At 32.8% G+C, this 55,760-nt stretch overlaps 1 protein-coding gene across 2 annotated transcripts; it reads left to right on the plus strand.

The window, feature by feature from the left end:
• Positions 1-30,630: 30,630 nt before the first annotated feature.
• Positions 30,631-40,973, plus strand: LOC107954594 (agamous-like MADS-box protein MADS3). Of its 2 annotated transcripts, XM_041097672.1 has the most exons (10): positions 30,631-30,899; positions 32,146-32,221; positions 32,418-32,479; positions 32,556-32,655; positions 32,762-32,803; positions 33,191-33,232; positions 35,100-35,211; positions 40,104-40,131; positions 40,598-40,650; positions 40,809-40,973. In XM_041097672.1, the coding sequence occupies exons 1-10, from the start codon at positions 30,718-30,720 to the stop codon at positions 40,826-40,828; spliced, it is 717 nt and encodes a 238-aa protein (XP_040953606.1). In that variant the 5' UTR covers positions 30,631-30,717; the 3' UTR covers positions 40,829-40,973. The 2 variants fall into 2 exon arrangements, with proteins under 2 accessions (XP_040953606.1, XP_016745681.1); XM_016890192.2 differs by having other exon boundaries at positions 40,598-40,973.
• The last annotated feature ends 14,787 nt before the right edge of the window (positions 40,974-55,760 follow it).

Consider the following 55,760-nt stretch of genomic DNA (forward strand, 5'->3'; position numbering starts at 1 on the left):
ATGCGTATCTTGCTTGAGGACAAGCAATAACTTAGGTTTGAGGGTGTGATAACTCTTGAAAAGAATTATATTTTATACCTTAAGACTTGGTTAATTGCCCCTACTTAGGTAAGTTTAGTTGCATTTTAGGATTTTTCATTAGTGTTTTTAGGAAATTGCATTAAAAGACTTGGATTGTGCTTAAATGTTATTACATGTTACTTCTAATTTTTTGCGGGAAGGATTTGTTTGTTAAGTGGCATGTGTAGAATGAGGAAAAGAAAGTGAAGGTTTGACGTGGAACAAGGTTGGACAGTTTGGCAACACGAATTTCGTGGCAATGCCAGAAAGCAACTAGTCAACACTTAACCGTTATCAGCCCAGCTGTACGTGTACCAAAAAAATAAGCCTAAAAAAGAGGAAAAAAGATCATGGGATTATGGGTCTACCCCTAAAGGAGGAGATATAAAACCCAAAAATAAAAACTGAAGAGGGGGTAGACAGTTAGAAAGTCTTTTTTGGAAGAAGAAATCCCTTAAACAAAAATAGAGGGTAGCGGTTGCGACAAGGACGGGGAAACAAATGGAAAGACGAAGGCAACCCTTCTTGCTTACTGGAAGACATTTCATAGTCAGAGTTGTGAGCTGGATAGGTGAAAGCTATCTTCTTGAGTTCTACATTTAATTCTTTATTTTCTGTTCGGTAATCTGATTTAAGGAAACGATGTTGATTACTATTTTGAATCTGGATTTTATTCACCAACCTATGAGTTAAACCTCATAGGGTTGAGATTACTTGATGAAACTTTTATTTCCATTATTGGCCACGGCTTAGATTAGTTTTAATTTACTGTTTCATTCAATGGTATTTATGAATAGCGTGCGTGTAATCTTTAGACATAGGTGAGTATGTAACATGTTAATAAAATTAATATAAACTAACAAGGTTAGGTTGGTTAGATCGAAATTGAATGATATGAGCGAGTACTTGAAAGAATACTAGTAGCAGAATCTAGAAATAGAGCATCGTTCTGTACGGAAAGGAGAATAATAGTAGTAGGAACCAAACTCAAAGCCTATAGACAAATAGTACCCTAGGTGAGGTAACTCAAGGTCTAGCTCTCGAAAGAAGTAGACCACAGTAGAACTATTCCGAGCAATAGAATAAGATCGAACTTACCGATGCATTATTGGTTAACGAGGGTAGGTTCTTAGTAATCCCAGCCTTAATGTTCAACATCTTAGATCCTTTAACCTTTGCTGTAGCATCCCTATTTTCACATCCTTAGTTGTTACTTGTTTACATATTATTCACGTAACCATTCTCGTAATTGCCATTGCATACTGACTCTTGTCTTGGCATAGCATTTTCATTTATTTGTTAGAATTCACATATTACACACATCAGTATTTCTTAATTATCTCTGCATTTTTATTATTGTCTTGCTATAGCATTAAACACACTCATTTATAATAACTTGACCAATTTATACCTAACCGATCCCTGTGGAAACAATCTCACTTATCACTTTATTACTTGATCCGATGTGTATACTTGCACAATTCGCATATCATATTCATATGCGAAAGTGGTGTGATTGGCCGGTTGGTGTGCTTTGTGATAGTTTAAATAGAGAGTCATTTCGGTGGCTAATGTGATGTTTGAAATTTAGGACGGACAGTCCCGGCCGAGTTTGGGGCACCACATGTCACACTTTCAGTATAGCCATTATTTTTATATTGTATTTTAATTCCCGAGTGTTGATTTCTATCTCTCTCCCATCAATCAAGAGAGAGGCGGTCAACTTTCTATATGAAAAGTTTCTTTGAGTAATGGAGTGTTGGTTGCAACACCCCAGCCTAATGTATATGTCCCTAAGCCAAAAGAGTTTAATAGGAAGAGGTCTACAAAGGGTGTGGACAACTTCTTGTGGGGAATAGAGTAATATTTCTGTGCCAAAAGCATCTTGGATGATGCTACTAAGGTAAATATTGTTGCTATGTATTTCACTGATGTTGCTATTTTATGGTAGCATCATAGGTTCACATATAAGAAACGTGGTGGAGCCGCAATTAGGACTTGGGAGGAGTTCCAAAGTGAATTCAATATACAATTTTACCCTAGAGTATTCCCTAGATGAGACTCGAGCTAAGTTGCGTCAACTTACACAACAAGAAACTGTTAGGGAGTATCTGAATGAGTTTAATGAACTAATGCTCCAAATTTTTTATTTGGGTGAGAATAAGACATTTTTTCCCTTCATGGATGGGTTGAAGCCTTGGGTGAAGTAAGAGTTGCAAAGTCAAGGGGTCAAAGAACTTATTAAAGCCATGGTCGAAATAGAGTCGTTAATTGAACTTGTTTCGAGAAAAGACAAGTTTGAGTATTCCAATCCCAAGGAGAAGGGCAATGGTGGGGGAGATGAAAAAGGATAGGTTAAAAATGAGAATGGTGGAAATAATGGTAATGGTGGTAATGAGAAACCATATAATGGGAAATGGAAGTTTAACAACAAATAAAATGAGCCAATGAATGCTTCTTATGTTGTGGTTCTCATGTGGTGTAGAATTGCCCACAACGATCCAAGTTCACCATAATCAATAAAGAAGATGAAGCGAAGCCTGATGAAGAAAGGGTATTAAAGCTTGGGTAAATGATACTCAATTCTATAAAAGCGAAGATGGCTCACAAGCAAAAAGGGTTCATGTTTGTTGACATTAACATCATAGGTCAAAGAATGAGTGTTCTTGTTAAGACTGGGCATCAAACTTGTTCATATTGGACAAATCCATGGGTAAACTTGGTCTCTTAGTTAGCAAATTGACTAAGAATATCAAGACTGCAAATTCCAAAGAGGTTCCAGCTATAGGAGTAGTACAATAAGTTAAGCTACAGTTCAACTAGTAAAAGGGCAATGAAGACTTTAAGGTAATTCATTTAGATGATTACGACTCTGTTCTTATCTTGAATTTCCTTGACAAGATTAATGCTCTATTGGTTCAATTTGGCAATTTTATATGTATCTTGGATACTCGTCAATGATAATGTGTTGTGTCAGTGAGTTGTGATGAGAAAAGTAGAACCAAGGTATTGTCGACAAATTCAACTAGCTGAAGATGTTTATTGCGGTAAGAACATTGACTTGGTATATCAGAGTACTACAATGACCCTTTTAGAAATACTAGAGGTGCTACAAATTGATGTGAAACTTGTTGAGTTATTAATGGGGCTACTACCTATGAGAGAGGTGGGTTGTGGATGAAACTTTGTGGGAAAAGTGGTGATACAAACTGGGCAGTCAAAAAGAGTAAATGCTACGAGCAAGGTAAATTTCAAACGCTTTCCTAGTATTTTACATCATGACTTACCATTGGCTTGGCAAAGATATGTGGGACTTTTTAGAGTTTTGAAGTGGGTAAGCCGATGGGCTTACAAATCGGAGTAGACGGCAATACTCAAGGCTAACCCAGTGTTCAATGTGGGGATGCCTAAGCCTATTTATGCGGATCAAGGGGATCCCAATCGAGGCAAGTCACAATAGGGGCATATAAGAGCGATAGGCTCTTGCAAATGAGATGTACATAAGAGAGAAATGGTTCGAGTTAGGTGACACTGGAGACATAAATCAAGGAAAATTTTTCGAAGGGCGGACCTACCCGATAGAGAGACTAGTTGGGAACCTGTCGAGGCATTAAGACAATTCCAAGATGAGTCAAACCAATGTCATTCCGAGGATACAATGAGGACGTCATGAATGCACACAAAGCCCGTGGAGAATACACACAGAGCTTCTTGTGGAGGTTAATTGATTAAATGAGGCTAATTTGACCCAATTGAACTGGCTGGATTGATGGAACATGTAGAGAAGCACACCTACTTGAAGCCTTAGTAGTCCAATAAAACACTCAAGTAAAACTAGGGTTACCAAGGTAAATATGTAAAATAATCTTAGAAGATTTTGTAATCTTATGGGATCTTGGAAAATCCTTAAGAATCTCAATTTGTAGATTGGCTTTGATCTCGACCATTGATGTAATTTAAGTTGTACTGTTGGATTTGGGGGAGCTCAACTATAAATAGAGACCTTCCCCCTCATTTGTAATAATCTCATTCATAGTTATTGAATATACTTGAGAGCATTTATTCAAACACCTTGTGTGCATTGCTTTCTTATGGCTTTTCTGATCAATTCAGGCTCCTTTATCTTTTGAGGTTGCTTCCGCTTTATTTCAGTGTCTTGAAGAATTTCCTTTGTGAATTCTCATTTTCGAGAGCTAGGTTGACTTAGCTGGATTTGAGGCAAAAGAGTCATCTAAGGTTGCGCGGTTTGCTAGACTAAAGTTCTAACCCCGTGACACTAGTACAAAGACATCTATGATACTTGTATCAATCCCTTATTTTGACCGATCTTTAATATAATTTTGCTAGAGTTTGTTACCTTTTACTACAATTTTAATAAAATTCGATACAACATTATCCTAAATAGAAAATCATCTTATATAAATTTACTAAAAAAGATCAAAGGTAAATAATTGTAAATTACATATAATAAAATAAAAAATATCCACATGTTATATCATTTACATAGTACGCAAGTGTAGTATAAAACTAGTGAACTTTCGTCCAAAATATATATATATAATTTTAGTATATCTATGTAAATCTAATACGTACACTAAAAATATAAAATATCTAAAAGGATAAGATCATAATTTAAAATATGAAATTAGTAGTTTTAAATTTATAATCCGAAATTAATTAATTTTTTATATATAAAAAATATTTGGTACGAATTTTGAAATTTCATAAAAAATTATGAATTAACAAATATTTTTAAATTATATAGATGTAATTGTGGAATGAAAACAAAAACAAAGGAGGCAAAGCAATAACAACATAAATGCTATAAAAATATAATAAAATATATAGGAATGAAAACTAAAACGAAGGGGGCAAAGCCATAATAACATAAATGAATAGAGATTGTAAGTTCTCCACTATTAGACCCAACAGCTGCATCAAATACTAATTGTAGTAGGATTGTGTAAATATATGATGAATTTTTTAACTCTGCTTTTCCCACTATGACTTGGAGTTTAGATTTGTCTTATTTATGCTGCTACATAGGGGTGAGTAAAACTCGATTCGACTCGAAAAAAATTTGAATTTCGAGTTAAACGAATCGAGTTATTCGAATCAACTCGAATTTTTTTTCGAATTTCGAGTTCGAATCGAGTTGAGTTTTCGAATTCGAATTACTCGAATAATTCGAATAATTCGAATATCAAACTATAATATTTTACATTTTTACCCTAAACTCCCAAACCTTTTTACTTTTCCCTCAAAACTTTTACCCCTTCCCACTTCCCCCCAAAACCTTTACTCCCCTCCCCTCCCAACCCCCCAATTTATCCAAAATCCATTTCCCACCAAAATTTTACTCTCCCATTTATTTTTTCTCAAAATTTTACTCCCAAAAACCCTCAAAACCTTTTATTTTCGCCCAAAATTTTTACTCCCTCCCACTTTTTTCCTAAAACTTTTATTCACTTCCCATCCCACCTCCCATCTATCCCAAACCCTCCCCCCTCCAATTTTTTTTTTAATATTTTCCCTCCAAAATTTTACTCCCCCTATTTACTTTCCCTCAAACTTTTATTTCCCAAAACTTTTTATTTTTCCCGTAAACTTTTACTTATCACCTTTTACTCTCAAATAAAAAATTAAAATTATCCAAAAAAAATCACTAAACATAAATAGTAATAATTTTATTTATATCTACTATTTATATTATTAAATTAAATTTCACATTTTATATTATTTATATTATTGAATTGTTTAGTCATATTGAATATTTATATTAAAATTGAATTATTAATTATGCCATAAAATATTCGTGTTAAAATTTTATATTGGTATTAATTTCACATTTTATTTTTAAAATAACTTTTATTAAAAAATTATATTTTTACATTTAATATATTTTTTTAATTCTAAAATACATAGTGACAAGAATCTGAAGATAATTGAAACAACTAAGCAGGCAAAGAAGCTAACCAGTATATAAAAAATTAATAAATAAATTATGAAGTGATGAAAGTTAATAAAAAATTTGATTAAGGTGGACAAATTTTATTACGATGGGTGACAATGGTTACAATGACCCAAAATTATTTTTTAAAATTTAACTCGAAAAATATATTCGATTCGATTCGATTCGAATTCCATCTCACTCGACTCGATTCGAGAAAACTTCAAATAAAGTTAGGATGATAAAATGAGATTCGAAAACTCGATTAACTCGAAAATTTTCGATTCGATTCGATTCGATTCGATCGAATGCTCACCCCTACCGCTACATAATAAAGGTGTCAACAATTAAGGGGAAAAAAGCAAAGTTGGACCACAAATTTCTAATGCAAAATAGTTTAAACCACTTGAAAGTTACTTTTATATATTATAGCTACTCTTTTCCATTATCAAATGGATTATACTATTAAAAAGAAATAAAATTTATACAAAATATTTTGAAATTTAAAATTTCTAATTGCAGTTTAATTCCAAATAAATGATTTCATTTACAGAACCACAACAACTTTTAAAATATGAATTTTTTTAAACAGTAAATGGTATTTTTAAAGAGTAAATGTTAACTCTATTCCAATTTGATCTTATTTGATTCTTTTTAATAATATAGAGACTAAATTGATCCATTAAATAGTTGAGAGACTAATTTAATTAGGTCACTATAAATATAGTAAAGTGGCCACTCAGATACATTTGCCATGAAAAATATCTATGGTAATTTCTTTAAAAATTAGTTTTGAAATTGTTTTTGAGATATTATATACTTAAATATAGTGACTGGTGTGAAACATATGTTGGATGTGTCGGCTAAAGTACCATGGAGGCCCATGTACTAGGAGTTGGATTACATTTTGCTCCTTCTACTCAAAAAATGGATAAACTAGTCTTTGTTCATTAGATTAAAGAGCAAATTGGTCTGTTCTGTTAAAAGTTTCATCCACTTGTACTGTTAAAAATTGGCGTAGTTGACGGAATAACTAGAGAATGACATGTGATATGTCACGTGTACCTCTTACTGACGTATAAGAACCAATTTTTAAAAGTAGAAATGAATAATTTTTTTTTAAAAATGACTAGTTTGCTCTTTGATTTAATGTACAAGCGCTAATTTGCCCTTTTTTTTAGTATAGGGACCTCCACGATACTTTTACTAATTTGTGTTTGTATTTTAATTAATTTAAGGGTAAACTACATCAATTGTCCCTAACCTTTGATTAAAATTACATTTCAATCACCTAACTTTCAAAAGTTACATAATTGTCACTAAAGTTATTGAAATGTTACATTTTTGTCACTCCTTCGTTAACTTCTATTAAGAGAGTGACATGTCAGATTAATTTAAAGGGTTAATAACCGATTTGGAGCCTGAACAATAACTAAAATATCAATTTGATACTTTTAAAATTTTTCTTAATAATAATTCTAAAAAATTTAAAAGGTAAACTACTCAAATAGTCATCTAAGTTTTAATTCATTCCTATTTCGGTCACTAATTTTTTTTTGTTAATTTAGTTACTTCTGCTAGATTAATTGTCATTTTTATTCACTCCATCTTTAAAATGCATTGGTCATTGAACGAAATATTGATGTGGCAGCCTTTGGATTGGTATAATAAAAAATTTAGCGCCTAACACTTTACACATTTAGTCTAAATTCAAAAAATTGAAAAGTTTATGATTTTAAGAACTTGAAAAGACATATAATTTATTATAAAAGGACAAAAAAATAAAAAATATTTAAATCTATATAAGATTACATAAAAGGCTTAATTGTTGTTTAGTCTAATTCAAAAAATTCAACAAATTTAACCTTTAATGTTGGTACATTTTGTCAATTTAGTCCGAATTTTAGAAATTTATAAATAAAATATTCAAAACAATAAAAATTCAAAAAATAATGAATCAAAACCCAAAACCAAAATAAGTAAACTTTTCTTAGTTATGATTCAAAATCATGAAAAGCCTACAAAATGCTCCTACTTTTGATATATGCAACCACACAACATTGCGATTAAAAAAAAATACAAGAAAAAAATTTTAATTTTTTCTTTCTTGTTACCAGATTTTCTAGTCAACCAAACAAAAAATAGAAACTTTGTAAAACAATATTCATCTCTTCATCTCTCTGCTCGTTCATCATTAATCTTCCCATTGTTCTATACTTTTGCCCAAACCTCACAATCTCAAATACCACACCAAATCCACACCCAACTTTCATCACTTCTTCATCGAGCACTCACCATTAAACCCACACCCAAAGAGAATTTTTTTTCTTTTTACAGACACACCCAAACTCAATTTCGTGTTTTCTTTTAATGAGGAAAAACTGATGAATGAAGCACTGCTTAACCTTAAGCATTTGAATCCCTCAAAGCCCAACACTTTGTCGCCAAAATGGAGCCAAAGATGTTTCTATAAGTAAAGGCTTTTTGATTTGAATCCTTCAACCAACTATTTGATCATGGTGCTAGTTTGATTTAGTAGTGATTGATTCAAAAAATAAATTCAAAGGACTCATCTGGCTCTTTAACACCCCTCACCGTCCCTGTTGTCAGATTAGGGTTACAGGATGCTACTATATGATATAGAACAAAATCATGCTATATTGGATTAAAACATTTCCATATATTGGTTAAATTATTAAACACACAATCAAAATCATTTTAATCATAACCTTACGGTATTAAATTGAGCATACCGAAGCTATAAAATAATTTGAAAACAATTTAGGGTCTCATTTGAAACATTTGAAAAAAGTGGGGTAAAAATGCTAAACAGGGGTTGCACAATCGTGTGAAAGCTTGATGCTGTGTGAAACTATAGGACATGGCTGTGTTGACTAACCCTGTGCAGGTGTCACGGGCCGCAATTCAAAGCCCGTGACCATCGCACCAAATGCATCCAATAGAGGTCTAGTGTTTAGATGAGGATCATTTAGCCCACGAGAACTGGCCCGATTCAAAGAACTGTTGGAGAAGCCTGTCAAATTGAAGCTTGGTTGGCCCGATAACGAAGATATGGTAACTTAGGCAAATTGGTAACTAATCTTAAAAGATTGAGGGAATCATATCTTGTAAATATTAGATTAGATTTGATATGACATATCTTGTAAATCCCTAAAATAAAGGGATATGGTTAATCTCATCTGTCGATGTAAATGTATCTTGACCGTCAGTTTTGGAGGAGCTCAACCACAAATAGAGAGCCTCCCCCTCATTTGTACTCACTTCGTTTATTGTTTCATTATTCTTTGTGAATAAGAGAATTGACAGCATTTACTCAAACACTTTGCGTGCGCTCTTTCTGTTATTCTTTGTTGTTCTTCTTTTGGCATAAATCTCTTTCGCTCTTCAATTTGGTGCCTTGGAGGAGTTCTTAAGGAATCCTCACTTGAGTAAAGGCTGACTTAGGTGAGTTTGGACGAACGGATCACCTAAGGCTACACGGATCACGAGAGAAAAGGTCTAGCCCCGTGACAAGTGGTATTAGAGCCGTGTAGGATGAGGCACATGGCCGTGTCTCCAAATCGTGTAACTAACTGATGTCATGTGTGCTAATTGAAACTTAAATTACAGAAACCACACGGCTGTGTTGTATACCTGTGTATGGCACACAACTGTGTGTCAGGTCATGCATCAGCTCATGTGTGCCTAATTATCCCTTTTCCAACAAGTTATTTAAACCAACTTCACTTAGGTCACAAGCAACATTATACCAACATTCAAACCAGTTCAAAACTCATCAAAACATACCAAAATCAACATATATTCATACATCCTAAGTGCCTAACCAATATGCAACAATTGGCACCTTAAATCAAGCATAAACAATTTCACATTCATCAATCACTATTCCATAAAGCATATGCCTATTATTTAAACCATTGCATCTTATCACATACCAAAGCTAAGCTTACAAAACAAGACCAAACCATTCATATATATACATACTTATTTACCAAAAGTAACAACTAAGCATGATACCACAACAATATTTACATAGCCAAAACATATTACAACTTGAATATGTTCATGTGAAATTAAAACACCTACTACATACCACTTATAACCCATACCAAAATGGTCGAAATTCTACCGAGTCGTTGAACGGATAATGTGAGCTCCGACTTGTGTTCCAGCCGACCAAAACTTTCAATAATCTACAAAGAATCAAACACAATGGACATAAGCAAATCATTGTTTAGGAAGTTTGTACAAAAATTAATTTAACTTACTGATTATAATGTAACTTAAACATTACACAATAATTACACAATCAAGAACATGAGTTCATTAATTGCCTATACACATCACAAATCACACAAAGTTAGTGATCCATATATACAACATATAACTTTATCATGTTCATAAAACAAATACAAATAAACTCACTGGGTATATACATCAATATTCACATATCAATTTAACGTTTCATATTTACATTTCATGTGTCCATTTCATATATCCATTTTCACCCTATGAACCACAGTGAAATAACATTAGATACGCGGGAACAATGGTCACACAATTTGTGACTGTAAATGTTCATACAAGCTGTGTAATAGGCCTGCTCACATGAGCTGTGAGTCGGGATGTTAGGTTACACAACACTGCTCACACAAGCTGTGAAGAATCTGCAACAAATGCAGGATCTTAGCCATCGACAGGACATCCAAGACCAACACCCGAAATGGTAATAACCTTAACGACATGTCATTTGTATCTTAGGTATTCACAAAGTTCATACGAGCTTTGATTCATATCCATATCTTTTAATTACTTATGCATTACTTCATCACATGAGTTCATCTATATAATTTTCCATTTTCAATCATAACTCTCAATTATAACATCATTGCAATTTTATCCATTCCACAACTTAAGATTTACTATGCAAATAAGTCTAATCACAAACATACATAGCTATTTATTTATTCACAAAAACATCAACTAAATCAATTTATCCATTCTACGAACTTACCAAACCAAAAACGAAATGCAACACCGACGACTACTCCGCTAACTTTCCTTTTCCTCGATTATTATCCAGTTGATTTGTTTCTTGATTTAAATAAAAATTAATTTCAAGATATCAATATATAAAACCTTATAATATTTATTAGAAGCATAAAATCCCTTTAATTTTATTTTTACAAAGTTACCCTAAAATTTTACCCTTTATGCAAATTAGTCCTTAAAATCGAAACTTATATATTTTTCACAATTAGACCAAACACTTAATGCTGAATTTACTATAGTCCTTGAACAGCCCCTTAACAACCAAATTTTCCAAGAATTCCTTGCTAAATTTTAATATTTTATTAATTCAATCCCTAAGTTCAAAACTAACCAAAATTGATTTACAAATTAATCTTATTTAACAACCAAACACATGAATCTATCAACAAACCCCAAAAACACTTAAAATTAATTAATGTAAAGTCCTAAAACTTTAAAAATTTCATAAAATAATCTCTGGATTAGTTAGATTAAGCTACAACAATATCAAGAACATAAAATTTACTAAAAACTGAAGCCAAAATCACATACATGCACCCCTAGAAGCTTGGCAGAACCTTAAGCATGCATAAAAATGGTGTAAACAGTGGTGAAAAAAACTGAAGAAGAAGATGACCATCTTTTTCTATTATTATTTTTATGTTCTTTAATTATTTACTATTTTAACCTTTCATTAAACTTAAAATTTCAGTAAACTCATGGCCTTAACCATCCATTAACCTTCCCTATGGTCTAATTACCATTTAAATCCATCTAATAATGCTTCTTTAATAAATCAACACATTTAAACAAATAGTAATTAAATTTTTTTACCTAATTAACTAACCAAACATCAAAATTTCTAGAGCAAACTTTAGTACGGCACTACAATAGACTTGTAAATATTGAATAAATAATATTTACCAACTCACTTGGAATTTTGGTCCCAAAACCATCGTTCTTGAAACCACTAAAAAATAGGCTATTACAAACTTGATGGGGTTTAAAGAAATAAAAAGAAATAGTGATTCAAAAAATTCAAGAGAAATTGAGGGTTAAACTTTGTTGAATGCCTAATTTTTTTTAGAATCCAAGAAATATTGATTTGAATCCCTCAACCAAATGCATATTTTAGCATTTATGTAATTTCATATAATTTTTAATAATTTATATTTTATGTCGTTTTATATTTTTATAAATATTTCCAATTTTTTAAAATTATAAGTTTTTTGAATGTTTTGAATTTGGACTAAAGTGAAAAACTGTGTAAATATTGAGGGTTAAATTTGTTGAATTTTTTAGAATTAAGAACAAGCTAACAGAATGTGTAAAGTATTAATGGCTATTTGTTATTATACTAATCAAAAGATTGCCATGTCAACATTTCTTTTAGTGACCAAGGCCTTTTAATAGTGGAGTGACCAAAAATAACAATTAATCTAATATGGTGACTAAATTAACAAAAAAAAATCAATGACCAAAAAAGGAACTCATTAAAACTTGGGTGATTATATATGTAGTTGACCCTTTAAATTTTTTAAAATTATTATTAAGAAAAATTCTAAAAGTATTAAATTGATATTATAGTTATAGATTAAGAGCTGAATTAGTTATTAACCCTTTAAATTAAGGTGACATATGATCTTCTGATGAATGATAAAAAAAAAAAACATTTCGATAACTTTAGCATGTGTGATGATTGAAAGGTGTAATTTTGAATTGTGAAAAGAATTAATGGAGAGGAAAAGGAATAGCAGTAGATAGAAATAAATATGACAGCTACCTTACAAAACAAAAGGGAAACAGTTGTCTCAGTCTGTCATTTTCCATGCTTCCAAAAATATCTCCTTTGAAACTCTTTGAGATGAGAGGCTGCAAACACCTAACTTTAGGGTGGAATGATGACGTGGTCAACCATGCATCCCATGCTCTTTTATTTATACCCTAATCCTTCATTTTCACACCTTTTCCCTATAAGATTTTAGTGCATCTCTCATTTTGTTTAATCTTTTAAATATTTTCTTTCTTTTTCTCTAAAATATTGGTGTTGGAGGTTTAAGATACGGAATGAATTCCAAATTGGTAAAATTCCTTCCAATCCTCTTAGAAAATTATAAAATTATATTTGAACTCCCAAAAATTTATAAATTTTTCTACTTTTGCCCCTACCTCTATATCAAATCAAATGCATTGATTGCAATATATTTTCAGACCATTCAACTATCCTATTAAGTTTCCTTTCCTCTCTTTCTTTACATACCCTCTTTTTATTTCTTTATTTTTCACCTAGAACCTATAATTTTCTTATTATTGATCATAAACCCTGCCAACTTAAACCCTAAATTCTCTTTAGAAACCCCCAATTTCAAAATGGCTTCTTTGATTTTAAAAGAACAACACACATGTTGAATTGCCACAACCATGATAAATAAGTTTGTTATTTATAAATGTAATGCACCTCGTCCGTCCCGGTATGAATGGGAGATGCTAATGCGACGTTTTTAAAGCAAAGAAAAATCAATACTTTATTTAAGAAAATATATGATTAAACATTTTTATAAAATAATAAAAAAAATATATTTAAATTCTATTCAAGATAAGTTTTATGCTTTCAAAACAAAGTTAAAAAAAATCTTATAGTGCCAATTAAAATAAAAAAAAACTATGTGATTTGTAAAATATAGGAAAGTTACTTAATTTGCTAAAGATTACCTAAATCCTTAAGGAATTTATAAGAAATGAAGTAAAACCAAAAAGAGTAACAGTACATTAAGTTGTCATCCAGGCGGCAATAACTCTTGTCTAGGCGATATGTAGTTTTTTCTCACTAAGAAGCCACTCAGGCAGTAATGTAGTTAATATTAATTTCGTTAAATTGTCACCTATGCGGCACAAGCTTCCGTTCAGTTGGTATTGAAACTATTTACAATTTTGCACATTCTTGAATTTTAACTAATTGCTTAAGCCTTCAACCACTACATCGTAACCCAAGTTTCAAGTACTATTTGACATATGAAATAAGCGTATTTATACATATTGATGCCCTAAGTACATGCCATTCACATAATAATCTTTATATTCATTATGAGGCTTAATATAAATGCCACTAGCATAATACAAATTACACTTTAACATTTGAAAAACAACCTAATAGGATTGTCAGATGATACGATGCTCCCTAACTATCATAGCAACTTCTTGGCAAGTCCATACCTATGTGTTTTAAACAACTAACACGTAATTTATAAAGTTTAATAACTAACAAGGATAATCAAACTTTATCCTAAGTATTTATTAACCTTGAGTCCTTTAGACGAATCATTATTTTAAGTTCATTTAAGTCACATTGTTACTATTTTAACCTTTTCATTTGAGCTTGTAAGTTAAGTATCAACTTATAGTATGATGATTTATTAACAATTCTCATGTGATTCTTTTATAAATATTACCTTTCAATTTCAATTTTTGTCTCAAGGACTTACATAATTATTAACTCACTTTAAAAATGCATTAAGGCTTTCAAATAACCACATTTTGTTCTATCACACCACTTTCTTAGAGGCTTGCTTCTCCATTCAGATTCTTTATAGTTAATACCTTTTTAAATGGTAATTAGAAATTTGTACAATGGTTTATAAAGCATTTAAAAGTAGTGATAATAACATCTACTAATTTCAAGAATTCATTTATATAATAAAAAAACCGATTTAAGTTTATCCCTTAGTAAGCATAGAAAAATAAAAAAGGGATACTAGGGATGATTTATTCAGAACTACAATAATAGGAGCATTGAAGCATAGGTGTTCAAAGACCATATTAAGATCGCATAGAAGTGTTAGGAACATGAGCACTGAAGTGCAAGTAACAGGAGTACCAAAGTACAAAACATGAGTCCCCTATTGGCATACAAATCGCATCTTAACTATTTAACTAAGCTACTAGGGCCTTGTTTCAAGATTTTCAAAATATCAATAAACTCATGTATTTAATCATATTATAGCTCAGTATCACTATTCATGGCTTAAACCAATATAATTTACATCGATAATATATATCATGGCATCATGCCACTACATAAGATTTCAAAGCTTTTATTTCATCTCCATAAAGAGACATTTTACAAGATTGTTTCTTAAAGTCGTTTTCACGCTAATAATCAGGATTCTTACATCGTGCGACATAGTCGAACTTTATTTGTCCAAAAACACATATTTCAAACATACAAATATAAATTTATAAATATTATACAATATAATTTCAATAAATTCAACTAAACATAGAATAAGTATTTACAAAAAGATTTCCATAACCTTTCGGCCGTTTCAGTATTTTAGGCTTGTATCGACGTTTGTTGACTTAAAGCAGGAATTTGCACTTTGACATATCTTTGGCCATAGTGGTATTATCTAATCTTTTTTATAATAGTGACATGGTTCAGATATGTCTTATACTTCCATGGCACCCCAAAATTCTTATGTTATAATTTCAATTCACAAGCACTTCATGGCTATATAATTACAATTTCACATTTTAATGTGTTATTTCATATCTTAATGCCATGTAATTTCACACTAATATTAGAACCATTAAACACTTAATTATAACATTAGTTACATAAACCCTAGGCTTACTAACTTAGGAGAAGGATGAGTATCCATGATACTTGCCTTGATGGATGCTTTCTAACACTTAATCAAGCGTTCATGAACACTAATTCACCACCAATTAAGCTTGTAACTCCATGAATCAACATTTTCCCAATTCCATACAACTAAAAATACATTCAAAAATTAATATAAATTCATTCAAAGCTTTCGCATAAAAACTCTTTTGCAAATATATATCAAACTAATGGAGGTTGAAGTTTTCTCATTTTAACTTCATATTCTCTCACAAAAACTTCATAAACCCTAACCTAAAATTGGTGAAATTGATGATATGGTAATGAATTTACAAAGTTATTTCCATAGAGATTTTATCAAAATCTAGAAATTTTGAAAGAGATTGTGAAATAAACAAGAAAATGGAAGAAGGAAGTGGAAGCTTCAATGTTTTTCTACTGCCTTGTGGAATGAACTTGCTTGGACTCTATTTGATTAGACATTTACTTCAATTAACCTTATATTTGATTGGATGATATTTTGTATTTCATTTAAATAAATTTTATATAATTTATTAGTTTAATTTATTTGAATTTATTGGAATTATTCTGTAAATATGTATGGTAGTTTTTGTGTACATCTCTTTCCTTTTAATTAGGAGATTAGATGCTAAAGTTTAGGAGATAATTTTGGTTTCTATCTTTGTATTTTACCGTGTATATATGTTCTTGATTTTGGGTGGAATGACACAGAGAAAATTCCCACAATTCTTGTGATTTTTTCATGGTATCATGAGCAGGTTTTGAACGTGTAAAATTTTGCTACTGGCTGGTGGGAAAGGTGATTCCAGTCACAAATCCAGCGAAGGGACGGTTGTGCGAAAATGATTTCTCCGTACGATATAACCTCGCTTGATAATCCTAGACTTACAATCACTCAAGTACAATTGAAGGGGGAAATCTATGAAGAATGGGCTCGCTTTTTTCGAACGGCGTTGCGTGCTAGGAAGAAGTTCGGATTTGTTGACGGATCGATTAAAAAACTAGATGATACATCAGACGGCATTGAAGATTGGTGGACCATTAACTTGTTGTTAGTTTCGTGGATTCGGAATACCATTGAACCAACTCTTCGATCCACCATACCTCATGTCGAGGGGGCTAAGGATTTGTGAGATGATATCCAAGAGAGATTTTCAATGGCTAATGGTCCAAGAATTCAATAACTCAGATCTGATCTTGCAGAATGTAAGAAAAAAGGATTGATTATTGTCAATTATTTTGGAAAATTGAAACTAATATGGGATGAATTGGCGACTTTTGATCAATTGCCGACTTGTGAATGCGGGAATTGTACTTGTCAACTATCAGTCCAGTTGGAAAAGCGACGAGAAGAGGAAAAGGTTCACTACTTCCTGATGGAATTGGATGGGACATATAGCACGGTTAGATCCAACATCTTGGCTAACGATCTGTTGCCATCCTTGAGCAAGGCCTATTCAATGGTTATTCAAGAAGAACGAGTGAAGACCATATCTCGTGAGGTGGAAGATCGCCCCGATGTGATGGCTATGGAGGTGCAAAGTCGAGGTTGTGGAGAAAGTAAGGAGAAATGGGGGGTTTGTTCCCATTGCAAACAACCTGGACATGGTATTGATAATTTTTTTACTATTATTGGTTATCCTGTATGGTGGGGAGATCGACCCCGAGGAACTGTGAAGGGTGAAAGTCGTGGAAAGAATTTGGGCCAGCGTCAATCAAACAGTCGAGGACGAGGAGGCAGCGAGCTAATGCTGTCCAGACCCACACAATGGGAGTATCGTCCTCAAATGCTAGCACTAATGAGACGGAAGCAAACACTTTGCCTGGGCTTAGCAATGAACAGTGGCAAGTTTTGCTCAAAGCCTTAAAGGGTATGAGATCAACTACGACTGAGAAGATGACGGGTAAGAAATTGTCTTGGATTATTGACACAGGAGCGTCAAATCATATAACGGGTAATCTGAAATTTTTACATAATATTCATGAAATTCCTAGTTGTCCCATTGGGTTACCAGATGGGAGTGAATCTGTGGCTACTTTGGAAGGATCTGTTACTATTGGAGGAGATTTATTGTTGCAAAATGTTCTATTTGTGCCGAATTTGACATGAAATCTTATCTCTGTGTCTCAACTTATGGAACATGATTCTTGTTTTATCCAGTTCACTGAAAATTTATGTGTTATATAGGATCGTACCCCGAGGATGCTGATTGGAGCGGGTGAACAAAGGGATGGACTCTACTACTTTCGGGAAATTCCAAGGATCAAGGTATTGAGGGTGACTACCGGTAACTCGTTAGAAATGTTACACAAGCGGTTAGGTCATCAATCTATGCAGATGACTAAACTTGTTTTGAAGGTAGACAGAGGTAGTAGGGATGAGATTTTGAATAAATGTTGTGATGTGTGCCTTCGAGCAAAACAAACTAGAGAAGTTTTTCCTTTAAGTGAAAATCGTGCAGTTAATATTTTTGAATTGATACATTGTGATTTATCGGTCCTTATAACACTTTGTCTACTTGTGCTGCATCATATTTTCTGACATTAGTTGATTTTTCAAGGAGTGTGTGGATTTTCTTCATCAACAATAAGTCTGAAGTACCTTCCGTGTTTAAAAATTTCTTCACTATGATCAATAGACAATTTGATAAACAAGTAAAGATGGTACGAAGTGACAACGGGAAAGAATTTACTTGCATGGAGAACTATTTTGTAGAACATGGTATTATTTTCCAATCTTCATGTACCGACACTCCACAACAAAATGAGAGAGTCGAAAGAAAGAATAGGCACATCTTAAATGTTGCGCGTGCTCTTAGATTTCAAGGATCGCTTCCTATCAAGTTCTGGGGTGAGTGCATTTTGACTGTTGGTTACCTAATTAATCGAACTCCCTATTCGGGTTTAAATGGAAAGACGCTATATGAGCCTCTCTATGGTCGACAACAAGATTTTGGTCACCTAAAAATTTTTGGGTCTTTGTGTTACGCTCACTGTAAGACTAGGGATAAGTTTGCAGCCGAAGTAGAAAATGTGTATTCATGGGTTATCCTTATGGGAAGAAAGGTTGGCGTTTATATGACTTAGAAAAAATGGAATTCTTTGTCTCTAGAGATGTTGTTTTCTTTGAAGATCAATTTCCTTTTGCGACAGCTCTTGCAAATCAGTCCATGATCGACACAATTGCACTCCCTCAAAGTGAAGGACTTGACGAGGCATGGAATGAGGTAGCGGTTTCAAATGATAGCCAAGCTACTGACGTAGATGAGCAGCAGGCTGAAAATGATAATGAAAGTAGCGAAACTGATACTCGAAGTGGTGGGGAAGAGTTGGGACGTAGACGGTATTTAATGCAGTCCTTAGTTCGGCGGGACTTTGTTATACACACCATTTAGAGAAAAAGTCCATCCCCGAAATTTTCCCCTCCACGGCATTCGCAAGGTAAGCCCTATCCTATAGCTCATTATGTGAACTGTGATAAATTTTCTGTACAACATCAGAATTTTCTTGCAGCCATTACTGCACAACGAGAGTCGAAATCTTATTCTGAAGCTGCTAGAAGCAAAGAATGGCGTGATGCCATGTCTAGTGAAATCGAGGCTTTAGAAAAGTAAGGAACTTGGGAGATTGAGGATCTTCCGAAAGAGAAAAAGGCACTCGGATGCAAATGGGTATATAAAATAAAACATCACTCTGATGGCTCCATTGAACGATTCAAAGCTCGTCTTGTGATTCTTGGTAATCATCAAGTGGCTGGAATTGACTACACTGACACATTTGCACCGGTTACAAAGATGGTTACTGTTCGAGTTTTTCTTGCTATTGCAGCTGCCAAGCAATGGGAATTATATCAAATGGATGTGCATAATGCTTTTCTACATGGGGATCTTCAGGAGGAAGTTTATATGACGATACCACCTGGATTTCGAGTAACACAACCAGGAAAAGTGTGTAAGCTTCGAAAATCTCTTTATGGGCTGAAGTAAGCGCCAAGATGATGGTTTGCCAAGCTTTCGATAACCTTAAAAGATTATGGATTCAAACAATTGCATTCGGATTACTCTCTTTTTACCTTGCAACGAGATACATCTCAAGTCAATGTTCTCGTTTATGTTGATGATTTGATTATCTCAGGTAATAATCATGAAGCTATTGAGTCTTTTAAATCTTATCTCAGTGGTTGTTTTCATATGAAGTATTTGGGACCCTTAAAATATTTTCTTGGGGTGTAAGTTGTGCGTTCTCCAGAGGGGATTGTTTTGGATCAACGCAAATACACTCTTGACATCATTTCGGAAGTTGGACTTTTAGGAGCCAAACCAGCAAGTATTCCTATCGAGCAGAATCGTAAGTTAGCTCTTGCTACAAGTTCTTTTTTAAATGATCTGGAACCGTATCGTCGTTTGGTTGGACGACTTATTTATTTATGCTTCACAAGACCGGAGCTTGCATACAGTGTTCATATTTTATCTCAATTCATGCAACAACCATGCATTGATCATTGGAATGCAGCGCTTTGAGTTGTTCATTTCTTGAAAGGAACTCCGGGTCAATGAGTGTTTTTGAGTAGCAAAAGTGATCTGAGATTGTACGGTTGGTGCAATGCGGATTGGGCTGGTTTTCCGTTGACAAGACGATCACTCACGGGATGGTTGATTTTCTTGGGCACTTTTTCGATATCTTGGAAGACAAAAAAATAACACATGGTGTCTCGATCCTCCGCCAAAGCCGAATATCAATCCATGGCTGTGACCACATGTGAGCTCAAGTGGTTAAAAGGATTATTAGGTAGCCTTGGAGTCTCTCATCTGCACTCAATAACGCTTGCTTGTGATAGCCAAGCTGCTCTTCATATATCTCACAATCCGGTCTTTCATGAGCGCACCAAACATATCGAGGTGGATAGTCATTTTATTCGGGATGAAATTCTCCAAGGCAATGTAAAACCTACCTATGTTCCAACAACGTCACAGCTTGCGGATATATTTACCAAGGCTCTTGGTCAGGCATCATTTCGTTCTCTCCTTTGCAAGTTGGGCATCCATGATCTTCATGCTCCAACTTGAGGGGGTATTGGAATTATTCTGTAAATATGTATGGTAGTTTTTGTATACATCTCTTTCCTTTTAATTAGGAGATTAGATGCTAAAGTTTAGGAGATAATTTTGGTTTCTATCTTTGTATTTTACCGTGTATATATGTTCTTGATTTTGGGTGGAATGACACAGAGAAAATTCCCACAATTCTTGTGATTTTTTCAGAATTCATATATGTTATATCAAACATTAGGGAAAAATACTAAAAAATTACATTTAAATTACATCACAGTACATTTAACACTAACATTCCCACAATTATCTCTCTTTATTCATATGCTTTTTGTGAGTATTATAGATGGTTAAACTTATCAACTATTAAGACAACCCATTCACGTTCAAGCATGGTCTCTGCAAGTGTTTAAGCATTGTATAGGAAATCACCACACTGTGAGTAAAAAAAATCTTATTTAACCCATGGAAAAACCGAACAAATATTATTTTTCTAGTATGCATTGTTCAACTAAGTAAGAGGGTCACCATCCTCCTAACTCCATTATAAACCTCATTTCTCACTTCAACTGCTGAACATAATCCAAATTACTTTTTTGTTTATCCGTTGCAATCAATCTTCTTAAGGTTTTATATTTAACACACTCTTCTCTAATATAGATGTAACATTTCAAATTAATTCCTAGACTTTCCGCCAAATAGTAATTGCATGCCTAACTATCATTATCATTCAAATCAATCCAATTGTTTATCAATTCTTCACATTGGGTTCAAGTCCTCATCTAAATTTTGGGTAAACTTGAAACAACATTAATTTCTAAAATTTTAGTGAAATTGATAGATTTAAGGTTTATTTGAAATGGCTTAGGGTTGGTTTATTTATAGTAAGGTAGTCAGTATGGTACCAGTGGGCACACCGTTTTTCTATTGGAACTAGTACATACTTGTACCGGCCTATTTCGGTGTACTGTTTCGAATTTACTGAGTTTTTTGAAAAATAAATATATCAAATGAATTAGATTAAACAATTTCAAATATAAAAATATTAATTGATCATATAAAATGCTTATCAATAAACATTTCAAATAAAATTTCATCATTTAAAAAATCTAAAGTAAACAAGGAAAAAAACATCTCACACATTAAACAAAAACATTATCCACAATATTGTTTTTAAAAAAAATCTACAATAAGATCATCCCATACTAAATATGTAAAACGAAAGTTTAATAAAAATATATATAAAAAATTTTGTTTGTGAAGCATTTAGAAATTGTGTTTTCTTTTTCTTCAGTTTATTTGTTTTTTAAATTCTTTATTTTTTATTGTTTGTTAATTTTCTAATTTAAATTTTAAAGTTGCTTCTTTTCTTTGGTTAAAGTTTAAATTTTGAACTCCATGTGTTGGCTTGATGGTCAAGATGTTCACTGCCCCAAGTGTGGCATGAGTTTGAGTCACGCTAGTCGCGTTGTTATTAGAACTTTGCCTTTCTCTTGTAATTCACTAAAAAAAAGTTTAAAGTTTAAATTTGATTAATAAAAAAAATTAAAGTTGATAAAAATTAATTAATTTATTTTTAATATTATTCATGCACTAGCTTATTCATGCACTAGCAAGTGTGTAATGTTCAAGCTGGTGCAACTAGAATTGACTAGAATGAACTGTTGCAGCAGCTGATGTAGACCAAAATGGAATGGTGTAGCACCCCTTAGCCTATCAAGAAAGCATGGCGTATATCATTCAGTCAGACAGACTGTCTGATGAATTGGGGCATTACTAACAGATTCAAATCATTCAACTTAACTTAAAAATTTTGAGAAGAAAAACAATTATGCAGATTTTTCTTAGCGTAAAAGTCACTTTTCTTCTTTCATTAGGTAATGCATTTTTAGAGAAATAATAGAAGTAATAAAAGAAAAATCTATTTTCAACTACTACCTAATTACAACGTTTATATCGAAATCATAAGATTTATGATCAGCAATTCAATAGGGTTCAGAGTAAACCTTAAAAGAAGGAAGAATTCTTTTTCAAGATAAACAATACAAAAGACGTAGTTAATTGAAAAATTTAATTACAAAACATATGTATACGCCATTCGCCGCATAGTCATGCATGATACAAAAATAGACAAATGGCTCACTCACAGGCGCAGCTCTAGCGTAGTCCCCTTCTATTGATCTTCTTATACAACAAAACGCCTTTAAACGAAAAGTAATGGAGTAAGTTCATTTGAACTTAGTGAGTTCCAAATAGACATAAAACAATTACAAGAACACCGATAATCCACAAGCAACAATACTCATGAGAATTACAAACATTTTCGTAAAACTTAGCCTTATAGACACAATACGTCGATTCATCAGTCGCATTATTTGACGGCAACACTTCACCAATTTAAACATAATACCCATAGTACCCAAGCAGACACATACTGCTAACTGATACTTACCTCTCACAATCATGTTAGTTTTTACCTGTGACCCATCTTTGTGCCAGCCTTGAACCCATATTTCGGAATCAAAATCACATATCCATCTTTTTCATATTCCTATTCACCATAATATCCTTATTAAATTGAACACAAGTTCCCTCGCAAGGTTGGGACGTGATTTGTCAGTCCAATTTGCAATATAGTTGCCTTACTGGAGGCATCACAAACAAATTTTCTTTCCATATTTTCACATATCACAAGTTGACTGGTACTAGGCTCGTGCAACAATGAGGGTACTTTACATCGACACCGGTCATACTCACTCATACACATTGGATGACTGCACATGCAGCCAGACACCATGCATTGGCCCATTTACAGAAGAAACAACTTGCTGTACACAACTCACATATCATAGAACTTTTCATAACTCAAAGGAAGTAAAAAGGAACTCACCAACAAACTTCATAACAAAATATACTCTACTAATCCTTGCCTCGATTGTTCGGACCTTCACTAGCTTCTTGACCTAAATAAGAAACAGTTATAATCATTAGACTATTTTCTCGGTAGAATTTAATCATACATGCATTAATGCAAAACGTAAATTCCCTTGACGTTATCCTAAGGGTTTTCCAAGAATTACCAGTAGGTTGGTACTTAACAATGGCATTTTACTAGCTACTGGAAACCTTCTTCGTCTTCTCTAACGAAGATAACTTAAAATTTTCCAAAGCCTAAAGGAAGAACTCAGAGAAAAATAAAGGTGAAACATGATGGTTATCGACATCCTTATATAGCACAAACAGCGGAGACAAAGTTTATTGGGAATGTCAGAAAGTCCCATTATAGCCTTGTATTCCGAGAATAGGTTTGCCTAATCATCTATCAAACATAACTACTACCATTAATCAATTTAGTGAGTAGTAAAACATTACTTGTACACTACAACAGAACAACAAAACAAGTCATTCAGTACATAAATACATTAAGCTGTCATCAATAGTATTCTAGTTCAATTCCAACTAGGTCTCAACTAAACTTTACCGAGCCGTTGTTTTCTTGCTAAAATACAAAAAACATTTTTATCGCTCCGCGAACTAACAAGTTCACTCAAAGTATTTGGGGTTGGCGGGTTGTCTCACAAAAGAGTATTTCAAACCCTAGAGTTCGCCAAATGGTGAATCCCAGCGAGGCGTTCCGCAAAAAGGGCGTAGTATCGAATCCACGCAAGACACTTAATAGATGATTCACCAATCTCATCATTTTTCTACCATAGCTTAATCAAATATATGCCAAACAACATATCAATACGGTCTATGTCGAGCGGGCTGTTACAAGTGGTCGTTTCAGTTTGTCACTGGAACGGTGCGCACCAATCAATGCAACTGGAATTGATGCGAGACCGACTACATTAAATTATAGTACTAAGGAAAGGGGTTAGCAAAATATGAACTTAACCTTGCCGTGATCAAGGTGAATTTGTACGATATTTCTTGAAATATCTTAAAAAAGAACACTTTATATCAACACTAATAGATGTCGAGATTAAGATAATGTCATATCAAATGAAAATTATATTTTATCAAGAATCTTTAGAACGAAAAACACGTTTGATGCCAAAAATTGTAACTAGAACTTAATGTTAATAAATATCAAGGTGGTTTAATATTCTAAAAAAAAATTGTATATTTCGAGAATTAATTTCAATTTACCAATAATTTGAAAGAAACATTATTCTGATTATGAAACTTTAAAATTTCAGTGCATAAATAATTTATTTTAATTCATTTTAGTATCAGTTTAAGCTTTTAAATGTTATTGGTTTTGTATGAGAGAAATAGTTGCTAATTTTCATCAATCATTTAGAAAATATCAATGGGTTTGTCATACTTAAAAGTTTATGAAAAAATGATCTGATTTTGAACTTCACTGGAGGAATTAGGAAGAGAAAAAATAGTGATAGTATATTGTTTTTTTGGTTCAAATGGAGGATTATAGAGTAATCCATTGTCCATCTAGAAGATTATAAAAGCTCCCCAACATGGCAAATATACTTTCAAGAATTACATATGTTAAAATTGTAGACTATATGTACTTCTAGAATATTATCAGACTCGTTTACCTCTTTTGGTTTTGTTTCACTTGCACGTCGAAAGTATAATCTAAAAAACTAGAGGCGGATAAAAATAATTTTATTTATAAATTATGAGTTATAATTTTTAGATAAATCTTTTAAGGTGTGTTTGATTGGGTGGAAAAGTGGAGGGATGGAAGGAAGGAGTGGAAAAATAGAAAGAAAAATAAATTTTGGTTGTGCTTGGTTGAAAAGAAAAGTGAGAAGAAAGAAAATAGAAGCGATGGCCATTTTCCATCTTACGGAAAGAAAATATGCATCTCTTCTATCACGCGGACCTATGAAAAGAAAATTTATATTTTCCATTTTTCTAATTTTCCATCCCTTCAATTTTCCATCTTTTTAATTTTCTTTCCATAGTATCAGACAAAGCCTAGGGGGTGCTTAGTTGGATGGAAAAGTAGAAAGAAAATAAATTTGAGTGTTTTTTATTAAGAAGAAAAGTAAGAGAAAAGAAAAATAAGAGGGATGATGATTTTCTATTTTAATGCATGAAAATCAATCCTTCCAAATTGGAATGATGAGAGGAGAGAAAATGAGAGATGTGTATGTTAGTTCAAAATTATGCATTTTTCAAATGTTTTATTTTCTTTCATTCCATTTTTGAACTCTATCAAGCAATGGATGGAAGAAAAATAGTTTTTTCTTTCCATTTTTCCATATTTTCTACCAAGCACACCTATAGAAAGAAAAATTATGCTTTACATCCTTCTAGTTTTTTACCTCTTCAATTTTTTTTCCTTCCAATTTTCTTTCTACCATACCTAGCAAAGCCTTAATGTGTGGTTAGATGAAAAAATTTAAAATTTTAAAGATTTAGTATTTTAGATTTCATCAATTCAAAGTAATAACTATTGTTATAGATTTGTTTGCCTAAATAATAGTTTCAAGAAAAATTAAGTTACTGAAATTTTACAAACTAAAAGATAATAAAAAAGAAGAAAAATTATATTAAATATAAATAATATAAAATTATTCAGGCATAAAAAAATTAAAATAATCAATTGAGCCCTTATGAAATAGTGCATCCAATTGAGCTCTTAATGACCCAAAAAGAATCAATTGACCCTTTCCGTTAACGGAAACCGTCAGTTGATTGATTTAATTGTTAATCTCGTTGACATGGTTGATGGAAGTCATTAGAAGCTGCCATGTTGTAATATTTTGACGTTATTTTTCAAAAATAATTGAAAATTAAAATGTACATAAACAATGAATCTGGAGAAATTATTGTCCATATTCATTTAAGATGAGTACAGAATTTAAAAAAAAAAATTCAAAAATTATAATTTTTTAAAAATTCTAAAAGAGTATATAAAAAATTTAAAGGTGCGAAAACTTAAAAATAAAATTATTTATTAAGAAATTAAAAATATATAGAATTAATAGGCTTGATCGAGCATATGAAATTTTATATATTTTCAAAATCCTTTAATGAAAAACGATTGGAAGTGCCTATGCCTGTTACTGCTGCCTTCTCATTTTTTGTAAAATGACTTAAAAATATTTATATTTGAAATATTGACATTGTTTCAGCACTGCCCATACTTCATATTTTTTGTATAATTTATGCCACTAACCCTTTAACCTAATATCTTAAAATTCCTAAAAACTCAATACAATTTTTCATTAGTAAAACAACTGTTGCTACTAAGAAGTGCGAAATTAAATGTAATTATTACAACAACTGGGATTTATAATAATTCGATTATAAACCACTTTTGTTAAAATATATTTGTGCATCATAGGTTTGATTCGCCAAATTAAAAAATTTCTTTTAGGCACGTCGAAATTAAATTATAATTTTTATAATAATAAAATTGTAATTTAAAGGAATAAATTAAATTTTTATATTTGTATAGTTTAATGTTTAGGGTTTAGGATTAAAACTAATTATTCCGATTCATTTGAATTTAGACAACTATTTATCTAGTTCATTCTATATACATATTTTAATTATTTTTTAAAAATTCCACATCATCATACTACGGCGTGGTAGTTTCTGATGCCTTTTGTCAGTAATGTCAATGAAGTTAACGGTCAAACCGGTCAACTGATTTTTTTAGGTTACTAAAAGCTCAATTGTGTGCATCTTTTTCGTAAGCTTTTTACTTTATAGTGAGATCGCATGTATTAAATGAAATAAAATTAAAAACTAATTTTTAGAAACCATTTCTTTATGTAGAATTAAAAATACCACATATTTTGAAATTTTCTAAGACTGTGTTTGGGAGAAAAATTGTAAAATTTTGAAGATTTTTAAAATGTTTGTATTTTAGAATTTATAAATTCAAAATGCTAGTAATTATAATTAATTATTTAGATAAATATTTTTTTAAGAAAACTTGGGTGATTGGGATTTTACAAGTTAAAACTAATTATAAAATAAAAATAAAAATAAAAATATTAAAAATAAATAATTGTTACAAAATAAATAAAAGAATAAGAGATAAGAGAGTATAGGAGAAGTATTTTTATTAATAAATAGGGATGTTTACAATGTTTATCCAAAACCTATTTATAAATATAAGAAGTATAAATGAAATAAAATTCTACTGTTAATGACTATTAGAGTTCTAAAGTACGTTAAATTTATCTTAATTTTGATGGACATCCACTTAATAATAAAATATTCTCAACAAAATATCCTATACCACTATATTTGTAAAAAAATTATAATTATTTCTAATAAAATAAAATTTTAAAATATATATTAAAGTTAAGTAAAAATGTGTTTTAAAGTTTATTTTTTTAATTTTATAGTGGACCATGTGTGTTAAAAATAAAATAATGAATTTTTTTGAAAACCCAACTCTTTTGGTGGAATTTGGAAAAGGAAATTCAACCACTTAAATCCCCTCTTAAAATTCCTCATACATTTCCAATTTCTCTATTATTTTTACCCAAAAAAGTAAATTGATTTTAGGATTTTGAAAATCTTGATATAAATGAAATCATTTCACTAAATTTTTTTTATTCAAACACAACCTTATTATTCAATAAATCTTAAATCCAAGAATTATCTGGGCTTCATCTTGAAATTTTGGAAACGAGTTTGGGGAGTTGTTTGCTTGGAATTGCTTGAAATTGATCCAAGGATCTTTGAGACTTGAAATTGGGTTGATGAGGTTTGCTTTATTAGTCATCGAGACTTGATCTTGAAGAATGAGTTTGATATACTTTATGTTTATGCAACTAAATTGGGCAGAGTTTTGATCCAAGGGATTTTGAAATTTAATCTTTGATAGATGAATTTGCTTCGAGAGTCGTCTAAACTTGATCTTAAAGAATGTTTTTAGCATCTTTTCTATTAATTGAGCAAGCCTAGAGAGAGGCTTTTATGAATTCCGAAAAATTAATTGAGCACCCATGTTACATTAGTTTAATTATTTTGGTCACTCTCGTTAAAATCACAAATGGCAAGCTGACATGATAGTTAAAAAATTGGTATAATAATAAATTTAGCCCTCAAATTTTACATATTATATCGATTTAATTATAATTTTAAAATGAACCCTGAAATTTACAAATATTTTTAACTTATCCTAATCCTAAAAAAATAAAAAAAATACATAAATCTTTTCAAAATAAATATAATAATAATTATCTAAAAAATTATAAGGTTACCTTATCCAAATTCCAACTTGATGCAAACTAAAAGTGGAACCTTTGACGACGTTATCAATTATTATGTCCAATATTATCTAAATCTGTGTGTCTGCACATCAAAATAATATCAACCTCTACTTTTTCTTGATTCTACGAATTCACCTCCACCGAAAAACATAATGCTAAACTATAAGTCAGAATTTTCTTTAAAATTACTATATCTTATGACTGTCGGGTGATAAAAGTAATATTTTAAAAAATTATGTTTCTAAGTAAATAACTATCTTTTAAAACGATAAGTTTTATTTATTTAATAGCGAATAAATACTAAATTTATATATGAATTTTGATTTGATGCAATTAAAGATATGAAGTTTGATTTGTGAATTTTATATGTATATACATGAAATTTTGATTTTATTTCAATCGTACACATTTAAAAAAATGAATATATATTTATTTTCATATTGGATTAATATAATTGTTTGTGCATGCAATATATTAATGTGAAGTTGTGCTAATTCGATAATTTGCTAGTGATTTGTGAAAATTGAATAAAATCAAATTTCATATATAAAATTACACAAAATCAATATTTATGTATGGCATTGCACATTAGATCAAAATTTATGCATGGATTTGATATTTATCCCTATATAATATGAGTAGAGACATGGTAGTTCTAAAAAAAAAGAGAAATAGATAATTTTTTAAGGAATGTAAATTTTCAAAAAGAAAATAGTAATTTTTTTTATTCCTATCTATACTTTATTAAGTTGATGTTACTCATCAATGGATTTAGGGAATTAGTAAAAAACTATTTTATCTACTAAGTAAGTTATATAATTACATGGGTGTATTTATTTATTTATTTTTATATATTTTGTAAATTAATAAAAATTTGTCTATAATGAAATTTGAACCAATGACCATGCATATAATTTTTTTATTTACCATTTACACTAAAAAGCAATTTTTTGGTTTTCTTTTATGAAACTTTAATAACTATGTTTGTGTATACTAATAATATTATTGATTGAGGTAGTTTTACAAATTAACTTGACACCCATTCAGGATTGATAACAAAACAAAGGTAAGCAATTGTATTCATAATCTGATGTGTTTAAATTTCGTTTTACTTACAATTTGATCAATTTTTTTTATTTTAATATCATACATATTTCATGTGTTAGTATTAATTAGTTCTGTACTTTATTATATGTTATTTTCAAACACTCTTCTATATTCTAAATATGTAATTTACATTCACATACACTCGTGATAAGGTTTGTAGTTCAGTTTAAATTTTATTGATTTTATTGTTATTTCATTAATTGAGTTGGTAACACGAGAGCAAAGTATAAATAATTGAATTAAAATAATTTAAAATAGAGTCAATTTATACAAATATTGTTTTCATAAGTTGAAAAAAAGAAAACCTGTAATGGATGGAACTAAAAGGTTGTATTAAAAACAAAATACAGACATTTATGGAAAAAGGAACATTTCTTTTTTCACTTATAAGGAGCGTGCAAGCCAGGGTTGTTTAAAGCGCGTAGATAAAAACCATAATTTCAAACTCAGCGTACAAAAAAACGAAAATGATAAAAATTGAACTGCGCGTAGATGCAGTTACCTTTCCATACAAATGCCTTCCACCAAGCTGTAATTATATTTATATATATACCCTTTAATTCTAGGTTTTCTTCACCTTCATTTTTGAATTATCTTTTTTTAGTTTTTACCATCCACGACCCCCATTGCTGAAAACCCAGAAAGAAAAATATGGGGAGAGGAAGAGTGGAGCTGAAGAGGATAGAAAACAAGATTAACAGACAAGTGACCTTCTCTAAGAGAAGAAATGGCTTACTCAAGAAAGCTTATGAGCTTTCTGTGCTTTGTGATGCTGAGATTGCTCTTATCATCTTCTCCAATCGTGGCAAGCTCTATGAGTTTAGCAGCTCAGGGTATATTAATACAAAACTACGTTAAACAATCTACTCATAGTCCTTTTTCATTTCTTTCTCTATCCTTAACTTTAGATATTCTCAAGTTTTCTAGTCATTTACATCTACTTTGGTTATGGATTGTGCATAATGGTTCCTACCATGCAAAACTCCATCAAAGTCTTGTCTTTTCTTCAGTTTCTCTTGTTCTTACTGCTCTCTCACTAACATCTGAAGTGGTTGTGGGTTCACATGGTTTTTCCTTGGCTTTTGGGTTCATGTCTAGGAACCCTGAGTATATCAGCTTTTTTCAGTGATAAATTGACACGTTTCATCTCATTCGGAAATGAAACAAAAAAAGGACCTTCCTTTTTCCTCTAAATTGGGTCTTGCTCTCCGGTTCTTGGCCTTGCTAAGGTTTTTTTCATTTATCAACAGTTCTGGGAATACTAGTACGAAAGGCAACTCTTTTCTTTCACAAGAAGGCTTAAACAAAACCCCCCCATTACGAGTTACGACGACATTGCTCAGATATCCTTTCACCACGTCCCTTGTCCTTCATAATTCACAACTTTTGACTTTGGCTCTTGGTTTCTTTGACTGCTTCTAATTTGAAGGCCTTTTACAAGGTTTAATGTAGAATTTGCACTTTAAAATTTAACTTCTCTTTTCTTCTATTTTATTTATATATACATATATATATTAATGGTACATATATATGTGGTTTTCCTTTTAAAATTATCTTGTCCAACAGAATTAATTTCTTAGTGAAGAGTTTTTAGCTAAATACATCATAGTTTTGTTTCTGAAACTGTTATAAATAAGCTATGTTGAGCTAAAGTTAATATTTTGCTTCAATTTATGCAATAAAGCTCACTCTCACATGCTGTTTGCAATTAAGTAGGAAAACCAGTTCCACATTGAGTTAAATGAAAGTAAAATACAGCAAGAAAAAGCTACAAAGGGGCCAACTGGATAAAGTTTTTATGGTTGGATTTTACTTTAATTGGGTATTATTTATTGTAACAAAAGTAATTATGATCATACCCTTCCAAGTTTAATCTATAAATCATTGAAAGCCTTGTTCCTCAGAAATATTGAGGGCCGGATTCAGTGTATTTGCTCTATTTTTTTTTTCTACTTTCTTGAATCCCTTGCATGGAAGTTCATCATGATTATGCTTAGAAATGTCAAGCCTTATGCTGCTTTCACTAATCATTGTGTGTAAATAAGTTGATTGTCACCTTTCTACTTGCTTTATTGGCAGTATGACCAAGACCCTTGAGCGATATCAACGTTGCTGCTTTATTCCTCATGACAATACCCATGAACGTGAAACTCAGGTTTTTAATTATAAGAGAATCGTAGAGGGACTAAATTGCTCACTTTTGTAATAGAGCGACTAATTTAGAGTTTTGCCTATTGTAGAGGAGCTGTGAAGCAAGTTTATACATTTACCCCTACATGCTTATCTTTTGGGAATCATTATTAGTGAGCATGGCTATTGTTCTTTAGTTGTCTTTGCTTTTATCAGTGCAGAGTTGGTACCTAGAAGTAATCAAGTTGAATGCAAAATATGAAGCACTGCAACGCACTCAAAGGTTGAGTTCAAATCAGTGTAATTATATATACTTGCATCGATTCATAAAATTCATTATATAGTATATGTTTAATCAGGCATTTGCTTGGAGAAGATCTTGGACCATTGAATATGAAAGAACTGCATAACCTTGAGAAGCAACTTGAAGGAGCTCTTGCAAGGGCTAGACAACAGAAGGTGGTTATATAATATTCGGATCTAATCCCACTAATTTAAAACCTGAAAGTTTTCTCCTTTTATCTTCACTCCAAAATTTCTCTTTCTTTACTGTTGTCAACTGCAGACACAGATTATGATGGAACAAATGGATGACCTACGCAAAAAGGTACTTACATAAGTAATACTCAATCAATACACTTAAATTTCATTCACCAACTTTGGTACGCTAATTCCTCATCTGTTAATCAATTTGTACTAATTCGGTGCATCAATTTTTAAAAAAATATTTTTATACGCATTTAAATATAAAATATTCATTTTCATATTATAAAAATTAAATAAAATTTTCGGTTCAATTCTGGAAACCGAATTAAATACATTTAAATAATACTGATTAAATTCAAACTCTAAACAATCCAACAAACGTGTTTTTCGATTTTCCTGCTTTTCTTACTCGGCATTACTATGTGAAGTTGACATGGTGATGAATGTGGATGAGCTTTTTCGTCTTAATTATCTCATATGGCTAACAACGTTTTTCATGTTTTGGCAGGAGCGTCAGCTTGGAGACCTTAACAAACAGCTGATAGTCAAGGTTATACTTTGCACTTCAACTTTGATCTATACTAAGCTCCCTTTGGATTTCATCACATGTATTTTATCATATAATTAATACAAATCAATAAAAATAAAAGTGTTATTAATTCATTAATATAATTATTATTTAAAACAAAGGTAAATTACACTAATATTCACTCAACTTTGATATCAGTAACAAAACACTCATTCAACTTTCAATTTAGTCACTCAACTTTCAAAAAATAACAAACCGTCCAAGTAACCATTTTTTGTTACAGATGTAACGGAAAGTTGACTTGTTATTTAACTAGCCACGTTGGCATCCTAGTTGTCATTTAAACAACCGTAATTTAAGAACCCTAGCTGGGTAGAAGAAGAAGAAGAGGAAGAAGAAGAAGAATAAGAAATGAAGATACCCTAGATATGACCGTTTTATTCCTCCAAGGTAGAGTCACCACCCAGTTTGTTGTTGTCCCTTTGAATCTTTGTGCCCCAGGCTACTCCGTTGAATCTCTATCCCTTTTTTTCCTTCTCTTCTTCTCCTCTCTTTTTCTTTTTTTTTTTCTTAACTCTAGTCGCCGTCGTTCATGGCCTTCTCCTACCAATATTCATCACCAAACAACTTATCTTTGCCTCTTCTCAGATCTCACTTCAAATTTTCCAATAGACCTTCAAAATCCCAAGATTAAGACCTCAAAGCTTCGAACAAGGCTTCAACGGGTCTCCACCATTCACTGTTGGATCACCACCATATTTAGGCAACAACTCTTTTTTGACCAACCATGACTCTTGATTGCTCGGATCATCAAACTGGTGGTTCGAGTTCTCCAACTCGTAAAACCCAAAATAGGTTTAAGTTTCTTTTATTTTGATTCTCTTTCTTTTATAGTTTTTTTATTTCTCTCTTTTGATGCAAGCTAGTTTGGGATTCTTGTTATTTTTTTGCTGGTTTGATCTTGGATGATTACTATTTGGTATTTTTGTTTTTGGTAGGAATTTCATGAGTCTGACATGTTTAGGGGTTGGGATTTGATGGTTATGGTGGTGGTGTCTTGGAAAAAGAGTGACAGTGAGTGATGTTGGTGTAGTGATTAAATGATAGTGGGCTTGTGGAGGTGGCCAACGTCGAGAGTGGTGGTGAGGGAGCCGAGAGGGATGAAGAAAAATGGTGAAAAAGCCCCCCTTTTCTCTTTCTGCTTTTTATGTTTAATAGTGGTGCATGACAGGGATGGCAGGAAACTTGTCCCGTTAGGCCTATAAAGGAAAATATTAATGGGTGACTGATTTGTCACTTTTCGATGACGTTAGTGACCGATTTGTTGTTTTTTGAAAGTTGAGTGACTGAATTGAAAGTTGAATGACTGTTGTGTAATTTATTTTTAAAACAAATATAATTTTAATAACTTATTAATTTTATAATATCAAATAAATTTACATTTTTATTATTTTAATTTAATGTCCTTAATAGTTTTATATAAGGTTTTGCCTACTTTTAAGCATAATGTTTAATTTAGTCCTCAATGTTTACCTCTTTTTTCAATTTGAGCATTATTATTTTTGAGTTAAATTTAGCTATTAATATTTTAAAAAGAGTCAATGCGCTTTTTTTAATGAAAATACTGTCTAAAATATTACTTTTTAACAATGTTGGCGTGATAGTACATGTATACTTCATGCTAAAATTTTACTATTTGTCTTATATGCTGCATCAACTAATTTAAAAATTATAAAAATATTCGAAAAAATTAAAAAAATACAAAAAAAAACATAGCATGAAATAAACCTGCTGCAGTATTTAAAATTTGCGCCTATTAGTCCATGAAAATGTAATATCTGCTGTTTCATAGTGGCCAATGTTATATTCACTGTATTTGGGGTTTCAGCTTGAAGCAGAAGGACAAAACCTGGAAACAATCCAGGGTTTATGGAGTTGTTGTGGTGCAGCAGCAACTGAAAACTTTCCTCTGCATCTGTCTCAGACACAACCTATGGAATGTGTGTAGTTGAATGATTAATATTTGGAGAAATAAAACAAAGAAAATGATAAAGAATATAATGGAGAAGAGAAATAAATTTTGTATGAAAAAATTCTTTCAAATAATCTTTTATTTCAAGCACACAAAGTTAATAATTCTTCATCACATACAACTCTTTATATAGGAGTTGTAAGTGACAATTCATCTATATCACTATATGCTAGGAGTTGTGACTATTCATGCATGTGTGTATCTTTTCATATTCAAGCCTCTTAACTTTTCATCTTTAAGTCTCTTCACTATTCATATTCAAGTTTTTTCACTTTTCATATTCAAGTATCTTCACTCTTCTAACTTTTCATAATTTATTTGTGCAAGGTTAATTTAATTATGTGCCAACAATGCCTCCCTTAAATTAAACTTGCTTTGAACTCCCAACCTTTCAACATTTTTCTTGAAGACTTGTCCACTTAGAGGCTTTGTGAAGATATCAGCCATCTGATCTTCCGTCTTGCAATATTCAACTTGAACATCACCATTATTCACTAGTTCCCTCAAGAAGTGATATCGAATGCGAATGTGTTTTGTCCTTCTATGAAGAACTGGATCTTTTGTGACCGAAATAGTAGAACTATTGTCACAAAACAAAATTGTTGACTTGCTTTGCTTCTGCTTAAGACTTTCCAAAATTCCACGTAACCAAATCAATTGACATCCTGCATAAGATGCAGCGATATATTCAGCTTCTGTAGTTGAAAGCGCCACAATTGATTGTTTCTTTGAACTCCATGAAACTGCACCACTACCAAGGTGAAAAACATAACCAGAAGTGCTTCTGCTATCATCAATGCTTCCTGCTAAATCACTATCCGTATAACCAATGAGATCAACTAATGTATTAGCTTTATAGAAAATTCCATAATCAATGGATCCCTTCACATATCTCAATATTCTCTTGGCAGCCTCCCAGTGATTGGAGTAAGGTTTCTCCATGAATCTACTTACCAAGCTAACAGCATACACGATATCAGGCCTTGTCGAAGTCAGATACATCAACTTCCCAACCAAACTTCTGAATATGGTGGAATTGACAAGCTTTCCTTCACCCTCTTTAGATAACTTCAGACCTGTAATGCATGGAGTAGAGACTGGATTCGCATTTTCCATCATGAATTTTTTTAGAACTTCCTTTGCGTAGCTCTCTTATGAAATAAAAATTCCTTTCTCGGATTGATGAACTTCAATGCCAAGAAAATGATGAAGTTCTCCCAAATCTGTCATCTTAAATTCTGCCATCATTGAGTGCTGAAATTCTTTCAACATCTTCACATCATTTCCTGTGAAAATAAGATCATCAATGTAGAGACTTACAACCATGAATCTTCCTTGATAATTGCCTTTGATGTAGAGAGTATGCTCATATGGAGATTTCTGGAATCCACACTTCTGAAAATAAGAATCGATACGGCTGTACCATGCTCTGGGTGATTGCTTTAACCCGTACAAAGCTTTCTTCAACTTGTAAACTTTTTCTTCTTCTCCTTTTTTGACAAACCCTGGTGGTTGATCAACATAGACTTCTTCTTTGAGAACACCATTCAAAAACACAGATTTTACGTCCATTTGGAACATTTTCCAATTGTTTTGGGTAGCAAGAGAAATAAGTAACCGAACTGTCTCAAGTCTTGAAACTGGAGCAAATACCTCTGTAAAATCTTCTCATTCCTTTTGCTTGTATCCTTTTGCAACCAGTCTTGCCTTGTACTTGTTGATAGAGCCATTCGGATTCATCTTTGTCTTGTACACCCATTTGACTCCAATTGAATTCTTGTGCGGCGGTAAATCTGTGAGTTCCCATGTATCATTGTTTTCAATTGAGCAAATCTCTTCTTTCATGGCTTTCCTCCATATTTCTTCTTGATATGCATCATCAAAAGAAATTGGATCTTCTCCTGCAAAGAAGGCAAAGAATACAGCATCATTTTGCACAACTTCATCCGTTACATCATATAACTCTTGGATGCTTCTCGTTTTTCGGATCGGGCTGGATGAAGAAGAATTTGATGAAGAACTTGGGGAAGCAGGAGGATTTTCTACTTGAGCATCATCTTCAGCATTCTCAATTACTGCCTCTTCTTCTTCTTCAAGTTCAAAAGGAAAAATTGGCAAATTTTCCTTTTCAACTTCCATATCTTCAAACATGGAATTTTCATCAAACCGAACATCTCGGCTTATCACAATCTTCTTTGTCACTGGATTATACAACTTGTATGCCTTACTTCTTTCACTATAGCCAATGAAAATGCATTTCTCTAACTTGTCATCCAACTTGCTTCTCATTGCATCTGGAATATGAGAGTAGGCAACACTCCCAAATACTCTAAGATGACTAACACTAGGCTTTATACCATACCACGTCTCATGTGGTGTGCAATTCTCCAAGCTTCTTGTCGGTGATCTGTTTATAAGATAAACTGCACAGGAAACAGCTTCAGCACAAAATCTTCTTGATAACCTCTTCTTCTTAAGAAGACATCTAGCCATTTCCATAATTGTTCTGTTCTTTCTTTCACACATACCATTTTGCTGAGGTGTATGGCGGACTGTCATTTCATGCCGGATGCCACTATCTCGGCAATATTTCTCAAATTCTTTTGAAAAATATTCACCTCCACGATCTGTACGCAAGGTGTTAATTTTCAACCCAGTAAAGTTCTCCACTTCTACCTTGAAATCTTTGAATCTCTGAAAAGCCTCTGATTTTTCTTTGACACAATACACCCATAACTTTCTTGAGTAATCATCAATGAAAGAGATAAAGTAACGATTACCTCCTAAAGATGAAACTGTCATTGGACCACAAAGATCTGAGTGAATAAGTTGCAATGGTCTTCTTGCTTTCCACGAGGATTGAGAAGGAAAAGCAATTTTGTGTTGCTTTCCAAGTTGACATGCTTCACAAACGTCATCAAGCCGATCGATTTTTGGTAAACCTCTAACCACCATCTTCCTTGAAAGCATCTCCAAATTTCCATAGTTTAAATGTCCATATCTATCATGCCATAACTTTGAAATTCCTTTATGAGCACCAATAAAACAAGACATATTCTGATTTTGAAGGGTAAGAGAGAAAAGATTATTTGATGCCACTCCAACTCTAGCAACAACCTGATTTTTCTTTGATAAATAGCAAGCCATGTCTCGGAAATGAATATCATACCCCTTCTTCAAGAGATGCCCAACGCTAAGCAGATTATTTTTAAGACCAGGAACAAAATAAACTTCAGACATTTTCTCTACCCTTCCTTGCTTTGTTTTGAACTCCAACTCACCAACACCGCTAACTTTGTAAGCTTTGCCATCTCCTACTTTTACTTCTCCACAATCAGATTCAAAGAACTTCGAAAATAAATTTTTGTTACCTGTCATATGCTTGCTAGCACCACTGTCTATGTACCAGACATCATCAATCTCTCCACCATGAGATACGAGCAACAAAGTTTCTTGCTTTTGCTCTTGATTATTTTGTACTATATTAGCTTCATTTTTCTCTTCTTTTTTGTACCAGCATTCACTTGCCAAATGACCAGGTTTGCGACAATTATAACATTCAAAATAGCCACGACCTCTTCCTCTTTGATTTCCACGTCGACGTCCTCTTTGTGATCCTCTAAAATTTTGACTTTGGTTGGCTTCTTTCCATCCATTCTCCATGCTTACATCTTCACCTCTTTCACGAGCATTTGAGCCTCTTCCTCTAAAATTTCTTCCTCTTCCACAACCACGATCTCTCCCTCTTTAATTTTTAAAATCTCCCTTATTCTCATTTAGAGACAACTTTGACTGGAGTGCTTGATCTAGATCTACTTCCTTTTTCTTCTTGTTTAATCTTTCTTCATGGGCTTGCAACGAACCTGTGAGTTCATCAATAGTCATGGTACTCAAGTCCTTTGATTCTTCAATGGCAACCACAATGTAGTCAAATCTGGAATCTAAAGAACGGAGGATTTTCTCAACACCACGAATATCATCCATAGTTTCACCATTTCTTTTTAATTGATTGACTATGGACAAAACCCAAAAAACAGTAATCAGAAACTGATTCTGACTCTGTTTTTTGCAGTCTTTCAAACTCTCCTCGAAGAGTTTGCAACTGAACTCTTTTCACCTTTTCATCTCCTTTGAATGAATTTTGTAAAAATTCCCATGCTTGTTTTGCCGTGGTGGCACAAGCTATTTTTTCCCAAGCCGCTTCATATGATTGAACTCCTTGATATATCCAAAATAAGGCTTGCTGATTTTTCTTCCTTGATTTTCTTAGACTCTCTTTTTGAACTTGTGTTAATCCTTCCTCCTCTTCAGCCTCAACTTCATTATAACCTTTTTCAACAATCTCCCAAACTTCTAGAGATCCAAGAAGAGCCTTCATTTGGATACTCCATTTGCCATAATTTTCTTTGGTTAATTGGGGAACGGAAGAAAGAGGAATAGAATTGTTCATTTCGATCGAACCTGGATCTGATACCAATTTGTAGTTGAATGATTAATATTTGGAGAAATAAAACAAAGAAAATGATAAAGAATATAATGGAGAAGAGAAATAAATTTTGTATGAAAAAATTCTTTCAAATAATCTTTTATTTCAAGCACACAAAGTTAATAATTCTTCATCACATACAACTCTTTATATAGGAGTTGTAAGTGACTATTCATCTATATCACTATATGCTAGGAGTTGTGACTATTCATGCATGTGTGTATCTTTTAATATTCAAGCCTCTTAACTTTTCATCTTCAAGTCTCTTCACTATTCATATTCAAGTTTTTTCACTTTTCATATTCAAGTCTCTTCACTCTTCTAACTTTTCATAATTTATTTGTGCAAGGTTAATTTAATTATGTGCCAACAATGTGATCTTCAACCTGTTTTGCAAATAGGGTACTGTTAATATATATACACATCTTTAGCACTTTTTTTTTTGTTCTTCTAGATGATGCCCTAAGTGATGATGGATTATTGTTTGCATCTGAAACAGTATCAAGATACTTCTATATATATTTTCCACACTTGGAAAAAATATTAAGATACAAACATATAGTGTTTATGGACAACTAACCTCACACAAAATTCACCCCTTTCAAGCTCTATAAAATCAATGTGCCATGTCTCTTCAATGCTTTCATTTTCATAGGTACCTTAAACTGATTAAACTTGTATATGACATAGTATGTAGTTGGTTGGTTGGTTGACTGTTCACAAATACTAGTTAATGGCTCTGCTAAATTTGACCTTCAGAAAGAAAAAAAAACCATCCATTGCATATGATTCAATGTTATCACCACCATTGTTTGTTTGTTTTTAATGTTATTCTTAATTTTTCTGACTGCTTCTATTAATGCATCAGGTATCATCACTATGTTGAGGCTGAAAGATCTTCAGCCCCCACAGGCATGGCTGGTGAGACCAATTTCATCCATGGATGGGTCATTTGAGCCCTCCATCGATCAACACAACTATATACATATATAGATGTTGTGATTTCTTCTCTTGCTTATTGTTTTTTTGTAATTCTGTCAACATCTATATATATATAACATGTTACTGTTATATTTCAGGCACTACAATACCCATTTGAGCCTTCAAGACCATCTTGTAGGCTTATTGTAGCCCTTATGTATAAGTTATTTAATATAGTTTTGGTGCGAACATATTACTCTATAAATCTCTCTTGAATTTAGTACCACGGATTTACAAATTACATTTTTACTTTCTTTTTTTTTACAATTTATATTTAGTGCTAGTAGTTCTCTCCTTCAATAATGTCATCTCTAATGTTTGAACCTGCATTGTCTTCTTGGGAGTGCAATGTGACTTGCCACTACACTAAACACTTATTGGTCTTACTTGATTTTCTTAAAATCCTGTAGATTTACCTATGGAACCTCGAATCCTCTTTTACTTTAAGAAGTCGATAATGATGGGAGTCAACTTTAACTTGGGCGAGATTGGATAAAGGTATTTATAGGTATGATAAAAAAGAATTTTGCTAGAAGTCGCAGCCTATCGGCATAAACTACAATCGATATAGGTAATAGAGTTAAACGATTAAAATTCATTATAACTTTAAACTCAACAACTATAGGTGTCAAGTTCTTTAATAAATTTATTATGGTTAGGTTTTATGATAAACTGTAAATATTTATGACATAAACAGTTAAAATTCATTATAACCTAGTGTCGAGTTTAAGTTTATAGTAAACTATAGATATTTATGACATAGATGAACTCGACACCTATTGTCATCAAGTTTAGCTTTATACATTTATTAGGGTTAGGTTTATGTTGAACTATGAAATACTGAATATATGCAAAACTGACAACCATAGATGTCAAGATTCACACTTTTATTGCATATTAGGGTTAGGTCAAATATTTAAGGTTAAAACATCCCTTAACTCTAATTATAGCTCTAAACTCAGAAAAATCTTAATTATTACATAATTATTATTTGGAATCCATTAAGACAATGGAAATGTCGGTGCATAATTTTGTATAGAATTTGATACTTACGAAAGTCGAGATAACCCTAAAAAAAGTGTATTTTGAGAACTTTCAACCTATAATAATTAATAATATAATTTTTTACAAATTAAAGTAACAAAAAAAAAACCTGATAAAATGTTGTGTGATTATTGTATTTGTTGGTTGTACAATGAGGGATTTGTGAGGGCCTGAATGGTGGTTGTGGGATGGTGTCGCTTGGTGGCTTCAGTTTGGGGAAGGTTGCTGAGGAATGAGTTTGTTAAGGGTGATGAAGGACCTTGAAGTATGATAGTGATCATAATTGTGTTACTATTAAGTGAGAGATTTGAATGATGATGAGTTTAGTGCTCGATGATTTAAGGTGAGTGATAGATCATGATTTTAGTTAAGGAGAAGTGATACGAGAAAAGTTTATAAAGGTGGATTGAAGTATAAAGCAAGGCAGCATGTGAGGGAAAACAAAAAGTAATAATTTTATATATTTTTAAATATTTTTATAATTCTTATAAGTTTCTTATAATATTCTATTTTTTATAATTTTTTATAACTTTTAATATTTTATATTTATATAATTTTCTTTTTTATTTTTATTATAATTTCTTAAAATTTCTTAATTTTTTTTATAATTTTTATAATTTTTAGTAATTTTTTGTTTTAAAATAATTTTTAGAATTTAATATAAATTTTTAATAATTTTATAATTTTCTATATCTTTTTAAAATTTTAATATTTTTATAATTTGCTGACGTGGTAATATGTCACATAAGCATCAATTATAGTAGCATGCCACATGTCATCATCACGTGTTTCCGTTTGCCACATCAGCAAAACATTTTTTTTCAGCTTTTAGTAAAAGTAAATTGCAGAATCATGACTAAGGAACTATACTAGTGATCTACCTAATTTTATTGTAGAAATTTTCGGAATCAATGATTGGACCATACAAATTAGAAATACTTTTTTTTTTGGATAAAGTAGGAGATTATTCGATCCATTTCCGTATCGCTCATGATCTATATAATAACTAGGGCTTCCATTTCAAATGCATATCCCATTTTTGCGCAACAGGGGTATAGAAATTCATGAGAAAGATTAATGTGGCCAATGTTAATGGTATACTTAATTGATTAATTTATCATCGATAAAGACTCAATTGGGTGAAATTTTTTTATATGGGCTTAATTTTATAATGAGAGTTTTTTTGGTCCTTAGCCTCTTCTTAATAGTATTATTTCAAATTTAAAAATAACACGAGTAAATTGTACTGTTTTCATAAACGAGTGAGCCTTGTGTTAATACCTTATAATTATTCAATTGTAATTGTACTTTTGAATCCAAATTTCATTTCCGTTGATAAACAATTATCTTTTTAGATAAATTTTAATTTGATTTTAAAATTTTATTAACTGGATAAAATATAATAAAACAAAGGAAAATAAGTAAAGAATATAATTTCTTTTATATAATAATGATCAAACCTAGGCAAAAACTAATAAAGGTAATAAAAAGATGTTGAATTTGGTGCTTGTAGTAATTTCATTTAAGTACACTTATAATTTTTTCGAATAGGTTAATAAAATTATTCATGAATTACATTAATACTTTGTATATTGTCCTCACATGGTCTTTGGACGTAAAATATAATGGAAGCAAATGTTGCTCATTGGTTGTTTAATGTTTAACTAATACTAAGCAGTATTATTACCTTAAGTGTAGTAATTTCATCTAAGTACACTTATAATTTTTTGAAACAGATTTATTAATAAAATTATTCATGAATTACATTAATATTTTGTATATTGTCCTCACATGGTTTTTGCATGCAAAATAAAATGGAAGCAAATGTTGCTCATTGGTTGTCTAATGTTGCTCTTCAGCGTGTTACGGGAACTACATCCGCTATGGCATCTGCACCTCCTGTTCGTCGAGCTTCGATTAAAGAGTTGCGTAGATACTGTGCGACTAAATTCTTAGGATTGAAAGGAGTTGATCCTTCTGCAGCTGAAGTTTTGATTGAATCTACTAAGCGCATCTTGCAACAACTTGAATGCAACCCGTGTGAAAGCGTAATATGTGTTGTTTCTCTACTGCAAGGAGAAGCATATACTTGGTGGCAGTCAGTGACACGCCACGTATCCGCAGATCAGACTAATTAGGAATACTTCCAAAAGGAATTCGAAAATAAATATGTGGGCGAACTGTATATCGAAGATAGATGACAAGAATTTTGATGCTGAAACAAGGTGGAATGTCTGTGGTCGATTATGAACGAGAGTTTTCACGATTTAGTAGGTACGCCATTGAGTTTATGCTGACTGAAATTGATGGTTGCAAGTAGTTTCTGCGTGGTTTACGTGACGAATTACAGGTACAATTAGTATCGCACAGAATTACTGAGTTTGTGGATTTAGTTGAACTGGCGAGAATGGTAGTGTAACACCCCAATACCCGGCCTAGGAGTTTAGACTGAATTTCGGAGGTCACATTGATCACCGAAGTGATCGTGGAAAATTTTAGTTTAACAACCCGAAAAACATTATAGTATTTAAGTTTCGTAAAAACTCTCAGACATAAAGTCCCGGTATTACACAAACTTAAGTCCAAATAACGTTTACATGTATTTGATACAAAAATTCATACCACAGTTTTCAAAACAGTATTAAACTAATTATTTAAAACGCGTAACAATGAGACCTCCGACGTGCCGAGTTAGCATCAGAATTCAGAAATGTACCTGAAAGGGGAAACACTAAGGAGGTGAGCTACACAAGCTCAGTGTGAGATCAACACGTGACTAATAACAGAATTACGGAAAACAATTCGATAGCGAAACATACTTACAGATATACACAGAATCAGAAAGTAACCTTCGGAAAAATGTCCCAACAGAGCGTAACAATTCAAGCACACCATGTCATACACAGACACTCAGTCACAAGTGTTTTTCAGTCAGACAGAACATAATCAAATAATCTTACACCCAGTTAGTCAAACAGATGTGTATGAATGCAGTTAAGGAATAAAAACCCACCCATCCAGCCAATACACCTCTTTGTCTCCCAATCACACCCCAAAAGAGCTGTATAAGCTTATCCAACCAAACACACTACATAGGACTTCGAAAGGCCCATCCAACCCTACACACCATGCATGTGGACTAAGCCACTCAAATGATAATATGCAGTAAAGCTAGCATATCTGCAGTACAGTGCATTGTAGTAAACCGCTGTATAGACATGTAGTTAGACTGCTATATCATATCAGAATCAGTCTTCCTTCTCTTCACAACCAAACCCCAAATAGTTTTATGCAAAAGTATGTATGCAGACAGAGGTACAGAATCAAAATACAAAATTTCCAGACAGTTATTCGGACATAAAAACTCACATCTAGACAATCAATCACAAAATTCTCATGCAGCTACAAAATGCGCACCACATACAAACTCCCACACACCAATCAAACAGATTCAGAAATGCATACACTTACTATCCCGGATTCAGAATCAATTTCATAACAACATCAAATAGCACTCAAACGAGTTGCTTACATAAAGCTGTAATAACGAAAACACACAAGTCAAAGCATATACAAAGTCCCAACCACCCTTACTGAGACTTGGCTAAGAGTCGGAACCTACAAAAACACAATCAAGCCTAAAATAACACAGATAAAAAATCAATGAGAAAGGGCCACACGGCCGTATGCCCCGACCGTGTGTAAATGCCTAGGCTGTGTGGGGAGTCAACAGGCCCATGTGGAGGGCCACACGCCCGCGTGGAAGGAGGTACACGCCCGTGTGACCCAGAGATATAGCCATGTGATCCGACCGTGTAACTCTCTGTTTGTTTGTGCTAAATAGGGTATAAAATAGACAAGATTGTGTGAGGGTTTCACACGCCCATGTGCCCACCAGACATGACCGTGTTTCCGAAACACACGTCTATGTGGGATCCCTAAATCCCCAAATAGGCCACACGACAGTGTGGCACCAAAACAGCTAAACCCTAATTATCAAATGCACACGCCTATGTACCCAAGGGACATGGTCATGTGAAAATTGACTAATTTCTCCAAATCAACCACACGGCTATGTAGCCAGGCTGTATGACACCTAATCTTGCCCAAAAACCCTAATTTCTAATTCCACACGGCAGTGTGAATAGGCACACGCCCGTGTGGCCACATATGTGGTCACGATACCACATCAGAACAGGCTGAAATTACCATTTTAGCCATCAAATCAGTCTCCAACCTTTGCTATAAAAAATATATCAGAATACACAGTATTTCCCATACTTCTTGAACAACTAAATACCCTAAATCAATGGTTTAGAGTACACATAAGAATTGTCGAAACAATAACTCGCACATAAATTAGATAAGGTTTGAATCCCACACCTGATTTGTGATCAAAGATGTCCAGAACTTGACTCAATGACTAAGAAATCAAAGCTCTTTGAAAACCACACACAACCATTTTCAAAAAAGAAAAGAAGAAAGAACAAAAAGAAAACGAAGAGAGGGGAAGAGAAGAATGTCCAGAGAAAAAAGAATAGAAAAATAATAAATAATCATAATAATAAACACTTAGTAAAGAAAATAACTATCTAACCCTTTAAATCAAAACAAAACAAAAAAATGGTCCCTCAAAACACTACTGAGGATTCAAACTCAAGACCCAAAGGCACACTAATACGTTACCAACTGCCAGACCAACAGACCTATTCTGTCACTTAAACGTGCAACTAAACACAATAGCACAACCTACTCATTGTCCCTAACCATAAAACTCAAAACTTTTAGCCCCAAAATTTGGGGTGCTAGAACTCACCCCTCTTTAAAGAAATTTCATCCCTAAAATTTCCAACTAATAGAATAGTGGTATACACAAGCTACACCACTATGCTCCCACTATGCACTCTAGTCCCAAAATGCTACCATGCTAAACTTGAACTCAAGATCTCACACACAACCAGAACACTTAACCACTAAAGGAGATACACATTTCTCCTAACACGCACAACTATTATACTCTAATCAAAACGTCGAAACATTCACAATCATACCTGTCTCAAAGTCGACGAGGACACTCCCGGATCTGATGTTCTGTGGACCCGCATCGAAAACATGCTCTTGCTTTTTTCAAACAATTACCCGGATGACGCTTCTTATAGTGCTCGTAAAATAGAGTGCTCACACCACTAGTAGCACCCACCGTAAAACCTTTATTGCCACTCAAATGCATTCTAACACACTTCACAGACCGAGGCTCTAACCTCGAAGGACTGCGATCTCTCTCATTCCCACAATCTACACACCTAGCTTGAAGCATTTCTCTAGTCCTACCTAGCCTCAAACACTTTCTCTAGCACTTCCCTCACTACCTGAGTCAATGCCTCAGTACCAAGCTCCAGGTTATCGCTACTCAAAGTTGGCAAAATCACATTGACCTCCGACTCTTGAAAAACACACGTTTCGAAGAAGCAAATGATTCATCGTGATCTTGTTTACCTTCAGAATCTATATCGATCTTGTACCTAAACTTTAAGAATATATAATTTCCAAAATCCCACACAAGCATAAATGTCTAGATATTACAGTTCTAAGCTTACCGAACTAATCTTACAATTCCCTAAGTTTAGCTCGGACCGACATTGGAGTTTCGGACATCTCATTTTTGTAAAAAGTTTTCTTCCAATCACAAGTCATTTCAAAACACTATGGTATAGTTTCCCAAATTTTTTTCTCTTTAAAATGAACACATGCGAACACAGTTATGTAAAAACACAGGCTGATTTTTTACAAACCTGGCTCTGATACCACTAAATGTAACACCCCAATACCCGGACTAGTAGTTTAGACCAAATTTTAAAGATCACATTGATCACCGAAGTGATTGTGGGAAATTTTAGTTTAACAACCTGAAAAATATTACAATATTTAAGTTCTGTAAAAACTCTCAGACATAAAGTCTCGGTATTACACAAACCTAAGTCCAAATAACGTTTACATGTATTTGATACAAAAATTCATACCATAGTTTTCAAAATAGTACTTAAACTAATTATATAAAATGCATAATTCTGAGACCTCCAGCGTGCCGAGCTTAGCATCAGAATTCAGAAATATACCTGAAAGGGGAAACACTAATGGGGTGAGCTACACAAGCTTAGTGTGAGATCGACACATGACTAATAACAGAATTATAGAAAACAATTCGATAGTGAAACATACTTACAGATATCCACAGAATCAGAAAGTAACCTTGGAACCAACGTCCCAATAGAACGTACCAATTCAAGCACACTATGTCATACACAGACACTCAGTCACAAGTGTTATTCAGTCAAACAAAACACAATCAAATAATCTTACACCAAGTCACTCAAACAGGTGCGTATGAATGCAGTCAAGTAATAAAAACTCACCCATCTAGCCAACGCACCTCTTTGTCCCCTAATCACACCCCAAAAGAGTTGTATTAGCTCATCCAACCAAACACACCACATAGGACCCCGAAAGGCCCATCCAACCCTACACACCATGCATGAGGACTAAGCTACTCAAATGATAATATGCTGTAAAGTTGGCGTATCTGGAGTACAGTGCATTACAGTAAATCACTGTACAAACATGTTGTAGTTAGACTTCAAGATCAGATCAGAATCAGTCTTCTTTCTCTTCTCAACTAAACCCTAAATAGTTTTATGCAAAAGTATGTATACAGATAGGTGTACAGAATCAAAATACAAAATTTGTGTAACACTTCAAACCCGGCCTAGATGTTATTGTCGAATCTGGTCTGTCACATTGAAGTGTTTTTTGAAAACCATATTTTCATTGAAAACCCTTCTTGAAATTTCAAACTTCTTGAAATTTAAAACTTGTACAAAACCTCAGATTACGTTTGCTTATTTTCAATCGAGGTTTATTAAAGAAACATTGTTACCTTCAAAACCTTATTGTTGCGGAAGCTTAATTTAAAATAAATGATTTGTGAAAATGTGTTATTTAAATATTGAGTTGCGAAAATGTAGCGTTTGAAAATAGTTATTATTTTGGAAAATCGGGTTCTCTTTTTAGCAGATAGGAATCACAATCAATAAAATCTCGAATTTAAAATCCAAAATTTTTTAGCTTTATTACAACCCGAATCAAAATCAAAGTGCTTTAGTAAATGAGTAAAACAGAATAAAACTTGTGCAGCTGTGTGGCCCTATCCAAGTCCCTCGCAGCTTCGAACTGTCTAACGCTAGGGATTACCTGATGTAATTTGCAAATTCGACCACCACCAGTTAGGAATGGAAGCAATGCAGGTTGGAGAAAGCGACGAAAACCTTGAAAACCTCGCCGATCCCCCCACAGAGAACAAGGAACAAATGATATGATATATAACTCTCCACAACAACAGCGTCCCAAAATCCCAATATTCTCTCCTCAAATCTCTCCAAATATCCTCTAGAACCTACTCACAAGACCAATTCAAACTCTCCAACAACAAAGTTCAAATCCAACACCAACTCTTGCCTCCTCATGAACAAAATATATAATCCTATTTGCATACAGTGAGACTCGAACTCTAATCTTCTACTAGAAACAGTAGGCCACCTTGCCACTAGACTATCCCCTCTCTTTGTGTCATAAAACAACTATAAATAATTATAAATCTTGTAAGCTAACATCCAAGTTCCCTTAAGAGCCTAAAAATTAAAATTTTGCCAACGGCTAGACTTGAGCCCAGGCTTCTCAAGCACTCCCAAATATGCTCAAATCACTTAGCCACTCAACCAAACATGCAATTTGTGTTACTCACTTGCACAACTAAAATATCTAAGAGCGGTCTCCTATCCACTTCCAAGCTCAATGCTCAATACTTCTAGGCCCAAAATTCGGGGTGTTACAACTCTACCCCCTTAAAAAAATTTCGTCCCTGAAATTTTTGGCTAACAATATAGTCGCACCACACAGACTTTACCACTACGCTCCCACTACGCACTCTGATTCAAAACATTACTACAGCCTCTTGAACCACATTCGTGCGTATCTCTTGTGGCCATTGTCTATTCACGTTTAATCAGCACTAACAGTTTTATGTAGATCGAAGTTTCACTACAGTTCTAGTCTCCTATAGCATCAGTTTGCTCTATCTAGAGTGGTATAGTCTAATTTCTAAAGTAGTCACAGTACTTCCTAACTTACCGTATTTAAATTTCTAAACTGAAAAAAGTATTCAGAAAACGTACAGATTCGGCGTCGGAGACTCGGTGTGCCACACTTTTTAGAAGAAGTATCTCAAAACATTTCACATATTAAAAAATAACCTTTTAAAATCCAAAAATTTGAAAACCAATTCCACAATCGAGTTTTGCAACTATGCTTTGATACCACTAAATGTAACACTCCAAACCCGGCCTAGACATTATTGTCGAATCTGGTGTGTCACATTGAAGTGTTTTTTGAAAACAATGTTTTCATTGAAAATCTTTCTTGAAATTTCAAACTTCTTGCCATTTAAAACGTGTACAAAACCTCAGCTTGTATTTGCTTATTTTCAATCGAGGTTTATTAAAGAAATGTTGTTACCTTCAAAAATTTATTGTTGCGGAAGCTTAATTTAAAAAAATGATTTGCGAAAATGTGTTATTTAAAAATTGAGTTGCAGAAACGTAGCGTTTGAAAATAGTTATTGTTTTGGAAAACGGGTTTTCCTTCTAGCAGATAAGAATCACAATCAATAAAATCCTGAATTTAAAATCCAGAATTTTTGAGGCCTTATTACAAACCGAATCAAAATCAAAGTACTTTAGTAAATAAGCAAAATAGAATAAAACTTGGGTAGTTGTGTGGCCCTCTCCGAGTCTCTCGCAGCTCCGAACTGTCTAACGCTGGGGATTACCTTAAAAACCTCGTCAATCTTACCCCACCGAGAATAAGGAACAAATGAGATGATATATAGCTCTCCACAACAACAACCTCCCCAAATCCCAATATTCTCTCCTCAAATCTCTCCAAATATCCTCCAAAACCAACTCACAAGACCAATTCAAACTCTCCAACAACAGAGTTCAAATCCAACACCAACTCTTGCCTCTTCATGAACAAAATATATAATCCCATTTGCATACAGTGAGACTCGAACTCCAATCCCCTACCAAAAATAGCACGCCACCTTGCCATTAAACTATCCCCTCTCTTTGTGTCATAAAAAAAAACCACAAATAATTATAAATCCTGTAAGCTAACATCCAAGTTCCCTTAAGAGGCCAAAAATTAAAATTTTTCCAACGGCCAGACTTGAGCCCAGGCTTCTCATGCACTCCAAAATATGCTCAAATCACTTAGCCACTCAACCAAACATGTAATTTGTGTTACTCACTTGCAAAACTAAAATATCTAAGAGCAGTCTCCTATCCGCTTCCAAGCTCAAGGCCAAAAATTCGAGGCGTTACAATTTGAGTTTCAAATACTAATCATAAGAGTCTCAAATACCTCCCATATCCAAAGGAGTTTTATTTAAGACGTCATTGGGTCAAGCTTTTGAAAGATTTTGATTACGTTATTGATTACCACCCCGGTAAAGCTAACGTTATAGCTGATACATTGAGTAGAAAAGCAGCGGTTGAATTGTGAGCAATGTTTGCTTAGCTCAATATCAATGACGATAGAAGGTTGTTAGCTAAACTAAAGATCAAACTGGTGATGTTTGATCGGATCAATGTAGCGTAGTTAGATGATGAGAAGTTGGCGAAAAAAGAGAAATAGTTTAGAATGGCATATTAGAAAATTTCAGCTCTGATGATTGTAGTTGCTTGAGATTTCATAACCGAATCTGCATTTCGAATGTTTTAGAATTAAAAGAGTTGATACCTAACGAACCTCATAATAGTCCTTTTGCTTTGCATCTTGGAGGAATGAACATGTATTGCGATCTGCGAGAATCTTATTGGTGGCCAGGAATGAAAAGAGATGTGGTCGAGTATGTGGCTAAATGCTTAACTTGTAAGCGAGTGAAGGTAGAAAATCAGGTTCCCACCAGATTACTATAGCCTATTTCTATTCCTAAGTGGAAATGAGACTTTATCACGAAGGATTTTGTAACAGTGTTACCTTTATCAGCAAGTAAGACAAATGCTGTATGGGTGATAATTGATTGACTTATGAAATCAGCTCATGTCATAGCGGTCAAGCCTGATTGGTCACTTTAATAGCTTGCTGAAGTTTATATTCTAGAAATTGTGAGATTGCACAGTGTCCCTATGTCGATAATATTTAATCGATATCCGTGATTCACTTTGAGATTTTGGAAACAGTTGGAATAATCTATCAGTATGTGACTTAATTTTAGCACTGCTTTTCACCCACAGACAAATGGGCAATCTGGACATGTTATTCAGATTTTGGAAGATATGCTTCGCACTTGTGTTATTGATTTAGAACCAGGTTAGGAGCGTTACTTACCTTTAGCCGAATTTGTATACAACAATAGCTTTCGATCGAGTATTCAAATGGCTCCGTATGAAGCATTATACTGTCGTAGGTGCCGAGAACCTATTTGCTAAATGAAATTGGGTGAAAGAAGAATGATCGAGCCAGAATTAATTCAAGAAACAGAAGATATTGTTAACAAAATTTGAGATAGATTGAAGAAAACTTTTGATAGACAAAAATCGTATACAGATTTGAAACATCGAGATATTGAATATTCTATTGGCAATAAAGTATTTCTTAAAGTTTCGCATTGGAAGAAAATTTTCAGATTTGGTCAAAAAAGGAAGCTGAATCCTCGTTTTATTAGACCGTATGAGATAACGGAAAGAGTGGGACCAACTGCGTATCATTTAGCTTTTCCTGTGAAATTAAAGAAAATGCATGACTTTTTTCACGTTTCAATGCTTAGAAGATATTGATCAGATTTGTCTTACATTATTTCGATGGAAGACATTGAGGTTGAACCCGATTTGTTGTATGAAGAAGAACCAGTTGAGATTTTGGCTCGCGAGGTGAAAGAGTTGCGTAATAAGCGAGTTCTGTTAGTGAAAGTGCTATGGCGTAGTCACAGTGTCGAGGAAGCGACTTGGGAACTGGAAAAGTCGATGAGATCTCAATACCCCCACCTCTTTTCAGGTAAATTTCGGGGACAAAATTTAGTTAGGGGGAGAATTGTAATGACCCTATAGTCAGGGGTGTCAAAAAGTGCATGTTCGGAACTCCGTTCCCGTAAATTGAACTCGTAAATATTTATTATTTAATAAATATTTACGAAGCTAGTTGTGTAATTAATTAGGTTCTAGTTAAACAAATTTGCTTGGAATTAAAAGTTATTAAGTATAAAGACTAAATCGCGTATAAGGTAGAAATTGAATTATGAGTTAAAAATAATTAAAGGGACTAAATAATCAAATTTACCTTTATTTCTTTAAGTGGACTGTAAATGGGTTAAAACAATTAATGATATGATATATATACTATAATAGTTTAATATATATAAGTTATATTATAATTAATAAACTAAAAGTTAAAAGTATGAATATGTATTATATAATATATGTAATAAAATAAATAAAATTATAATAGTTAGTAAGTGAAAAAAGAAAGAGAAAGACATGCAAAATAAAAGAAAGAAAAATAAAGATTAAAAAAGGAAGGACGCACAGCATCTAAGGGTTTTTTAAGTTCAAATTGAAATTGGTTAGTTAATTTAGTCCCTTTTCTTGTAATTTTTATATTTTTGGAATCCCAGTGTTTAGTACTACTCGACTCATGTTGAAATTTTAGCAATTATTAAGATTTTAAATATTGTTAATGTTGAATAGTTTTAGTATTAGGGATTAAATTGATAGATTTTTGAGCTAGAAATGAAAAATGATTAAATTGTAGAACAAATTGTAAAATTTGAGTAATAGGGACTAAATTGTGAAAAATTTGAAATTTAGGGGTTTAATTGAAAATAAGGAGCTAAATTTAGCTTAGATTGAAATTAGTATAAAAATATAGGATTAAATGTGAAGAATAAAAAATACTCTCAGTTTAGGGACTAAATTAGAATTTAAGCAAATATTGAGTAAAAATTGAAATAGTCAATGTGAAATAAGTTTATTGTATTAATTTATTTTAATTTTTTTAATTCCGTAGCTAACATCGTACTGGAATCCTCGAATAAAAAGGGGAAGAGTAAAATCGAAGTCAAATAGCTCGAAATCTACGGTTTGTATTTTTATAAATTCGAACATAGTTGTTAATTATTGTAATTCGATTTAATGCATATGGTAAGTGATTGAGGTGAGTATTTGGTAATATGCATTAACAAATCGAATATGATAGTATGTGAAAATTGAGTATAGTATGAAATGATATGGTAATATGCATGAACTTGAAATGATGGTATATGGTAATGGTAAGTTTGGACAATAAAATGTTTGTATAATTCAAATTATGCATTCTTGTATCCTTATGTTTTTAATTATTGGGATTATAGAAATATCAATGAGTTTTACTCAGCGTACGATTTATTTTTTCCCATGCGCAGGTTAGGTACTTCTCTTTTGATTGTAGATTCAGCATCCAGCAACGATCCCGATCTCAAATTCATGATGTTTATCTTTTGTAATGGCATGGACCTAGCATGTGTTTGGGTTTTTAATGAATTTGGTACATGTTATGTAGTTGAGTTTGAGTATAATGTTGTTTGATATGTATATAAACACATGTTATGGTTGAAGCCATAATTGGGGCATGTTGATTTGAACCTAAGACTTTTAGGTGTATGTGAATTTACTTTAGGTGGTTATGAACTAGACTAAATGGAGTGATTTTGGTATGCTTGGAACTTTGATTTGAATGATGTATTGATGATATGATTTGATGATATAAATGTGGTACCAATGATGGTACATTTGTTAGGCACCTAGGATGATTGTTTTGGCATGTTTTGAGTGTGTTTAATTGTGTTTTGAATAGGTTAAACAAATGGTTTTGGAGTTGCCTAATGCCCAAGCAAGTAGGAAATAGTAAACTTGTGGTTTAAGGCACAATTTAGGTCTACACGACTAGACACACGGGCATGTGACTTGGCCGTGTGAGACACACGACTAGTACACGGACTTGCAAAGCCATTTTAAGGGTTATACAGCCTGGCACACGGGTGTGTGGCGTAGCCGTGTGACCCAAGTCAGTGAGTTACACGGGCACAGACACGGGCTAGGATACGACCGTGTGCTCCTACTTCGAATGCCCACACGACCAGACGCATAGGCGTGTGACTTAGCCGTGTGTGTCACACAGCCTGGCCACACGGCCATGTGACCCCTGTAGTTAAAATTTTTTTAATTATTTCCTAAACTTCTAGAATTGTTTCAAATTAGTCCTATCCTATTTTTAAACTACTTTTAGGGCCCCGTAGACTTGTAATAAAGGTTGTAAGAGTAACTTTTACTCTGAATTGGAATGGATTAACAAACCTATATTAGGTGCATTCTACTAACATTATCGAATATAAATTAAAAAGATAATCGTAGACGAAGTATAGACCAATGCACTAATGCTAATAATTGGATTAGTCTTGTATGTATCCAAATTCTGACATTCTATTAGGGGTAAATAGTGATAAGAATGTAGACAGTGGAAGATTAAGCTTAGCAATGTATAAATGGTGATAAGAGTGTAGACAATGGAAGACCAAGTTTAGTATTGCATACCATGAATCATTATTCGATTGTATAATATTCTATTATACAATGATTTGATTGTTCGTAACCTGACCCTGTATATTATATTGTTAATGGCTAGTATATATATCTATGTAATTATGATTGATTAATTGTATGGATTTTTAGTAATACCCATAACCCTAATCTAGTGACAGATAGGGGTTAGAGGTGTTACATTTAGGCTTAGTTTAGCATTGTTTCTCAAAAGTTCGTTTGAGCAAAAAATTACTGTTGAGCAAAAGCTAAAATTTTCTGCTTTTGCTTTTGGCTAAAAAAGTGCTTTCGCAAAGCATTTTGTCCCAAAAAGCACTTTTG

The sequence above is a fragment of the Gossypium hirsutum genome, chromosome D07 (assembly GCF_007990345.1).
Source record: "Gossypium hirsutum isolate 1008001.06 chromosome D07, Gossypium_hirsutum_v2.1, whole genome shotgun sequence".
Lineage (NCBI taxonomy): Eukaryota > Viridiplantae > Streptophyta > Magnoliopsida > Malvales > Malvaceae > Gossypium > Gossypium hirsutum.

Bases quoted from the DNA above. Each gene is read 5' to 3' on its own strand.
- LOC107954594 (XM_016890192.2), top strand. From the start codon at position 30,718: ATGGGGAGAGGAAGAGTGGAGCTGAAGAGGATAGAAAACAAGATTAAC. The intron at 32,656-32,761 runs GTGGTTATATAA...TGTCAACTGCAG, and splicing joins CAAGGGCTAGACAACAGAAG to ACACAGATTATGATGGAACA. The intron at 32,804-33,190 runs GTACTTACATAA...ATGTTTTGGCAG, and splicing joins TGGATGACCTACGCAAAAAG to GAGCGTCAGCTTGGAGACCT.